The sequence below is a fragment of the Pseudophryne corroboree genome, chromosome 3 (genome assembly GCF_028390025.1).
Source record: "Pseudophryne corroboree isolate aPseCor3 chromosome 3, aPseCor3.hap2, whole genome shotgun sequence".
NCBI lineage: Eukaryota > Metazoa > Chordata > Amphibia > Anura > Myobatrachidae > Pseudophryne > Pseudophryne corroboree.
The window spans coordinates 193,883,146-193,955,234 of NC_086446.1; the positions used below are offsets into that span (position 1 = coordinate 193,883,146).

Sequence of the window (72,089 nt, forward strand, 5' to 3'; positions counted from 1 at the left end):
ACAGAGGTAGGTAGAGCAGTGGCCTACTGTACCGTACTGCTATATATTATATACTGGTGGTCAGCAAACTGTGCAAAACTGAAATGCACCACAGTTATGGATGGATAGTATACTTGACGACACAGAGGTAGGTAGAGCAGTGGCCTACTGTACCGTACTGCTATATATTATATATTGGTTGTCAGCAAACTGTGCAAAACTGAAATGCACCACAGGTATGGATGGATAGTATACTTGACGACACAGAGGTAGGTAGAGCAGTGGCCTACTGTACCGTACTGCTATATATTATATACTGGTGGTCAGCAAACTGTGCAAAACTGAAATACACCACAGGTATGGATGGATAGTATACTTGACGACACAGAGGTAGGTAGAGCAGTGGCCTACTGTACCGTACTGCTATATATTATATACTGGTGGTCAGCAAACTGTGCAAAACTGAAATGCACCACAGGTATGGATGGATAGTATACTTGACGACACAGAGGTAGGTAGAGCAGTGGCCTACTGTACCGTACTGCTATATATTATATACTGGTGGTCAGCAAACTGTGCAAAACTGAAATGCACCACAGTTATGGATGGATAGTTTACTTGACGACACAGAGGTAGGTAGAGCAGTGGCCTACTGTACCGTATTTTTATATATTATATACTGGTGGTCAGCAAACTGTGAAAAAATTAAATGCACCACAGGTATGGATGGATAGTATACTTGACGACACAGAGGTAGGTAGAGCAGTGGCCTACTGTACCGTACTGCTATATATTATATACTGGTGGTCAGCAAACTGTGCAAAACTGAAATACACCACAGGTATGGATGGATAGTATACTTGACGACACAGAGGTAGGTAGAGCAGTGGCCTACTGTACCGTACTGCTATATATTATATACTGGTGGTCAGCAAACTGTGCAAAACTGAAATGCACCACAGGTATGGATGGATAGTATACTTGACGACACAGAGGTAGGTAGAGCAGTGGCCTACTGTACCGTACTGCTATATATTATATACTGGTGGTCAGCAAACTGTGCAAAACTGAAATGCACCACAGGTATGGATGGATAGAATACTTGACGACACAGAGGTAGGTAGAGCAGTGGCCTACTGAACCGTACTGCTATATATTATATACTGGTGGTCAGCAAACTGTGCAAAACTGAAATGCACCACAGTTATGGATGGATAGTATACTTGACGACACAGAGGTAGGTAGAGCAGTGGCCTACTGTACCGTACTGCTATATATTATATACTGGTGGTCAGCAAACTGTGAAAAAATGAAATGCACCACAGGTATGGATGGATAGTATACTTGACGACACAGAGGTAGGTAGAGCAGTGGCCTACTGTACCGTACTGCTATATATTATATACTGGTGGTCAGCAAACTGTGCAAAACTGAAATGCACCACAGGTATGGATGGATAGTATACTTGACGACACAGAGATAGGTAGATCAGTGGCCTACTGTACCGTACTGCTATATATTATATACTGGTGGTCAGCAAACTGTGCAAAACTGAAATTCACCACATGTATGGATGGATAGTATACTTGACGACACAGAGGTAGGTAGAGCAGTGGCCTACTGTACCGTACTGCTATATATTATATACTGGTGGTCAGCAAACTGTGCAAAACTGAAATGCACCACAGTTATGGATGGATAGTATACTTGACGACACAGAGGTAGGTAGAGCAGTGGCCTACTGTACCGTACTGCTATATATTATATACTGGTGGTCAGCAAACTGTGCAAAACTGAAATGCACCACAGGTATGGATGGATAGTATACTTGACGACACAGAGGTAGGTAGAGCAGTGGCCTACTGTACCGTACTGCTATATATTATATACTGGTGGTCAGCAAACTGTGCAAAACTGAAATGCACCACAGTTATGGATGGATAGTATACTTGACGACACAGAGGTTGGTAGAGCAGTGGCCTACTGTACCGTACTGCTATATATTATATATTGGTGGTTAGCAAACTGTGAAAAACTGAAATGCACCACAGGTATGGATGGATAGTATACTTGACGACACAGAGGTAGGTAGAGCAGTGGCCTACTGTACCGTACTGCTATATATTATATACTGGTGGTCAGCAAACTGTGCGAAACTGAAATGCACCACAGGTATGGATGGGATAGTATACTTGACGACACAGAGATAGGTAGAGCAGTGGCCTACTGTACCGTACTGCTATATATTATATACTGGTGGTCAGCAAACTGTGCAAAACTGAAATACACCACAGGTATGGATGGATAGTATACTTGACGACACAGAGGTAGGTAGAGCAGTGGCCTACTGTACCGTAATGCTATATATTATATACTGGTGGTCAGCAAACTGTGCAAAACTGAAATGCACCACAGGTATGGATGGATAGTATACTTGACGACACAGAGGTAGGTAGAGCAGTGGCCTACTGTACCGTACTGCTATATATTATATACTGGTGGTCAGCAAACTGTGCAAAACTGAAATGCACCACAGGTATGGATGGATAGAATACTTGACGACACAGAGGTAGGTAGAGCAGTGGCCTACTGAACCGTACTGCTATATATTATATACTGGTGGTCAGCAAACTGTGCAAAACTGAAATGCACCACATTTATGGATGGATAGTATACTTGACGACACAGAGGTAGGTAGAGCAGTGGCCTACTGTACCGTACTGCTATATATTATATACTGGTGGTCAGCAAACTGTGAAAAAATGAAATGCACCACAGATATGGATGGATAGTATACTTGACGACACAGAGGTAGGTAGAGCAGTGGCCTACTGTACCGTACTGCTATATATTATATACTGGTGGTCAGCAAACTGTGCAAAACTGAAATACACCACAGGTATGGATGGATAGTATACTTGACGACACAGAGGTAGGTAGAGCAGTGGCCTACTGTACCGTACTGCTATATATTATATACTGGTGGTCAGCAAACTGTGCAAAACTGAAATGCACCACAGGTATGGATGGATAGTATACTTGACGACACAGAGGTAGGTAGAGCAGTGGCCTACTGTACCGTACTGCTATATATTATATACTGGTGGTCAGCAAACTGTGCAAAACTGAAATGCACCACAGTTATGGATGGATAGTTTACTTGACGACACAGAGGTAGGTAGAGCAGTGGCCTACTGTACCGTATTTTTATATATTATATACTGGTGGTCAGCAAACTGTGAAAAAATTAAATGCACCACAGGTATGGATGGATAGTATACTTGACGACACAGAGGTAGGTAGAGCAGTGGCCTACTGTACCGTACTGCTATATATTATATACTGGTGGTCAGCAAACTGTGCAAAACTGAAATACACCACAGGTATGGATGGATAGTATACTTGACGACACAGAGGTAGGTAGAGCAGTGGCCTACTGTACCGTACTGCTATATATTATATACTGGTGGTCAGCAAACTGTGCAAAACTGAAATGCACCACAGGTATGGATGGATAGTATACTTGACGACACAGAGGTAGGTAGAGCAGTGGCCTACTGTACCGTACTGCTATATATTATATACTGGTGGTCAGCAAACTGTGCAAAACTGAAATGCACCACAGGTATGGATGGATAGAATACTTGACGACACAGAGGTAGGTAGAGCAGTGGCCTACTGAACCGTACTGCTATATATTATATACTGGTGGTCAGCAAACTGTGCAAAACTGAAATGCACCACAGTTATGGATGGATAGTATACTTGACGACACAGAGGTAGGTAGAGCAGTGGCCTACTGTACCGTACTGCTATATATTATATACTGGTGGTCAGCAAACTGTGAAAAAATGAAATGCACCACAGGTATGGATGAATAGTATACTTGACGACACAGAGGTAGGTAGAGCAGTGGCCTACTGTACCGTACTGCTATATATTATATACTGGTGGTCAGCAAACTGTGCAAAACTGAAATGCACCACAGGTATGGATGGATAGTATACTTGACGACACAGAGATAGGTAGATCAGTGGCCTACTGTACCGTACTGCTATATATTATATACTGGTGGTCAGCAAACTGTGCAAAACTGAAATGCACCACAGGTATGGATGGATAGTATACTTGACGACACAGAGGTAGGTAGAGCAGTGGCCTACTGTACCGTACTGCTATATATTATATACTGGTGGTCAGCAAACTGTGCAAAACTGAAATGCACCACAGTTATGGATGGATAGTATACTTGACGACACAGAGGTAGGTAGAGCAGTGGCCTACTGTACCGTACTGCTATATATTATATACTGGTGGTCAGCAAACTGTGCAAAACTGAAATGCACCACAGGTATGGATGGATAGTATACTTGACGACACAGAGGTAGGTAGAGCAGTGGCCTACTGTACCGTACTGCTATATATTATATATTGGTGGTCAGCAAACTGTGAAAAACTGAAATGCACCACAGGTATGGATGGATAGTATACTTGACGACACAGAGGTAGGTAGAGCAGTGGCCTACTGTACCGTACTGCTATATATTATATACTGGTGGTCAGCAAACTGTGCGAAACTGAAATGCACCACAGGTATGGATGGGATAGTATACTTGACGACACAGAGATAGGTAGAGCAGTGGCCTACTGTACCGTACTGCTATATATTATATACTGGTGGTCAGCAAACTGTGCAAAACTGAAATACACCACAGGTATGGATGGATAGTATACTTGACGACACAGAGGTAGGTAGAGCAGTGGCCTACTGTACCGTACTGCTATATATTATATACTGGTGGTCAGCAAACTGTGCAAAACTGAAATACACCACAGGTATGGATGGATAGTATACTTGACGACACAGAGGTAGGTAGAGCAGTGGCCTACTGTACCGTACTGCTATATATTATATACTAGTGGTCAGCAAACTGTGCAAAACTGAAATGCACCACAGGTATGGATGGATAGAATACTTGACGACACAGAGGTAGGTAGAGCAGTGGCCTACTGAACCGTACTGCTATATATTATATACTGGTGGTCAGCAAACTGTGCAAAACTGAAATGCACCACAGTTATGGATGGATAGTATACTTGATGACACAGAGGTAGGTAGAGCAGTGGCCTACTGTACCGTAATGCTATATATTATATACTGGTGGTCAGCAAACTGTGAAAAAATGAAATGCACCACAGGTATGGATGGATAGTATACTTGACGACACAGAGGTAGGTAGAGCAGTGGCCTACTGTACCGTACTGCTATATATTATATACTGGTGGTCAGCAAACTGTGCAAAACTGAAATGCACCACAGGTATGGATGGATAGTATACTTGACGACACAGAGATAGGTAGAGCAGTGGCCTACTGTACCGTACTGCTATATATTATATACTGGTGGTCAGCAAACTGTGCAAAACTGAAATGCACCACAGGTATGGATGGATAGTATACTTGACGACACAGAGGTAGGTAGAGCAGTGGCCTACTGTACCGTACTGCTATATATTATATACTGGTGGTCAGCAAACTGTGCAAAACTGAAATGCACCACAGTTATGGATGGATAGTATACTTGACGACACAGAGGTAGGTAGAGCAGTGGCCTACTGTACCGTACTGCTATATATTATATATTGGTGGTCAGCAAACTGTGAAAAACTGAAATGCACCACAGGTATGGATGGATAGTATACTTGACGACACAGAGGTAGGTAGAGCAGTGGCCTACTGTACCGTACTGCTATATATTATATACTGGTGGTCAGCAAACTGTGCGAAACTGAAATGCACCACAGGTATGGATGGGATAGTATACTTGACGACACAGAGGTAGAGCAGTAGACTACTGTACCGTACTGCTATATATATAGTTATACTGGTGGTCAGCAAAATTCTGCACTGTCCTCCTACTATATACTACAATGCAGCACAGATATGGAGCGTTTTTCAGGCAGAGAACGTATAATACTGGTGGTCACTGGTCAGCAAAACTCTGCACTGTCCTCCTACTATATAATACTGCTGGTTCCCAGTCCCCACAATAAAGCAATTAGCACACTGAGCACAGATATTTGCAGCACACTGAGCACAGATATGAAGCGTTTTTCAGGCAGAGAACGTAGATATTTGCACTTGCAGCACACTGAGCACAGATATTTGCAGCACACTGAGCACAGATATTTGCAGCACACTGAGCACAGATATTTGCAGCCCACTGAACATAGAAACTGAGAGGACGCCAGCCACGTCCTCTCACGATCATCTCCAATGCACGAGTGAAAAATGGCGGCGAAGCGTGGCTCCTTATATAGAATACAAATCTCGCGAGAATCCGACCGCGGGATGATGACGTTCGGGCGCGCTCGGGTTAACCGAGCAAGGCGGGAGGATCCGAGTTGCTCGGACCCGTGCAAAAAAAGGTGAAGTTCGGGCGGGTTCGGATCCCGAGGATCCGAACCCGCTCATCACTAGTATGTAAGGAGAGTTCACCAGCTGTCATATTTTTCAGAGCTCAAAGGTGATGCATTGTAAATGGCAGTTGGACATTTTGCCACATAAGTCAGAAACAAAGCAAAAAAATTACAATGCCAATATTTTTCTTCAAATCTATGGACCAAGAAATTTCATTTGGCATATAGTGTACACTGCTCAGACAATGGTATCATAGGAATATGTAATTCTTAAAAGTCATCCTTCTGCTATTAATATATAGATACTGTGCCCAGATGCACCTCATTGCCCAAGCCAAGCAATCACACATAGGGTTTGGGTCTCATGGTACATGGACAATAGGATCCCTCTTACCATGAGTAACCTCCTGCACTGACTCCACCCACTGTGTAGTGGGTGAGTATTTTGCTGCTGCCACCACCAGGCTCCTCCCACTGGCACTTGGAACTGCATATTTCCACTCAGACTTCTACCATCAGCACCTCAAACCACTGCTGTGTATGTGTAGATAAGCTGCTGCCACACCTTCTGACTTGCCTCGGTCGTCCCCCACTTGTCACTGACCTGGACCAGACCTGCACGGTATTTGACAGTGGGTAGAGCTTGGAGACGTTGGGCTCAGCCCAGAACAGGCAGAGAACAGGACAGCATGTGCCGCATTCCTGTTGGTAGCAAAATGAAGGCAGTCATCTTGGTAGTTCCTTCCTGTGGTCCTTTTAACCAATCAGACTATCTCATAAAATATAATAAATACATATTACATTTCAAAGGAGTTAAATAACTGGATAATGCAATTTCCTGCTCCCCTTTAATATACGGTATATAAACCAAACCAGTTTGTTTTCCTAAGCACAATCTGATTAACATATACATCTCTATAACTTGATTTTCTATAGAAAGTTCCGCACTCAGGAAATTCTAAAAATCAACAAACAGTCTCTTCTCCGGTTTGTCTCCAAGACACAAAAATATTCCCCTGGACTGCAGTTGAAAGAAATTTATTGTCCAGAAACCCCTCTGCAATTTCAATTTCTATATGAGAATGTCCCAAGGGCAATTTGTTCCCAAATGTCAATGCTTTTTAAAAACAAAATAACTTATATAGTACATTCCTCATAAGTGCGTTGCTCATTTATTTTATACATGCAATTCTACAATCATGCATGAAGCACTAAAAGTAACATGTTAAAACATCTTATTACCTATACATTGACAGTATATGGTGCCTAGCACCGATTTGTCCATTTAGAAAATGGCAAACATGCCACAAGTTTATCATGTGCGATGGGTCTCCAGCCACAGATACCCTCACTCCTAAGTATTCTTCAGATGAAATCAAATTCATATTTGTAAAACACAATACACATGCCTAAAATAAAAGTACATGAATGGACATAAACTAAGAGTTTGCTCTTGTTGCTTTCCCCCACCCTAATAATATCATGATAAAGTCTACATCAATGTAGCAAATTCAGAGAATGTACAATTTCTGTATACCTTTGGGTTTGTTAATACTCAGAATATCAGACTGCAACTTCATGAAGATCATCTATGATGCTGCTGAATGCTGGTTGTCTCAGTTATTTGCATTTTTTTTTAATGAGTTAAGCAATTGGAATGTTCACTCATAAGTGAGATACTGTAAATTTTATAGTTTCTGAAGGATTTATTCCCAAAACATGATATGCTTTAGAAAACATAAATGTTTCAATCAAGATCAATAATGTGTGCAATATCTTCAAAATAATAATAATAACAATAATAATAATAATAACAACAATAATAATAATAATAATAATAATAATAATAATAATAATAAATAATTTTATTTATATAGCACTCTTTCTTCAATAGGATTCAAAAGGACACAAGGATGTACATAATATTGTACAATATGACTATTTACAAATATGACTATTTGATGCACCTTAAATGGGGTTCCAATGTATAGTTAGACAGGTAAACGATAGACATTAGGTCGACACCATATGGTCGACAGTCAAAAGGTCGACAGGGTCTACACATGTTTTTTAGGTTTTTTTTCATGCTTTTACAACTTTTACAACTTTTTACTATCCATGTCACAAACCAGAGGTGGAACTACCATTGGTGCAGCAGGTGCACCGGGGCCCCTGAAGACTAAAAGGCCCACTGTTGCCCAGACCAGCAATGAATTATTCCCAGCCCCCATAGACCATTTTGAAGTTTTGAGCAATGTCGGATGAATGTCCTAGTGCAGAGAGCAGAGTGGGCTCCACTGCCTTAGGGACCTCTCTCTTACCTTAGGGAGGCAGGGCTGATGTTGTGTGTGCCGGACTGGAGTCCTGCCACCTATCAGCACTGATGATCACAGCCACACACTGCCTCTATTAACTGACAGCTGTATATTGTTTCTTATTCACTGCTGTCTGTGATTTAAAAGGCTGCCAGTGTAACTTGCGCTGTCAGAGTCTCCCTGACTGAGTGCCAAACTGAGGAAAGCACAAGGGACAGGGGCGCCTGTTACACAGCTATGTTTTGGACCCACCAAGGTACATGTCCCCTGTCCATGCAGGACATTGTTCTTGGGCAGTACGGATGGTGTAATGATTAGCATTACTGCCTCACAGCACTGAGGTCATGGGCTCGATTCCCACCGTGGCCCTAACTGTGTGGAGTTTGTATATTCACCCTGTACTTGCACGGGTTTCCTCCAGGTACTCCGGTTTCCTCCCACAACCCAAAAATATACTGGTAGGTTAATTGGATTCCTACAAAAAATTAACCCTAGAATGAATGTGTGTGCATGTACATGTGGTAGGGAATATAGAGTATAAGCTCCACTGGGACAGGAACTGATATGAAAGGCCAAGTATTCTCTGTAAAGTGCTGCAAAATATGTGTGCACTATATAAATACCTGGTAATTAATCAATTAAATTGTACCCCATCACCCACTGTCTTTCCCTGTCACCCACTGTCTCTCCCTGTCACCATCTGCCCACCCCAGCCTTCTGCTGTCACCCTCTGCCTCCCCTTGCACAATGTTGTCACCGTCTACCTCCCCTGCCTTACTCTGTCACTCACTGCCTCTCCCTGTTACCCACTGCCATGTGGCATATTGTGAACTTGAGTTGGGGTGAAGGAGGGGGGCCCAAATTATATTTTTGTATCTGGTCCTGCACTTTACAAGTTCCATTACTGTCACAAACTATAACCTTTAGTAACCTTACAGCGAGCAAAGAAAACCTGAGTGAGCCACCAAGCCCAAAGCGTAGCAAGGAAAGCAAGCCCGTGAGGGGACGCATTTCAACAAATATGGGTAAAAAAATGTTTAAAAACACAAAATACTATTTTTTGTGTCAACCTTTTGACCCTGTCGACCTTTTGACTGATGACGTTTTGACCGTCAATCTTTTAACTCTGTCAACCTTTTGACTGTCGACAACATGCATGGGATAGACATAAGGATATCCTTACAAAAGAAATAAGGATCAAATAAGATTTGAGATAAGAATATGGTAAAAAAAAGGGGCAGACTAGATGGGCCAGGTGTTTCTTATCTGCCGTCAAATTCTCTGTTTCTATATGGTGCAGTGCTGCAAGTATGGCGGTACGTCGTACCTGTAAGGAAATCCCAGCAGGTACGCCGTACCGCCACCTTGCAGACACCGGGTCTTGGAGAGAGAAGAGTGCAGCATGCGCCTCTCCTGCCTGCGAGTCTGTCCGTGGCGGGCGGCAGTGGTGTCGTGCACTGAGCCGGTCCGCGGACCAATCAGAGCTCGCTGACCGGCAGCCAATCAGGAGCCGCTGCTGCTGGACCGCAAGCCCTGATTGTCTCGCAGACCGGCGCCAGTTCAGCAGACCGGACTGAGGCAGGAGAGGGACGGGAGGAGCGCATGCTACGCTTTCCTCTCCCCAGCAGAAGACACTGTGGAGGCATATCTGGCACTGTGGGGGCATGTGTATCTGGCACTGTGGGGGAATATCTGGCACTCTGGGGGCATGTGTATCTGGCACTGTGGGGGCATATGTATCTGGCACTGTGGGGGCATGTGTATCTGGCACTGTGGGGAAATATCTGGCACTGAAGGGGCATATCTGGCACTGAAGGGGTATGTCTGACACTCTGGGTGCATATGTGGATCCGGCACTACAAGGGCATGTGTATCTGGCACTGTGGGGGCATATGTGTATCTGGTGCAGTGGGGGCATATCTGGCACTGTGGGGGCATGTGTGTATCTGACACTCTGCGGCAATGTGTATTTGACACTCTGGGGCAATGTGTATCTGGCACTGTGGGGGCATATATGGCACTACTGGGGGCATTTGTGTATCAAGCACCATGGGGCATTTGTGCATCTGGCACCGTGGGGCATTTGTGCATCTGGCACTGTAGGAGCCTATCTGACACGGTGGGAGCGTATCTGGCACTGTGGGGGCATATGTGTATCTGGCACTATTGGTGCCATAAGTGTATCTGGCCAGTGTGGCCACACCCATTTTATCAATGCGGTCACCTTCGGCGCGCACACACAGTACCTATAACACATTTTTTCTACTTGCACCACTGATATGTTGTCAACCTAATGACTATCTATCTTTTAACTGTCTAACTTCTATACTACAGCCCCTTAAATGGGAAACCTCAACTTCAGAGCAATCCATAAATTATGCAGATGTTTACTATCATCTATCCATATAGCTGTCACCAGGTCTTCTACTGTATATACAATTGTATTCAATTTGTAGACATCAGTTCATCTGTTGTCGTAACCAAGCTTAACAATAATAAACAATATGATTTTCTCAAATTTAACAGAGCAACAAAAACAGTACTACTGGTGTTTAATGAAGAAGTGTAATTTGCCTCAACAAATAAAATTTCAGCTTCTGATTTATCATGCAGAGTCTATTTTGCTGCTTTAAATATTTATTAAGAAAAAAGAAACATAGAAGAAAAATTTTATTCTTTTACTCATTCAAATTAATAAACATTGCTACAAATGTGTTAAATGAATTGTCACATTTACTTTATTTTGCAAAAGAAAGAATTAAACAAAACAGCAGTATTTGAACATTCTAAAAAAGTGCAGTGTTACATGCAAAGTTCAGTTGCATAACTGATGTAGCTAGCAAGAGTAAATATACACTGATAGAACACACAGGTCATGTTATGGCTAATAGTAATGAATCGTTGTTTTTTGTGCTACTATTTCTAGAGGTAGAATAAGGACAGGAGAAATGTTACCTGGCCCTTAGACACTTTAATGTATGGAAGATGCACGAACCCCATGAGCCATTTATGAAAAGATAGATCACTTTGGATTTTATGCTACAGTGAAAGGATAATTATTTGACAACATATGCTGCATCCTGGTAAGTACGTGTTTGAATTAATCCAACATTGCAATCTTAATATGCCTGCTTTTAGTTCTGCTTATGTTCTCTTTATGTTTAACCTATGAGACATTAGAAACATTTTAAAAGTGAATTCTTATGCATGTAACAAATGGAAGCAAAGCTTATGAATTTAGAAGCAATACTGTATATATTTATTTTTACCATAATTTGATGAACACACCTCTCTGAATTGTACTGGAAGTAATTATATAGTCAGAAAATGTGGACTATTTCTATGTATCTCACTATCAGTACTTTCATACTTTTTAAAGAAAAAAGAAAAGTAATAATAAACATGAACAAAGATTTTTGTACTGACATAATTTAATTTTTTTTTATTGTTAATATAAATATTGAAATGCTGCGTAATCTAAATGTTTTTTTTAATTGTTAAACTCACAAATTTAGCTGTTCTTACAAAATGATTGCATTTTCCACATTTGGACAATCCGTTTTAGTACAAACAAATCAAACATTCCAATGATGAGTAAGAAAAAAGTTTTGCATGCACTTTGGATCTTCAACTTTCAAACACTACTATGTTCCTGCTGTTTGAAAGCTGATGATGTCAAAATGCTGTATGTGGAAAGCAAATATTATACAGTATACAGTATATACATGACTGTCTTCTTGGCAGTGCCTCTATCCAAGCTCAATTCTATCTTCCAAAGAAAGGAGATCACAAGGGGTCAGCTCTGTGAAAACTCTAAATAATAGCCTGAAGTGTAGGTGCACCATGTACCCGCCCTGACCCAATAAGATAACCATAGAACACTGAAAACCATAAAAAAAAAACCAGCACTGAGTCAGGGCACTAAAATAAATATAAACTATAACAAATGTTCTGCGGCAGTTCAATGTAGTATAAATGTCTGAATATACCAATTAAATTGCTATATATTGCTATATACAAAGAAGAAATCTGCAACATACAGTACGCTTTCCCAATGAGTGAAATGACCAGATGTATCAGCTGTACACAAAATAATCACAATTAATAAACACTTGTATCAATATATAAACAAAGATGTCTAAAATCAAACCCAATCTCTGGCTATATCACCTAGATGTAGTTTGTTGATCGAATTATGAATTTTGTAATTACGATTGGTGGTGGAAAAAGCAGTGTTAACATTGGCAACAGCCCAATAATGATATTTAAATAAAGGCAGTAAAGAAAACCACCCCAGTGCAAACAGAAGTGAGCAGAACCACTCCTCCTTAACTGTCATAGCACTAGAGACCAGATCCTTTCATGAGGTAGAGAAAATCTGGCCATTGTCAAAGTGGGAATACCACCCAACTGCTATTGCGCTACTAGAGTCTGCTGAGAAGCACTGCTTTCCACCAAAGCCTTGTTCAAAGAACCACACTCTGCCACCCCCTGTGATCGCTTAATCCTTGGCTAAAGAAAAGAACATAGAACCTCAATACCTCAAGCGGGATTACTTAATGACTTTACCACCTACACTTACTACCAAACTAGAAATGTCTGTGTTCACTTTCCTCCAAACGCCAAGGGTGTTTCTTCTTGCGTACCCCTTTAAAACCTTTAAGAGATTATTCAAACCAAACTATATGAATGTATGGGCAGAGTCTAAAAACCACATGAAGGTTTGCCATAATGGTGTTAATTAGATAACAGTCTTAAACAGATGCTTTTGTAAACCACTCCACCATATGCCCCTAATTCCAAACCATTAAACCTCCCAAGTGGAATGCGGTCATGTTACCGGCGCTTGGGATCCCAGTGGTCACCATGCCGACGCTGAATTCCCGAATGATAACAATGCCGCACGCCGGAATTCCGTCCACCGGCAAAGCATTACTAACCCTCCCATGCCCCCAAGAACTCAGAAGCTCTACCAACAATTGGATGCCTTCTAGCTCTGTAATTGTAACAGTTTACTATAAACCAGGGATGTTCAGTGAGGTAAATGGCTCAGCAGGCACTGCCTAGAACCAGAGCCAGATTTACACACAATATATGAGCCAAAGTGTACATGTGGGCATTATACACAGGTGCAGCAGTATAAACTCCAGGAAATTCAGTGAGTTTGGATCAGAGATGAGCAGAAAAGACACTGCCTCATCTGTCATATCATTTTTACTCCAGAGTTTTGACTATAAAACTGTTTAGAATAATACAAAGAAGATTTTTTAATATATTCTTTGTATTTTTCATGTACTTTATATAGTCAGAACTCTGGGGCAAACATTAGTATGACAGGAAAGGCTCTGCCACAAACCATATCCGATAAAACTTTCCAGGATAAATCTATTAGGAAAAGTCCTGCAGTGCTTAATGAAAGATTATAACCAAAAACAGCAATCATACAATAAACCTAGCAAGGATAGGGGACATTTTAGGTGACCCATATGAAGGTGAAAACCACAAAAACTTAAGGAGTGCCATAGTCATCCTCCGCTACATATGGAGCACTTAGTCATTTCCAAACATACTACAGAATTAAAATTTAGTTAATTGGGTGCAATCAAAATATATAAGCCACAGTAACTTCCTGTGGGTGCCAACTGACCAAAACTAGCAGCTACAACAACCAGGATAATTTGTTTATCAGATTGCAGCAGACAAGATGAACAATGACCTCTACCTAATTGGTCCATCTTTGATCTCTGTCTCTGAATATTACAGAACAGCAGATCAAACTTGACCACAACATTATCTAAAAGTAAACAGGAAACCGCTGAACTTCTATTAACTGCAAGCAATTCCCCTATTCTAAAAGCCCCCTAAAAATGCAAGCAAGAAAATTAAAAGAAAAAAAATTATGCCTTGTAGCTATCTGCCACAATCTGAGCAGCCACATTGACCAAGACCTTTAAGAGGCTTAGGGGGACATTTACTAAGCAGTGATAAGAGCAGAGAAGTGAGTCAGTGGAGAAGTAACCCCGTCAACCAATCAGCAGCGCTGTATAATTTTATAGTATGCAAATTATAGATGTTACTTCAGTGTTGATTGGTTGCCATGGGCAACTTCTCCACTGGCTCACTTCTCCACTATTATCACTGCTTAGTAAATGTCCGCCTAAGATCAATGGACACACTGGAATCTCCTACAGACGCTGACTCCCCAGCCCAGTTTTCAAAGCCTATGAAAGTAAAATAGGATTTTCTGGGACTGACTAGGACTTTCACTGTGGAAGAACAAGAAATGTTGGAGTGGCCATGCTTGTGCTCTTGCCAAACATATGCTAAAAGAGAATCCTAATGGTTTAACACACTTGCCCTCCATAGACCAACTGCCAATCACTCCTAGTGGACAAATAGGTCTTTAATGATCCCTGCAATGCCATCCTGATAATCTGCTAGACACAAGCATGGCAATGTAACCACAAACACTAACCACCAGAGGAGGCTAACCTATTGAAAATGAGATAAATGCATCTGCAATCTCATTACGAACACATGGGACTTGATGAGCCTGCACATCAAACCAAGTGACAGTCACTAGGGTCCTGTGTTATGTAAATGAAGGATGGAACAGGATCACTGTATTTATTCAGCGTCTTCAGTGTTAAGCCAGATGCACTTTACAAAGATATCTCTAGATACAGTATCTATTATCACATACTGGGCTAAGTCTCATTAATTCACATTTTCCCCCATATGAATGTCAACTAGTTTACTGAAGTGCAGTTTTCTGTCAGCATTCACACAGAGCAACAGGGTCTGGCAGGCAACTCTTAGCTTGGGGGCAAATGCAATGAAGTGACCATGGATTTTATCCATGGCCTCGGCCTCACAAGCCTGGTTGTCTGCACCTAATTTATCCATAATTATCACTCTGTCCATATTTTATGCTGCAAATTACAGAGATTGGGATATTTGGAAAGTTAGCCCAGATAATGGTCCATAGGGCATGCCTCAGAGGGGGACATATCTGTAACTGAGTACAGTGGTGCTAGGAGTCCAAGCCCACCAGTCACTGGACACTGAAGCCAGGGTACGGTTGTGTGCCCAGTGTTGCACAATACTATGAGGTACCTGATGCTACCCAGTACTATAGTGTGCCCAGTGCAGCCCAGTACTAAGCTGTACTCAGTGCTACCCAGTCCTATAACTTTAATACATACTGGGTTGAGTTTAACATACAACTCATAGCCTCTGATGAACATTGGCCAGTTTAAGTAGAATGGCTTTTCTCAGCATTAACACATAGGAAACATAAGTGTTGTCATTGGCTGCAGGAACGCTGAAGCGCATTTCGCCTGGACTTCTTTTTCAACACCCCAACCTAAATCCTCATTTCCACCTGTTATTATTCCCTAGAGTTGGCTTTAATTGGCTGCTCATCAGTTCTTCTTCTGATGTTGCAGTGGGAGTGTGTGCACTGCTCCATGTATATATGCAGGTGTTGTATCTGTTTTACTCTAATTGATTAGTTTTAGAAGTTGATGTTATCCTTTATTTGTACTCTTTTATATGGCACCTCACATTTATTGTAATGTATTTCACTGTCTAAAGATTGTATAACACCAAATTGGTAAGTACAGTATGAATTTATAAAAAAAACTGTTTCCTACAAGAGCTGTGATATTTTCCAAGGGTCAGACCTCTCTTGACAAAAATAATCCTAGATCTACTACATTCCACAAAGAAAAGTAAAATCTTCTTGGTATTCTTTGTTTATTTCACAATCAATACTTTGAAATGTAAATATCTGTGTTGCTTTCAATGCTTTAATCAACCATTATGAATATAGGCCATCATCTGTCCCTATAGCTGTGTATACACTAGGCAATATATCTTCCTTTCTAGTGAACGGCCACTATATCGCGAACCTGTCGGCAGGTGTGTACCCCCGATATGTCTATTAACGACATCATTCACAGACATATTGTGTTGATTGTGCAGCACAACTATTGGCTGATTGATAAGTGTGTATACAGATTTGTCCTCTTATGCTGTTGCTGCGGAAGGCTGCACCCTCCCTTACAGCTTACAGCTTTCTTTTGGCCTGGTGCTATATGCAGGCATGTGCGTACACATGTTCCAGCGACCATTGCCGAGTCCCATTATGGTAAAATACAGGTAGCAGGAGCATAGCTTCCCACTACCAAGCTAACTAGCTCCCCGCTAATGTTTTTTTTTAATCATTATTAATTATTAAAATTTATAATATCTGTGTTGTTCGTCTTCTTCCTTGGATGCACAAAAATATTTTATTGAAATAATGAAAAGTTATGTTTTAATAATTTCCACATAGAATCAATCTTTGATCTTTAAGAGTGCACCAAAAATAGGATTCTCTTTCTCCTTCTCCTTCTCCTAGTTATAAGTACTTACTCTGGGTGCACCACCAAACCAACCACACTGGGGCTTTTACTAAGCAGTGCACCCAGTCTGTGAAACCACAAGTCTCACAGGGGTGGGATTGGGGGTGGGGGATGGTGCCTATTAAAGCAATGGTTAGGCCAGGGAAGAAGTGCAGTAAACTCAGTCTCATAAAGATAAGACTCTCGTAATTTTAAAAGTCACACTTGTATATTTGTGTAAAAAGTAGTGATGAGCGGGTTCGGTTTCCGAGAAACCGAACCCCCCCCCCGAGCTTTAACTTTTTTACACGGGTCCGAGCCATACTCGGATTCTCCCATATGGCTCGGTTAACCCGAGCGCGCCCGAACGTCATCATCCTGCTGTCGGATTCTCGCGAGATTCGGATTCTATAAGCAGCCGCGCGTCGCCGACATTTTCACACGTGCATTGGAGATGATAGGGAGAGGACGTGGCTGGCGTCCTCTCCGTTTAGTAGAAGACAGTTGATTTGATTGGTTGTTTATTACTATAATTGTGGGGAGGATAGGGGAGCAGCTGTTAGGAGGAGTACAGTGCAGAGTTTAGTTTTTATCCGTTCTCTGCCTGAAAAAAACGCTCCATACCATATCTGTGCTCAGTGTGCTGCATGATATATCTGTGATGAGTGCTCACACTGCTTAATTGTGGGGACTGGGGAGCAGCTATAGCAGGAGTACAGTGCAGAGTTTTGCTGACAGTGACCACCAGTATACGTTTGTCTGCCTGAAAAACACTCCATATCTGTGCTCACAGTGTGCTGCTTTATTGTGGGGACTGGGGACCACCAGTATAATTAATATTATATAGGAGGAGTACAGTGCAGAGTGCACTGCTGTACCTACCTCTGTGTCGTCATCCATTAAGTATACTATCCATCTACATTCCTATACCTGTGGTGCATTTTAGTTTAGCAGTTTGCTGACAGTGTCCACCAGGTCCAGTATACTGTATATAGCAGTACGGTAGGCCACTGCTGTACCTACCTCTGTGTCGTCACTAGTCATCCATTAAGTATACTATCCATCCATCTACATTGTATACCTGTGGTGCCTTTTTTTTAGACTAGTTTAGCAGTTTGCTGACAGTGTCCACCAGGTCCAGTATACTGTATATAGCAGACCGGTAGGCCACTGCTGTACCTACCTCTGTGTCGTCACTCGTCATCCATTAAGTATACTATCCATCCATCTACATTGTATTCCTGTGGTGCCTTTTTTTTAGACTAGTTTAGCAGTTTGCTGACAGTGTCCACCAGGTCCAGTATACTGTATATAGCAGTACGGTAGGCCACTGCTGTACCTACCTCTGTGTCGTCACTCGTCATCCATTAAGTATACTATCCATCCATCTACATTGTATACCTGTGGTGCCTTTTTTTTAGACTAGTTTAGCAGTTTGCTGACAGTGTCCACCAGGTCCAGTATACTGTATATTGCAGACCGGTAGGCCACTGCTGTACCTACCTCTGTGTCGTCATTCGTCATCCATTAAGTATACTATCCATCTACATTGTATACCTGTGGTGCCTTTTTTTTTTAACTAGTTTAGCAGTTTGCTGACAGTGTCCACCAGGTCCAGTATACTGTATATAGCAGTATGGTAGGCCACTGCTGTACCTACCTCTGTGTCGTCACTCGTCATCCATTAAGTATACTATCCATCCATCTACATTGTATACCTGTGGTGCCTTTTTTTTAGACTAGTTTAGCAGTTTGCTGACAGTGTCCACCAGGTCCAGTGTACTGTATATAGCAGTACGGTAGGCCACTGCTGTACCTACCTCTGTGTCGTCACTCGTCATCCATTAAGTATACTATCCATCCATCTACATTGTATACCTGTGGTGCCTTTTTTTTAGACTAGTTTAGCAGTTTGCTGACAGTGTCCACCAGGTTCAGTATACTGTATATAGCAGTACGGTAGGCCACTGCTGTGTACCTACCTCTGTGTCGTCACTCGTCATCCATTAAGTATACTATCCATCCATCTACATTGTATACCTGTGGTGCCTTTTTTTTAGACTAGTTCAGCAGTTTGCTGACAGTGTCCACCAGGTCCAGTATACTGTATATAGCAGTACGGTAGGCCACTGCTGTACCTACCTCTGTGTCGTCACTCGTCATCCATTAAGTATACTATCCATCCATCTACATTGTATACCTGTGGTGCCTTTTTTTTGTGACTAGTTTAGCAGTTTGCTGACAGTGTCCACCAGGTCCAGTATACTGTATATAGCAGTACGGTAGACCACTGCTGTACCTACCTCTGTGTCGTCACTCGTCATCCATTAAGTATACTATCCATCCATCTACATTGTATACCTGTGGTGCCTTTTTTTTTGGACTAGTTTAGCAGTTTGCTGACAGTGTCCACCAGGTCCAGTATACTGTATATAGCAGTACGGTAGACCACTGCTGTACCTACCTCTGTGTCGTCACTCGTCATCCATTAAGTATACTATCCATCCATCTACATTGTATACCTGTGGTGCCTTTTTTTTAGACTAGTTTAGCAGTTTGCTGACAGTGTCCACCAGGTCCAGTATACTGTATATAGCAGTACGGTAGGCCACTGCTGTACCTACCTCTGTGTCGTCACTCGTCATCCATTAAGTATACTATCCATCCATCTACATTGTATACCTGAGGTGCCTTTTTTTTAGACTAGTTTAGCAGTTTGCTGACAGTGTCCACCAGGTCCAGTATACTGTATATAGCAGACCGGTAGGCCACTGCTGTACCTACCTCTGTGTCGTCACTCGTCATCCATTAAGTATACTATCCATCCATCTACATTGTATACCTGTGGTGCCTTTTTTTAGACTAGTTCAGCAGTTTGCTGACAGTGTCCACCAGGTCCAGTATACTGTATATAGCAGTACGGTATACCACTGCTGTACCTACCTCTGTGTCGTCACTCGTCATCCATTAAGTATACTATCCATCCATCTACATTGTATACCTGTGGTGCCTTTTTTTAGACTAGTTTAGCAGTTTTCTGACAGTGTCCACCAGGTCAAGTATACTGTATATAGCAGTACGGTAGGCCACTGCTGTACCTACCTCTGTGTCGTCACTCGTCATCCATTAAGTATACTATCCATCCATCTACATTGTATACCTGAGGTGCCTTTTTTTTAGACTAGTTTAGCAGTTTGCTGACAGTGTCCACCAGGTCCAGTATACTGTATATAGCAGTACGGTAGGCCACTGCTGTATCTACCTCTGTGTCGTCACTCGTCATCCATTAAGTATACTATCCATCCATCTACTTTGTATACCTGTGGTGCCTTTTTTTAGACTAGTTTAGCAGTTTGCTGACAGTGTCCACCAGGTCCAGTATACTGTATATAGCAGTACGGTAGGCCACTGCTGTGTACCTACCTCTGTGTCGTCACTCGTCATCCATTAAGTATACTATCCATCCATCTACATTGTATACCTGTGGTGCCTTTTTTTTAGACTAGTTTAGCAGTTTGCTGACAGTGTCCACCAGGTCCTGTATACTGTATATAGCAGAACGGTAGACCACTGCTGTACCTACCTCTGTGTCGTCACTCATCATCCATTAAGTATACTATCCATCCATCTACATTGTATACCTGTGGTGCCTTTTTTTAGACTAGTTTAGCAGTTTGCTGACAGTGTCCACCAGGTCCAGTATACTGTATATAGCAGTACGGTAGGCCACTGCTGTACCTACCTCTGTGTCGTCACTTGTCATCCATTAAGTATACTATCCATCCATCTACATTGTATACCTGAGGTGCCTTTTTTTTAGACTAGTTTAGCAGTTTGCTGACAGTGTCCACCAAGTCCAGTATACTGTATATAGCAGACCGGTAGGCCACTGCTGTACCTACCTCTGTGTCGTCACTCGTCATCCATTAAGTATACTATCCATCCATCTACATTGTATACCTGTGGTGCCTTTTTTTTAGACTAGTTTAGCAGTTTGCTGACAGTGTCCACCAGGTCCAGTATACTGTATATAGCAGTACGGTAGACCACTGCTGTACCTACCTCTGTGTCGTCACTCATCATCCATTAAGTGTACTATCCATCCATCTACATTGTATACCTGTGGTGCCTTTTTTTAGACTAGTTTAGCAGTTTGCTGACAGTGTCCACCAGGTCCAGTATACTGTATATAGCAGTAAGGTAGGCCACTGCTGTACCTACCTCTGTGTCGTCACTCGTCATCCATTAAGTATACTATTCATCCATCTACATTGTATACCTGTGGTGCCTTTTTTTTAGACAAGTTTAACAGTTTGCTGACAGTGTCCACCAGGTCCAGTATACTGTATATAGCAGTACGGTAGGCCACTGCTGTGTACCTACCTCTGTGTCGTCACTCGTCATCCATTAAGTATACTATCCATCCATCTACATTGTATACCTGTGGTGCCTTTTTTTTAGACTAGTTTAGCAGTTTGCTGACAGTGTCCACCAGGTCCAGTATACTGTATATAGCAGTACGGTAGGCCACTGCTGTGTACCTACCTCTGTGTCGTCACTCGTCATCCATTAAGTATACTATCCATCCATCTACATTGTATACCTGTGGTGCCTTTTTTTAGACTAGTTTAGCAGTTTTCTGACAGTGTCCACCAGGTCCAGTATACTGTATATAGCAGTACGGTAGGCCACTGCTGTACCTACCTCTGTGTCGTCACTCGTCATCCATTAAGTATACTATCCATCCATCTACATTGTATACCTGAGGTGCCTTTTTTTAGACTAGTTTAGCAGTTTGCTGACAGTGTCCACCAGGTCCAGTATACTGTATATAGCAGTACGGTAGGCCACTGCTGTATCTACCTCTGTGTCGTCACTCATCATCCATTAAGTAAACTATCCATCCATCTACATTGTATACCTGTGGTGCCTTTTTTTAGACTAGTTTAGCAGTTTGCTGACAGTGTCCACCAGGTCCAGTATACTGTATATAGCAGTACGGTAGGCCACTGCTGTGTACCTACCTCTGTGTCGTCACTCGTCATCCATTAAGTATACTATCCATCTACATTGTATACCTGTGGTGCCTTTTTTTTTAGACTAGTTTAGCAGTTTGCTGACAGTGTCCACCAGGTCCAGTATACTGTATATAGCAGTACGGTAGGCCACTGCTGTGTACCTACCTCTGTGTCGTCACTCGTCATCCATTAAGTATACTATCCATCCATCTACATTGTATACCTGTGGTGCCTTTTTTTAGACTAGTTTAGCAGTTTGCTGACAGTATCCACCAGGTCCAGTATACTGTATATAGCAGTACGGTAGGCCACTGCTGTGTACCTACCTCTGTGTCATCACTCGTCATCCATTAAGTATACTATCCATCTACATTCTATACCTGTGGTGCATTTTAGTTGTGCACAGTAAATATAGTAGTAGGCCATTGCTATTGATACTGGAATATAATTCCACACATTAAAAAATGGAGAACAAAAATGTGGAGGTTAAAGGGAAAGATCAAGATCCACTTCCACCTCGTGCTGAAGCTGCTGCCACTAGTCATGGCCGAGACGATGAAATGCCATCAACGTCGTCTGCCAAGGCCGATGCCCAATGTCATAGTAGAGAGCATGTAAAATCCAAAACACAAAAGTTCAGTAAAATGACCCAAAAATCAAAATTAAAAGCGTCTGAGGAGAAGCGTAAACTTGCCAATATGCCATTTACCACACGGAGTGGCAAGGAACGGCTGAGGCCCTGGCCTATGTTCATGGCTAGTGGTTTAGCTTCAAATGAGGATGGAAGCACTCATCCTCTCGCTAGAAAAAAAGAAAAGACTTAAGCTGGCAAAAGCACAGCAAAGAACTGTGCGTTCTTCAAAATCACAAATCCCCAAGGAGAGTCCAATTGTGTCAGTTGCGATGCCTGACCTTCCCAACACTGGACGGGAAGAGCTTGCGCCTTCCACCATTTGCACGTCCCCTGCAAGTGCTGGAAGGAGCACCTGCAGTCCAGTTCCTGATAGTCAAATTGAAGATGTCACTGTTGAAGTACACCAGGATGAGGATATGGGTGTTGCTGGCGGTGGGGAGGAAATTGACCAGGAGGATTCTGATGGTGAGGTGGTTTGTTTAAGTCAGGCACCCGGGGAGACACCTGTTGTCCATGGGAGGAATATGGCCATTGACATGCCTGGTCAAAATACAAAAAGCTCTTCGGTGTGGAATTATTTCAACACAAATGCGGACAACAGGTGTCAAGCCGTGTGTTTCCTTTGTCAAGCTGTAATAAGTAGGGGTAAGGACGTTAACCACCTCGGAACATCCTCCCTTATATGTCACCTGCAGCGCATTCATCATAAGTCAGTGACAAGTTCAAAAACTTTGGGTGACAGGGGAAGCAGTCCACTGACCAGTAAATCCCTTCCTCTTGTAACCAAGCTCCTGCAAACCACACAACCAACTCCCTCAGTGTCAATTTCCTCCTTACCCAGGAAAGCCAATAGTCCTGCAGGCCATGTCACTGGCAAGTCTGACGAGTCCTCTCCTGCCTGGGATTCCTCCGATGCATCCTTGAGTGTAACGCCTACTGCTGCTGGCGCTGCTGTTGTTGCTGCTGGGAGTCGATCGTCATCCCAGAGGGGAAGTCGGAAGACCACTTGTACTACTTCCAGTAAGCAATTGACTGTCCAACAGTCCTTTGCGAGGAAGATGAAATATCACAGCAGTCATCCTGCTGCAAAGCGGATAACTGAGGCCTTGGCAGCATGGGCGGTGAGAAACGTGGTTCCGGTATCCATCGTTAATTCAGAGCCAACTAGAGACTTGATTGAGGTACTGTGTCCCCGGTACCAAATACCATCTAGGTTCCATTTCTCTAGGCAGGCGATACCGAAAATGTACACAGACCTCAGAAAAAGACTCATCAGTGTCCTAATAAATGCAGTTGTACCCAATGTCCACTTAACCACGGACATGTGGACAAATGGAGCAGGGCAGACTCAGGACTATATGACTGTGACAGCCCACTGGGTAGATGTATTGCCTCCCGCAGCAAGAACAGCAGCGGCGGCACCAGTAGCAGCATCTCGCAAACGCCAACTCGTTCCTAGGCAGGCTACGCTTTGTATCACCGCTTTTCAGAATAGCCACACAGCTGAAAACCTCTTACGGCAACTGAGGAAGATCATCGCAGAATGGCTTACCCCAATTGGACTCTCCTGGGGATTTGTGACATCGGACAACGCCAGCAATATTGTGCGTGCATTACATCTGGGCAAATTCCATCACGTCCCATGTTTTGCATATACCTTGAATTTGGTGGTGCAGAATTATTTAAAAAACGACAGGGGCGTGCAAGAGATGCTGTCGGTGGCCCTAAGAATTGCGGGCCACTTTCGGCGTTCAGGCACCGCGTACCGAAGACTGGAGCACCACCAAACATTCCTGAACCTGCCCTGCCATCATCTGAAGCAAGAGGTGGTAACGAGGTGGAATTCAACCCTCTATATGCTTCAGAGGATGGAGGAGCAGCAAAAGGCCATTCAAGCCTATACATCTGGCCACGATATAGGCAAAGGAGGTGGAATGCACCTGACTCAAGCGCAGTGGAGAATGATTTCAACGTTGTGCAAGGTTCTGCAACCCTTTGAACTTGCCACACGTGAAGTCAGTTCAGACACTGCCAGCCTGAGTCAGGTCATTCCCCTCATCAGGCTTTTGCAGAAGAAGCTGGAGATATTAAAGGAGGAGCTAAAACAGAGCGATTCCGCTAGGCATGTGGGACTTGTGGATGGAGCCCTTAATTCGCTTAACCAGGATTCACGGGTAGTCAATCTGTTGAAATCAGAGCACTACATTTTGGCCACCGTGCTCGATCCTAGATTTAAAGCCTACGTTGTATCTCTCTTTCCGGCAGACACAAGTCTGCAGAGGTTCAAAGACCTGCTGGTGAGAAAATTGTCAAGTCAAGCGGAACGTGACCCGTCACCATCTCCTCTTTCACATTCTCCCGCAACTTGGGGTGCGAGGAAAAGGCTAAGAATTCCGAGCCCACCCGCTGGCAGTGATGCAGGGCAGTCTGGAGCGAGTGCTGACATCTGGTCCGGACTGAAGGACCTGGCAACGATTACTGACATGTCGTCTACTGTCACTGCATATGATTCTCTCACCATTGAAAGAATGGTGGAGGATTATATGAGTGACCGCATCCAAGTAGGCACGTCAGACAGTCCGTACGTATACTGGCAGGAAAAAGAGGCAATTTGGAGGCCCTTGCAGAAACTGGCTTTATTCTACCTAAGTTGCCCTCCCTCCAGTGTGTACTCCGAAAGAGTGTTTAGTGCAGCCGCTCACCTTGTCAGCAATCGGCGTATGAGGTTACTTTCAGAAAATGTGGAGAAGATGATGTTCATTAAAATGAATTATAATCAATTCCTCCGTGGAGACATTCACCAGCAGCAATTGCCTCCAGAAAGTACACGGGGACCTGAGGTGGTGGATTCCAGTGGGGACAAATTAATAATCTGTGAGGAGGGGGATGTACACAGTGAAAGGGGTGAGGAATCGGAGGATGATGATGAGATGGACATCTTGCCTCTGTAGAGCCAGTTTGTGCAAGGAGAGATTGATTGCTTCTTTTTTGGTGGGGGCCCAAACCAACCAGTCATTTCAGTCACAGTCGTGTGGCAGACCCTGTCGCTGAAATGATGGGTTCGTTAAAGTGTGCATGTCCTGTTTATACAACATAAGGGTGGGTGGGAGGGCCCAAGGACAATTCCATCTTGCACCTCTTTTTTCTTTCATTTTTCTTTGCATCATGTGCTGTTTGGGGACAATTTTTTTGAAGGGCCATCCTGCCTGACACTGCAGTGCCACTCCTAGATGGGCCAGGTGTTTGTGTCGGCCACTTGTGTCGCTTAGCTTAGTCACACAGCGACCTTGGTGCGCCTCTTTTTTTCTTTGCATCATGTGCTGTTTGGGGAGTATTTTTTTGAAGGGCCATCCTGTCTTGATTGAAACTGCAGTGCCACTCCTAGATGGGCCAGGTGTTTGTGTCGGCCACTTGTGTCGCTTAGCTTAGTCAAACAGCCACCTTGGTGCGCCTCTTTTTTTCTTTGCATCATGTGCTGTTTGGGGAGTATTTTTTTGAAGGGCCATCCTGTCTTGATTGACACTGCAGTGCCACTCCTAGATGGGCCAGGTGTTTGTGTCGGCCACTTGTGTCGCTTAGCTTAGTCACACAGCGACCTTGGTGCGCCTCTTTTTTTCTTTGCATCATGTGCTGTTTGGGGAGTATTTTTTTGAAGGGCCATCCTGTCTTGATTGACACTGCAGTGCCACTCCTAGATGGGCCAGGTGTTTGTGTCGGCCACTTGTGTCACTTAGCTTAGTCACACAGCCACCTTGGTGCGCCTCTTTTTTTCTTTGCATCATGTGCTGTTTGGGGAGTATTTTTTTGAAGGGCCATCCTGTCTTGATTGACACTGCGGTGCCACTCCTAGATGGGCCAGGTGTGGGCATGTATAGGATGAGAGCAGGATGAGTATGCTAATGTAAATGCAATCTAAGTAGACCTGGATACAGACATACTGTATGTACAGTACAACTCTCAAAAGGTATATACACCTGCAATATTATATGAAGTTCCAACCATTTGCATTACACACATGATCATCAGACAACAATAAAAATTGATTTCTGTATATGGGGGTGGGCACTACAATGACACCAGCAACTGTGTTGGCACCCATATTTAAAAGAGGGGAGTCTTCTTTTTTCAAATGATGTGAACCACTAGTAGGTAATGTCTGGTGATGCTCTGTAATCACCAAACCATATTACCCTGTGCTACAGAATATAAATGCTTTATGTAAATGAGTGGAAAAGCATTGTGTGTCCTATCATGCACATCTGTAAATATGAGGTCACCCTTTACAAGAAAGAAGGGAGTTCCCTCTTTCAAATTATGTGGTACCTTTAGCAGCTATCGCCTGACAATATAGCCCAGCACTATGGCTTTTTTCCCCATAAATTAAGAGCATATTGTACCATATGTCCCTCACACTGGCCAGCACACACATGGGAGCAGAGCTGGCTCCAGGCCTACCAGCGCCCTGAGCGAGAAAATATTGAGGAGCCCCCCCATGCTCGCACTCTTGGAAAAGTGGGCATGGCCTTGCAACTTTATATTATCAAACTATAAATAAATATATTTTTACACACCCTCTACACACACAATTAGCAGCCTTACACATAATGGCCCTCATTCCGAGTTGATGGCCCGCTAGCTGCTTTTAGCAGTAGTGCACACGCTAAGCCACTGCCCTCTGGGAGTGTATCTTAGCTTAGCAGAATTGCGAACGAAAGAGTAGCAGAATTGCTACTAAAAATTTTCATGCAGTTTCTGAGTAGCTCCAGACCTACTCTTATATTGTGATCACCTCAGTCCGTTTAGTTCCTGGTTTGACGTCACAAACACACCCTGCGTTCGGCCAGCCACTCCCCCGTTTCTCCAGCCACTCCTGCGTTTTTCCTTGGCACGCCTGCGTTTTTTAGCACACTCCCGGAAAACGCTCAGTTACCTCCCAGAATCACCCACTTCCTGTCAATCACTCACCGATCAGCAGTGCGACTGAAAAGCGCCGCACGAACACCAGCAAATCTATTAAGTTGTGTGTTAAATAACTTAGCGCATGCGCGCTGCATACCATGCGCATGCGCATTTTCCACCTAATCGCTGCGTTGCGAAAAACGGCAACGAGCGAACAACGCGGAATGACCACCAATGCCCACAGTAGTGCTCCTTACACATAATGTCTCCAGTATAGTGTCGGATACACATAATGACCCCAGTAGTGCAGTGCCACATACACATAAGCCCCCAGTAGTGCCAAATACACATACACCCCCAGTAGTGACAGATTATATGCCCCCAGCAGTACCAGATACACATATGCCCCCTGCAGTGCAGTGCCAGATACACATTATATGTCCCCACAGTGCAGTGCCAAATACACATTATATACCCCCACAGTGCCAGATACACGCACCCCCACAGTGCCAGATACACATGCCCCCACAAATGCCAGATATATATGCCCCCACAGTGCCAGATACACATGACCCCCTCTCCTGCCAATCCCGCTGCTGCCGCTTTCTCCTAACTTTTTCTAAGCTCCATTTTTGGGGTGAAAAAAGGCTCAAATTGTATCAAAATCAACCTTTCCGTTAATTTATGCACCTTAAAATAAATAAAAGTATTTATTTCTATAAAAATTAGTAGCTTTTTATATTTTTTTTATATATATATATTTTTAATTAAAGTGGCCTCAAATAACTCCCAAATCAAATACCACCACCACCTCCTCTCCTTTCTTCATTGTCTGCTCTTCACCTTGCCTCTTATTTCACATCCAAGATTGACTCCATACATCAGGACATCACATCCCACCAGAAAAGCAACCAGCCACCTCCCATCCCTTGCTACACCTCCCCTTCCCTCTCACCAACTCTGACATCTTTCTCCCATGTACTGTATCTGGTGAGGAAGTCATTCATTCCTCCATCCCACCACCTCCCCACTTGACCCTATCCCCTCCCACCTCCTCCACTACCTCCCTCCTTCTGCCTGTTCCCATCTTGCCCACCTTATCAATCTCTCCCTCTCATCAGGCACTGTCCCCTCTGCCTTCAAGCATTCTCTTGTCTCCCCTATTCTTAAAAAACCTACCCTTGATCCAATAACCCTCTCCAACTATCGACCCATCTCTTTCCTCTCTTTTGCCTCCAAACTCCTTGAGCGTATTGTTTATAATCACCTCACTTCCTTTCTTTCCTCTCACTAACTTCTTGACCCATTCCAGTCTTGTTTCCATTCTCTCAACTCCACTGAAACTGCCCTCACAAAAGTCTGCAATGACCTCCATGCAGCCAAATCTAAGGGCCACTACTCTCTGCTTATTCTTCTTGACCTCTCTGCTGCATTTGACACTGTGGACCACCTTCTCCTTCTGCAAATCCTTCACTCTCTTGGTCTGTGTGATACTGCCCTCTCTTGGCTGTCCTCCTACCTCTCTAATCATTCCTTCTCTGTCTCCTCTCGCTACACTAACCCCCCCCCCACTTCCACTAACTGTTGGTGTCCCCCAAGGCTCTTTTCTTGGTCCTCTCCTTTTCTCTCCCTATGGCCCTCATTCCGAGTTGTTCGCTCGTTCTTTTTCATCGCATCGCAGTGAAAATCCGCTTAGTACGCATGCGCAAAGTTCGCACTGCGACTGCGCCAAGTAACTTTACTATGAAGAAAGTATTTTTACTCACGGCTTTTTCTTCGCTCCGGCGATCGTAATGTGATTGACAGGAAATGGGTGTTACTGGGCGGAAACACGGCGTTTTAGGGGCGTGTGGCTGAAAACGCTACCGTTTCCGGAAAAAACGCAGGAGTGGCTGGAGAAACGGTGGGAGTGCCTGGGCGAACGCTGGGTGTGTTTGTGACGTCAACCAGGAACGACAAGCACTGAACTGATCGCACAGGCAGAGTAAGTCTGAAGCTACTCTGAAACTGCTAAGTAGTTAGTAATCGCAATATTGCGAATACATCGGTCGCAATTTTAAGAAGCTAAGATTCACTCCCAGTAGGCGGCGGCTTAGCGTGTGTAACTCTGCTAAATTCGCCTTGCGACCGATCAACTCGGAATGAGGGCCTATATGTCCTCTTTAGGTGAACTCATTAGTTATTTTAACTTCCAATATCACGTCCATGCTGATGACACTCAAATCTACGTTTCCTCCCCTGATCTCTCCCAGGCTCTCCTCACTCGTACCTCCAACTGTCTCTCTGCTATCTCTTCCTGGATGTCCCAGCGCTTTCTTAAACTCAACATGTCTAAGACTAAGCTGATCATCTTCCCATCATCCTGCACAACCTCACCTCCCACAATCTCATTATCCATTGATGGCACGACTATCTCCCCTAGCCCCCTAGTACACTGTCTTGGCGTAATCCTTGACTCCTCCCTCTCCTTCAAACCAAAAATTGAGCACCTCTAACAAACCTGTCATTTTCATCTCAAAAACATTTCCAGGATCAGACCCTTTCTTACCCAGGATGCCACCAAGACCATTATCCACTCACTAATTATTTCCAGACTGGATTACTGTAATCTCCTCCTAACTGACCTCCCTGACAATTACCTCTCTCCACTCCAATCTATCCTCAATGATGCAGCCCGGCTCATCTTTCTCACCAACGCACTACGTCCACCTCTCCTCTCCTACAAGTCCTTCACTGGCTTCCATTTCCTTTCAGAATCCAATTCAAACTTCTCACACTTACTTACAAAGGACTCACCCACTCCTCTCCCACTTACATCTCTGACCTTATCTCTCTTTACTTTCCCACCCGTATTCTTTGCTCTGCTAATGCACACCGACTCTCCTGTCTTCTGATTACTTCCTCCCACTCCTATCTCCAGGATTTTTCACATGCTGCTCCCTTCTTTTGGAATTCTTTACCTCTCCCCCTCAGACTCTCCACCTCCCTACAGAACTTCAAGCGGGCTCTTAAGACCCACTTCTTTACCAAACCCAGCCAAATCTCATCCTAACCCTCTGTCACATGCTCGGTCTACCCCATCTGTGTCACCCCTGTCTGTCTGTCTGCCCCTCCCCTTTAGAATGTAAGCTCTCACGAGTACGGTCCTCTTCCCTCATGTGCTTATCCTTTTCTTACTTTAATAATCCTCAACTGCCCAAATCCTGCAGTTTTTTGGCCACCTTGAAACTTATCTCTATGTCGTCTACTGGTGTAGTAATTGGGCGCTGCGGAACCCTTGTGGCGCCATATAAATAAAGAATAATAATAATAATAATAATAATAATAAATCACCTTTTTCTACTTTTTTTTGCATTTTGAATTTAATTCCTTCATAATGAAAGCAAATTCATAAGCTTTTATATTGTTTTACTTTAAAAAAAAATGCAAATCAACCATTTGACACCTATTAAGAAAACAACTTTCCTTATGCCCACTAACAGCCTTCTATATGGTCCTAGTAATGAAGTTGTCACTTTTTTGGGGTCCAGGAAGGCTTCCCCACTTTTTTAAAGTGTACTTTTTGGACAAAATTCGCACCCCCGCCCTGCTAATAGTGTGAATTGAAATTTATAATTAAATTGTGCGAATCTTGGGTGCGCACATGAAGGTGAAGTATACGAGTTTAACCAGGCGCGTTTCCTTTCTGCAAACTCGCACCTAACTAAATTACCCCCAAAGTGTACTAAAGAAGCTATGCTACAACATTAACCATAGAGGAATTGGTATTACATGCATACAGTACAAAATTGTATGGAAATTGGCCTGAGAAAAAGCTTGCATCTGAGACCTTTTCTACACAAATTTAGAGATATTTGTACTAAGTCTTGGAGAGAGATAAAGTGGACGGAGCTCAAGTACCAGCCAATCAGCTACTAACTACCATGTTACAGAATGTGTTTGAAAACTGACAGGAGCTGGTTGGTTGGTAATAATAATAATAATAATTTTTATTTATATAGCGCTCTTTCGCCAACAGGACTTCAGGTGAATTGGTACTTTATCTCCATCCACTTTATCCCTCTCCAAGGCATACATAGACTCCTTGACTCAGTTACAAAATGTCACATATAAAACAGATCAGTGTAATCTAGCAAAATAGCTTTGTTACTCCTAGTTTTTTTCAGTTGAGGAGCTTTTTGAGGCAATATCGCAGACTAGCCATAACAGGATGGATTTGTGTTCACTGGAGATTTGTGCATTATTCTGTATATGCTTACCTAAAAATTAATGTAAACTAGGGGGAAGTCTATTTACTGTATGTACAACATGCGATAACTGAAAATCGGTATTACTGCTTCTTTAATATGGGACACATTTCCGAGCTTTGGTGAGAACCTCACACCTCTGCCTCTAAGATGGCATTACCCAAGGCTATAGTCAGGCAATTCTACAACCTGTGCTGGCACCATGGCTCCAGATTATGTGACATCATGGCATCACTGAGAGAGAGCCAGGTCAAGAGCAGCATGGTAGCTGCAGTGCAGCAGTGAATGGCAAGTGAGAAACTTGTTTTATTGTAGAGATGTGCACTGGACACTTTTCGGGTTTAGTGTTTTGGTTTTGGATCTTGATCTCCTTTCGTGTTTTGGATCTGGATTGGTTTTGCCAAAACCACCCTTTCAGGTATTAGTTTTGGATCTGGATTATTCTGGGAAAAAAAAACAACAACAACAACAACCCATAAAAACAGCTAAACACACAGACTTGTTTGTTGTTGTTCCTACAGTATTATTAACCTCAATAACATTCATTTCCAGTTTATTCTGAACACCTCACTATATTGATTTTAGGCCAAAAGGTTGCACCGAGGTAGCTGGATGACTAAGCTAAGCGACACAAGTGGGCGGCACAAACACATGGTCCATCTAGGAGTGGCACTGCAGTGGCAGACAGGATGGCAGTTTTAAAAACTAGGCCCCAAAGAGAACATAATGCAAAGAAAAAAAAAGAGGTGGAAGATGGAATTGTCCTTGGGCCCTCAGACTCACTCTTATATTGTTTAAACAGGACATGCACAGTTTAATAAACCAATCATTTCAGTGACAGGGTCTGCCACACGACTGTGGCTCAAATGATTGGTTTGTTTAGGCCCCCACAAAAAAAAGCTATTAATCTCTCCTTGCACAAACTGGCTCTACAGAGGCAAGATGTTGTCCTCATCCTCATCCTCCGATTCCTCACACCTTTCAGTGTTTACATCCTCATCCTGATAGAGTATTAATTTGTCACCGCTGGAATCCACCATCACAGGTATCTGTGTACTTTCTGGAGACAATTGCTGGTAAAGGTCTTCCTGGAGGAATTTATAATTCATTTTGATGAACATCATCTTCTCCACATTTTGTGGCTGTAACCACCTACGCTGATCGTTGACAAGGTTACCGGCTGCACTAAACACTCTTTCGGAGTACACACTGGAGGGAGGACAACTTAGGTAAAATAAAGCCAGTTTTTGTAAGGGCCTCCAAATTGCCTCTTTTTCCTACCAGTATACATTAGTGATGAGCACCGGAAATTTTTCGGGTTTTGTGTTTTGGTTTTGGGTTCGGTTCCGCGGCCGTGTTTTGGGTTCGAACGCGTTTTGGCAAAACCTCACCGAATTTTTTTTGTCGGATTCGGGTGTGTTTTGGATTCGGGTGTTTTTTTCAAAAAACCCTAAAAAACAGCTTAAATCATAGAATTTGGGGGTCATTTTGATCCCAAAGTATTATTAACCTCAATAACCATAATTTCCACTCATTTTCAGTCTATTCTGAACACCTCACACCTCACAATATTATTTTTAGTCCTGAAATTTGCACCGAGGTCGCTGGATGATTAAGCTCAGCGACCCAAGTGGCCGACACAAACACCTGGCCCATCTAGGAGTGGCACTGCAGTGTTACGCAGGATGGCCCTTCCAAAAAACACCCCCCAAACAGCACATGACGCAAAGAAGAAAAAAAAGAGGCGCAATGAGGTAGTTGTGTGAGTAAGCTAAGCGACCCTAGTGGCCGACACAAACACCTGGCCCATCTAGGAGTGGCACTGCAGTGTCACGCAGGATGGCCCTTCCAAAAAACACCCCCCAAACAGCACATGACGCAAAGAAAAAAAGAGGCACAATGAGGTAGCTGTGTGACTAAGATAAGCGACCCAAGTGGCCGACACAAACACCTGGCCCATCTAGGAGTGGCACTGCAGTGTCACGCAGGATGGCCCTTCCAAAAACTACTCCCCAAACAGCACATGACGCAAAGAAAAATGAAAGAAAAAAGAGGTGCAAGATGGAATTGTCCTTGGGCCCTCCCACCCACCCTTATGTTGTATAAACAGGACATGCACACTTTAACCAACCCATCATTTCAGTGACAGGGTCTGCCACACGACTGTGACTGAAATGACGGGTTGGTTTGGACCCCCACCAAAAAAGAAGCAATTAATCTCTCCTTGCACAAACTGGCTCTACAGAGGCAAGATGTCCACCTCATCATCATCCTCCGATATATCACCGTGTACATCCCCCTCCTCACAGATTATCAATTCGTCCCCACTGGAATCCACCATCTCAGCTCCCTGTGTACTTTGTGGAGGCAATTGCTGCTGGTGAATGTCTCCACGGAGGAATTGATTATAATTCATTTTAATGAACATCATCTTCTCCACATTTTCTGGATGTAACCTCGTACGCCGATTGCTGACAAGGTGAGCGGCGGCACTAAACACTCTTTCGGAGTACACACTTGTGGGAGGGCAACTTAGGTAGAATAAAGCCAGTTTGTGCAAGGGCCTCCAAATTGCCTCTTTTTCCTGCCAGTATAAGTACGGACTGTCTGACGTGCCTACTTGGATGCGGTCACTCATATAATCCTCCACCATTCTTTCAATGGGGAGAGAATCATATGCAGTGCCAGTAGACGACATGTCCGTAATCGTTGTCAGGTCCTTCAGTCTGGACCAGATGTCAGCATCAGCAGTCGCTCCAGACTGCCCTGCATCACCGCTAGCGGGTGGGCTCGGAATTCTGAGCCTTTTCCTCGCACCCCCAGTTGCGGGAGAATGTGAAGGAGGAGATGTTGACAGGTCGCGTTCCGCTTGACTTGACAATTTTCTCACCAGCAGTTCTTTGAACCCCAGCAGACTTGTGTCTGCCGGAAAGAGAGATCCAAGGTAGGTTTTAAATCTAGGATCGAGCACGGTGGCCAAAATGTAGTGCTCTGATTTCAACAGATTGACCACCCGTGAATCCTTGTTAAGCGAATTAAGGGCTCCATCCACAAGTCCCACATGCCTAGCGGAATCGCTCTGTGTTAGCTCCTCCTTCAATGTCTCCAGCTTCTTCTGCAAAAGCCTGATGAGGGGAATGACCTGACTCAGGCTGGCAGTGTCTGAACTGACTTCACGTGTGGCAAGTTCAAAAGGTTGCAGAACCTTGCACAACGTTGAAATCATTCTCCACTGCGCTTGAGACAGGTGCATTCCACCTCCTATATAAGGCTCAGTTGTATAGGCTTGAATGGCCTTTTGCTGCTCCTCCAACCTCTGAAGCATATAGAGGGTTGAATTCCACCTCGTTACCACTTCTTGCTTCAGATGATGGCAGGGCAGGTTCAGGCGTTTTTGGTGGTGCTCCAGTCTTCTGTACGTGGTGCCTGTACGCCGAAAGTGTGCCGCAATTCTTCTGGCCACTGACAGCATCTCTTGCACGCCCCTCTCGTTTTTTAAATAATTCTGCACCACCAAATTCAAGGTATGTGCAAAACATGGGACGTGCTGGAATTTGCCCAGATTTAATGCACACACAATATTGCTGGCGTTGTCCGATGCCACAAATCCACAGGAGAGTCCAATTGGGGTAAGCCATTCTGCGATGATCTTCCTCAGTTGCCGTAAGAGGTTTTCAGCTGTATGCGTATTCTGGAAAGCGGTGATACAAAGCGTAGCCTGCCTAGGAAAGAGTTGGCGTTTGCGAGATGCTGCTACTGGTGCCGCCGCTGCTGTTCTTGCGGCGGGAGTCAATACATCTACCCAGTGGGCTGTCACAGTCATATAGTCCTGAGTCTGCCCTGCTCCACTTGTCCACATGTCCGTGGTTAAGTGGACATTGGGTACAACTGCATTTTTTAGGACACTGGTGAGTCTTTTTCTGATGTCTGTGTACATTTTCGGTATCGCCTGCCTAGAGAAATGGAACCTAGATGGTATTTGGTACCGGGGACACAGTACCTCCAACAAGTCTCTAGTTGGCTCTGCAGTAATGATGGATACCGGAACCACGTTTCTCACCGCCCAGGATGCCAAGGCCTCAGTTATCCGCTTTGCAGCAGGATGACTGCTGTGATATTTCATCTTCTTCGCAATGGACTGTTAGACAGTCAATTGCTTGGTGGAAGTAGTAAAAGTGGTCTTACGACTTCCCCTCTGGGATGACCATCGACTCCCAGCAGCAACAACAGCAGCGCCAGCAGCAGTAGGCGTTACACGCAAGGATGCATCGGAGGAATCCCAGGCAGGAGAGGACTCGTCAGAATTGCCAGTGACATGGCCTGCAGGACTATTGGCATTCCTGGGGAAGGAGGAAATTGACACTGAGGGAGTTGGTGGGGTGGTTTGCGTGAGCTTGGTTACAAGAGGAAGGGATTTACTGGTCAGTGGACTGCTTCCGCTGTCGCCCAAAGTTTTTGAACTTGTCACTGACTTATGATGAATGCGCTGCAGGTGACGTATAAGGGAGGATGTTCCGAGGTGGTTAACGTCCTTACCCCTACTTATTACAGCTTGACAAAGGCAACACACGGCTTGACAAATGTTGTCCGCATTTCTGTTGAAATACTTCCACACTGAAGAGCTGATTTTTTTGGTATTTTCACCAGGCATGTCAATGGCCATATTCCTCCCACGGACAACAGGTGTCTCCCCGGGTGCCTGACTTAAACAAACCACCTCACCATCAGAATCCTCCTGGTCAATTTCCTCCCCAGCGCCAGCAACACCCATATCCTCCTCATCCTGGTGTACTTCAACACTGACATCTTCAATCTGACTATCAGGAACTGGACTGTGATTGCTCCTTCCAGCACTTGCAGGGGGCGTGCAAATGGTGGAAGGCGCATGCTCTTCACGTCCAGTGTTGGGAAGGTCAGGCATCGCAACCGACACAATTGGACTCTCCTTGTGGATTTGTGATTTCGAAGAACGCACAGTTCTTTGCTGTGCTTTTGCCAGCTTAAGTCTTTTCATTTTTCTAGCGAGAGGCTGAGTGCTTCAATCCTCATGTGAAGCTGAACCACTAGCCATGAACATAGGCCAGGGCCTCAGCCGTTCCTTGCCACTCCGTGTGGTAAATGGCATATTGGCAAGTTTACGCTTCTCCTCCGACGATTTTATTTTAGATTTTTGAGTCCTTTTTTTACTGATATTTGGTGTTTTGGATTTTACATGCTCTGTACTATGACATTGGGCATCGGCCTTGGCAGACGACGTTGATGGCATTTCATCGTCTCGGCCATGACTAGTGGCAGCAGCTTCAGCACGAGGTGGAAGTGGATCTTGATCTTTCCCTATTTTTGGAACCTCAACATTTTTGTTCTCCATATTTTAATAGGCACAACTAAAAGGCACCTCAGGTAAACAATGGAGATGGATGGATACTAGTATACTTATGGATGACGAGCGAATGCCGACACAGAGGTAGCTACAGCCGTGGACTACCGTACTGCGTCTGCTAGTATAGACTGGATGATAATGATATTAAAAATATATATATATCACTACTGCAGGACAGGTATATATTGTATAATGACGGACCTGCTGGACACTGTCAGCACTGCAGACTCCTAAACTACTAGTATGAAGAAGATAGAAAAAAAAAAACCCACCACAGGTAGGTATACAATTATGGACGAGCGACTGCCAGTGCCGACACAGAGGTAGCTACAGCCGTGGACTACCGTACTGCGTCTGCTAGTATAGACTGGATGATAATGATATAAAAAATATATATATATCACTACTGCAGGACAGGTATATATTATATAATGACGGACCTGCTGGACACTGTCAGCACTGCAGACTCCTAAACTACTAGTATGAAGAAGATAGAAAAAAAAAAAACCCACCACAGGTAGGTATACAATTATGGAAGAGCGACTGCCAGTGCCGACACAGAGGTAGCTACAGCCGTGGACTACCGTACTGCGTCTGCTAGTATAGACTGGATGATAATGATATAAAAAATATATATATATCACTACTGCAGGACAGGTATATATTGTATAATGACGGACCTGCTGGACACTGTCAGCACTGCAGACTCCTAAACTACTAGTATGAAGAAGATAGAAAAAAAAAAACCCACCACAGGTAGGTATACAATTATGGACGAGCGACTGCCAGTGCCGACACAGAGGTAGCTACAGCCGTGGACTACCGTACTGCGTCTGCTAGTATAGACTGGATGATAATGATATAAAAAATATATATATATCACTACTGCAGGACAGGTATATATTGTATAATGACGGACCTGCTGGACACTGTCAGCACTGCAGACTCCTAAACTACTAGTATGAAGAAGATAGAAAAAAAAAAAACCACCACAGGTAGGTATACAATTATGGACGAGCGACTGCCGACACAGAGGTAGCTACAGCCGTGGACTACCGTACTGCGTCTGCTAGTATAGACTGGATGATAATGATATAAAAAATATATATATATCACTACTGCAGGACAGGTATATATTGTATAATGACGGACCTGCTGGACACTGTCAGCACTGCAGACTCCTAAACTACTAGTATGAAGAAGATAGAAATACAATGAATGACGGACCTGCTGGACACTGTCAGCAGAATGCGTTTATAGAATAAAAAAAAAAAAACACCACACGAGTGTTTAACTTTTTCAGGCAGACAATATACTGGTGGTCACTGCTGGTCAGTCACACTGGCACTCTGGCAGCAAAAGTGTGCACTGTTAAATATGTACTCCTGCTATAACTGCTCCCCAGTCTCCCCCACAATTAAGCTGTGTGAGCAGTGAGCACTACTCAGCACAGTCAGATATACATAGATGATATTATCATGCAGCACACTGAGGCTGAGCACAGATATGGTATGTGACTGTGTATCATTTTTTTTTCAGGCAGAGAACGGATTATATTAAATAATAAATAAAACTGGTGGTCACTAGTATAACTATCAGCAAAACTCTGCACTCTCTGAGTACTCCTAATGCTCCAGTAAATCAAGTGTCTCACTCTCTATCTAAACGGAGAGGACGCCAGCCACGTCCTCTCCCTATCAATCTCAATGCACGTGTGAAAATGGCGGCGACGCGCGGCTCCTTATATAGAATCCGAGTCTCGCGATAGAATACGAGCCTCGCGAGAATCCGACAGCGGGATGATGACGTTCGGGCGCGCTCGGGTTAGCCGAGCAAGGCGGGAAGATCCGAGTCTGCCTCGGACCCGTGTAAAAAGCGTGAAGTTCGGGGGGGTTCGGTTTCCGAGAAACTGAACCCGCTCATCACTAGTATACATACGGACTATCTGACATGCCTACTTGGATACTGTCACTCATATAATCCTCCACCACTCTGTCAATGGTGACAGCATCATATACAGTGACAGTAGACATGTCAGTAATTTTTGGCAGCTCCTTCAGTCTGGAGCATATGTCAAAACTTGCTCACGACTGCCATGCATCAAGGCCATCGGGTTGGCTAAGAAATTTTAGTTTTTTCCTTGCAGCCCCAGTTGCGGGAGAAAATGATGGCGGAGCTGTTGACATGTGACGTTCCGCTTGAACTGACAATTTTCTCACCAGCAGGTCTTTGCACCATTGCAGACTTGTGTCTGCCAGAAAGAGAGATACAACGTAGGCTTTAAATCTAAAATTCTGCACGGTGGCCAAAATGTAGTGCTCTGATTTCAACAGATTGATGGGCGGCGTCTGATATATATGGGATCCAAAACCCGCGAGATCCCACTTTGGGATGATGACGTTTTGCCTCGATCTGGGATCCAAGTCTGGTGGGAAAACCCAAGCTGGACTCGGATCGGATCGTGAAGTTGAGCGGGGAGGGTTAGGATCTCTGAGATCTGAACCCGCTCATCCCTAACTGTAATCTGTATTTTTGTTTTTATTACTACATTTTTTTAAATAATTCTTTTAAAGCCTCTTATTATTGTCTGTAACTGTGAGAAACATTTTCTATGACAATTAAATGTACTTAAATTTTCATGTTAGGGCTCGAAAATGGATTATTCCTCATATCACAACTGAATTGTGTAAAAAAAAATACTTACTTTATACAGGATGGATTTTCTTATATTTCTTCATACAGTAGCTCACATTTGGGGAGTAAGGATTGGGTTCATCACTCAAATTTATTCTAAGACTTTTAACTCAAAGGGGTCTATTTACTAAGCTTTGGAGAGAGATAAAGTGGAGAGATAAAGTACCAAATAACCAGCTACTAACCATCATTTTTCAAACACAGCCTGCAACATGGCAGAAAAGAGCAGATTGGCTGGCACTTTATTTCTCTTCAATGCTTAGTAAATAGACTCCTAATTCCAAGGGCTTTTTTTCAAAACAGTGTCTACTGTATTTCAGCAATGAAGAACTAATAGTGTATAGCTACAATAACTATACAGATAATGTTTTACATGGTGGATGATGAGATGGAAATTAAATAATGTTGTTGTTTTTTATTGATTTTTAGTGAGAACTAATGAAAAATGAAGATGCTAAAGCTCTTTCACTTCTTATTGTTTGTAACGTCCCTGAAGGCACACATAACTACAGATAATGGTAAATGTGAAGAAACTACCAGTACTTGTGCAGTCATATCATGCACTCCACATAGCCACAGTGGACTGCCTGGAAGAGATGGAAGGGATGGCAAAGAAGGACTAAAAGGTGAAAAGGGAGAACGAGGTAAATGTCAGAATAATACTCAATCTTTGGAATTTATTTAGGAAAACTTAGATTTTTTTCTATATTATGTCACCATAATAACAGTAGCTTGTCAATCATATATTTATTAAAAATCCACTCAAAACACATGCTAATTTTACACAATAATACATCCCAGACACAGGGCCAGATTAAGGTCCACATGGGCCGGGAGCTGAAAATATTCAAATGCCTATTATGAGGAACAGGAGAGGTGTGATCAGTGCTGTGTGGGTGTGGTGAGTTCCATGTGGGCATGTACACCCCCTACACCAGGCTTTTTCAACCAGTGTGCCATGGCACACTAGTGTGCCGCGACCAGTTGTAAGGTGTGCCGCGGAGCCAGAGCAGCTTCCTGCACCTTCAGAGTGAACTGTTGTCCCGGGCTCTTCTTAGAGGATCAGTCGTGCTCCAGTTGTAACCTATGCCTTGATGACGCAGCAGTGTGATATCATAGGTCACGGCCGTCGCATCTCACCACCCAGCCAGCCCACCCGCCTGTGTACACATCTTCCAGTTCCTGCCTGCATACACAGCTTTCCTTGCTCACCCACATCCACACCTGTCCGACTGCCCGCTGCTCAGTATTTGCAGCACTCCACTATGAACAACCCCCACCACTGAGGGACAGGGAGGAGGACAGCTGACTGGTTAGGGGCTACTATTTGTTCTTTTTTTTCTCCTGTGGGGAACAATAGGATTCATGTGGGGAGCAATAGGATTTATGTAGGGAGCAATGTGATTGTTTTTTCTGTGTAGACGAATGTATGTATGGATTTTTTTTACTATGAGGGCCAATGTGTGTTTTTTGTTTTTTTCTGTGGGGAACTTATGGTGTGCCTTGGAAATTTTAAAATACTGTTCGTGTGCCACGAGTAAAAAAAGGTTGAAAATCACTGCCCTACACTATCAGCTCCAATGTCTCCCTAAATATGTAAAAATATAAAAAAAAATTGCATAATGAATACTGTAGCTCCATCTGCTCCATTTTTAATCTGGCCCTGCCTGGACAATGTCCTCCTATGACCTCATTTAGAGCTAGTAGAAAATACGGGTGGAATGTGCCAATTATTGCAAGTGTAGAACATCTTCTATCACAATTTAATAAACTTTGTCTTGGCAACTCAGTGATGCTCAGCTCCTTGAAGATACTGGCTGTCGGTGGGAAGAAGAGACTTATCACTTCACTAACTAGTTATAGTCTGCTCTGCAATTTCATTAACCAGCTTTGATGGGTCACACATTCACATTATGAATTGCAAAGTTATCAATGGAGGCATCTTGAAATAGCTGTCACTAGCCTGGGGGCTTCATATGTATGGCTTTTCTCAATATAATAAATAAAGCAGTGTTTCCCAACCTCTGTCATCAGCACAAATAGTTTAATCAAAATAACTGTGGTACTCATTAAGCCACCTGTGCTCAATTATACATTATCTATTATTAAAACCTGAACTGGTAGTGTGCTTTGAGGACCGTGGTTGGGAACCCCTGTCTTAGAATGATAACATAAAGCTGTCTTATGCAAAAACAGGAAGTATTTTCCCTGCATAACACAATTGCATATGCATCACAATATGATTTTTACTGTGCAAGAACAAATTGGAAATCTTTAGTAAGATTTAGCTCTAAATGAGGCCCATAATGTATGATTTTGATCAATGTTTACTTTGTTACAATTGCCCAGTTAATGCCTTAAACAAATTTAAATTCCAATCTCACACAGGTCAACAAGGATCTCGGGGGAATCAGGGACCACCAGGAAAACTTGGTCCTCCAGGAGTAAAGGGTGATAAAGGCACTATTGGTCAAAAAGGAGACCAAGGCATCAGCGCTACTTCAGGTAAGATAAAGAGGAAAATTTCGTTATAATAAGAAATGGGACAACAATACTATACAAATGCTAATAGTGATAATGTTACGTGCGATACTGTAGGTGTTCTAGAATCGAACAGTGTTTCTTCATGTTTTAGGCTCTTAGCCTCCCAATTTAAAAAAAGAAGAAATATATGCCATATTGTAGAAAGTTTATTTGTTTATCTGTTAAGATATCTAGTGAACGGAAACATCTATATACTGTAAATTGAGATTTACCTTTCTTATAACAAATTGGTTGTGTCTTTCTCTTCAAGGCTTAATTGGTGAAAAAGTCACATTTGGAAAAAAACAAATAGTGCCCTCCATTGCCACAAGTGTCTCAATAAATGTATTTATTGCCATGCACGTCTTAAATAATATACTGTATAATTAGATTTAAAACTTTCACTCAAAGTATTCCAGCATAAATTATAAGATCTGTGACCTTGAAGATCTCTAGTAAAGTGAAAAAGGTTTTATTTTTGTGACCCCCTGATGGTAACATAATAATACTAATAATAATAATAATAATAATAATAATAATAATAATAAATATGATTATGAACTTTTTTTGTCAGAGGTTGATACTGTCAAGGAACATTTAAAAGTATTCGAAAGGGAATTGCAGATACTTCAAGCAAGCCTCAATAAGTATAATAAAAGTAAGACAAGCTTTCTCTCTCTTTCTCTCACTCTGTAATAATTAGAGATGTGCTCCGGCCCCCATCATGGGTTTTGGATCTTTATCTCCTTTGTGTTTTGGATATGTATTTGGTTTTGGCAAAACTGCCTTTGTGGGTTTTTGTTTTGGATCTGTATTTTTTTAACAAAAATCATGAAAACAGCTAAAATTACAGACTTTTGGCCTGTTTTTGTTCCTACAGAATTATTAACCTCAATAACATTTATTTCCACTCATTTAAATTTTGACCACCTTACAGCTCACAATATAGTTTTCATCCAGTTTATGCCAAAAGGTTGCACCAAGGTAGCTGGATGACCAGAGGCAGAACTCTGGGAGGCAACGGAGTCATCTGCCACCGTGCTCCTGCTCTGAAGGGGGGCACCTCTCCTCCCATTCTGTGACACCAATGAATTAAGTTAATTGATAGCTGTCGCTGTATTTTCAGAGGCCAACTTGCTCACTGGTCCCTGCACCTTACAAATCACACCTTCTTTATTATACTGAATATACACATTTTACAAGTGTCATACCCAGGATTAGAAACCACAACCTATTACACTGGAAGCAGACACCTTACTGATGAAGCTGTTTGCTCCTGTATAGGAAATATGAACATTTTAACTATATGAAGTTAGTTCGCTGACAATTCCACGTAACTTCACATAGTTAGAATTCTTACGCTTCCTCTACAGGAGCAAATAGCTCCATCAGTAAAGTGTCTGCTGTTAGTGTAACAGGTCATGTGTTCTAATCCTGGGTATGACCGCTAAGAAATGTGTGTTTTAAAATAAGACAAATAAATATAGTATATACATTTTTTTACACACACACACACACACACACACACACACACACACACACACACACGGACGCACGCACACACAAACACACACACACACACACACACACACACACACACACACATATTTATCTTGATATAGGAAATAGGGGGGCACCAATATTTATCTTGCCTCCGGGCAACTGGGACGAACTTACGCCACTGTGGATGACTAAGCTAAGCGACAGCAGTGGGTGGCATAAACATGTGGCACTTAAACTTCCAACATGGCACATCTAGGAAATAGAATGGCACTGCAGTAGCGGACAGGGTGGCAGTTTAATAAACTATATGAATGTTTGTCGTCACAGTCATCAAAGCTCCAAACAGTACATAATGCAAAGAAAAAAGGAGCAAGATGGACTTGTCCTTGGGCTCTACAAACCACCCTTATGTTGTATATATTAAACAGGACATGCACAGTTTTACAAACCAATCACTACATGTATGAAAATTACACTGCGGTATGACCTACAGTGTTACAATACATGGATGAAACTGGGGTACCACCTATAGTGTCACAATGCATGTATAATTATATACTGCGGTCTGACTGGCAGTGTCACAGAAAAATAATAGTATAGTACAGTGGGGTATAGCACAAAAAAAGTATATATATATATATATATATATATATATATAAATTATATTTTTTAGGTTTGATTTTGTTTACACTGGAAGAGAACACCCCTAGATTGACAGAGAGCCACTGGACAGACACAGCAGTCCCTTGTCAGACACAGCAGCCCCTTATCAGACACAGCAGCCCCTTGTTGGACACAGCAGCCGCTTTATGTACAACAAAGCACCCCTGGGAATGGACCACCTACAGTTGGGGTACCACCTACAATATGTGTATGATTATACACTACAGTTTGACCGACAGTGGCACAGAAAAAAAAAATAGTATAGTACACTGGGGTATAGCACAAAAAGCTTTTATTTTGCTTACACTGGGACAGAGCACCTCTTGATTGAAAGAACCTCCCGTGACGGACAAAGCAGACCCTTGTCGGATGGACACAGCAGCCCCTTGTCGGACACAGCAACCCCTTGATAGACAACACATCACCTCTTTATGTACTACAAAGCACCCCTTGGGACGGACAGCCTACAGTTGGGATACCATCTACAGTTTCATAATATGTGTGTGATTATACACTGCGGTCTGACCAGCAGTGTCACAGAAAAATGATAGTATAGTACACTGGGATATAGCACATAAAACAAATATATATATATATATATAGCAAAATCGTTATGCCGGCACTCACTTCACTGACCAAAAGAACATTCTGCTCGGGTGCCCTCCATGAGACTGTGAAGACTCAGCCATACACACACCAACGGGCGGCACTCACAAGACTTGTTGTTAGGAATAATCAGACGGACAGCGTCCCTGCGTTCAACGTTTCAGTCGTGAGACTTTTATCAAGAACAGGTGTAAAGTGACATAAACATACCTTAAATAGTGTGCTCTGCCCAGTACCCCTGGTTGCGCTTCCGGACGCCACCTGGTCTCATCGGATGACGTCACTTCAGCGCGCGCCCACATTCCGCCCCAGCATCTCCGGTCATGTGATGCCCAGCCAATGTGATCGCGTCACCAGCCGGCGGGTGGAACGCATCACCTGTTCCGCTCTCCAGTAGTCAGGGAAATGCCGGGCGGTCACCATGGGGATCTGTAAATAAAGCGGCATAATGAACAAACCAAATAACAGAAATGTCAACAAAGTGACGTACAAAATCACATCAACAACAACCCAAAACAAAGTGCAATGGAGTGTGCATTATAAACATGAACTGAGCAACTTGTGATAAAATAGTATATTAAGATAAGACCACATGTCGTGGATGGATTATAAAAAACAGTGTCAGTGAGAATCAAAAATAATAAGTGCTGTATAAATGTTAAAAATAATAATAAAAAGGTAGTGCCCCGCACCCGCCGGCTGGTGACGCGATCATGTTGGCTGGGCATCACGTGACCGGAGATGCTGGGGCGGAATGTGGGCGCGCGCTGAAGTGACGTCACCCGATGAGGCCAGGTGGCGTCCGGAAGCGCAACCAGGGGTACTGGACAGAGCACACTATTTAAGGTATGTTTATGTCACTTTACACCTGTTCTTGATAAAAGTCTCACGACTGAAACGTTGAACGCAGGGAAGCTGTCCGTCTGATTATTCCTAACAACAAGTCTTGTGAGTGCCGCCCGTTGGTGTGTGTATATATATATATATATATATATACATACATATATTAATTTTGTAGATTTGTACAGTGACGTCACTTTTACTGAGCCGGGACGCTGGCCGCGGCCCGCCACGGACGGACCTGGGGGGGTATATAGGTGAGTCACTTTCTATTTGTTATTTGCCCTGACGAAAAAGTTTGACTATAAACTTTGAAACGTTGACACGCTCAGGTGGATTCCTGTGTTTCTTTCCAAAGCCGTGAGTGCCGCCCGCTGTGCATTGATATATTATTGAGGATTTCTCCTTCAAATGGAGGGCACTGGCTATTTCTTAGTATATACTTTTTTCCAAATAAGGAGTGCTGCTGGCCGGATCTTTATATATATATATATATATATATATATATATATATATAAAAAATATATATTTTTAGCTTTTATTTTGTTTAAACTGGGGCAGAGCACCCTTAGATTGACAGAGCACCCCCTGAATGACAAAGCAGCCCTTTTATGGACAGACAGAGCACCCCTGGAGGGCACAGCAGTCTCTTTATGGATGGATAGAGCACCCCTGGAGGACACAGCAGCACCCTTATGGATGGGCACAGCATGGATAGAGCACCCCTGGACAGAGCACCCCAGCAGCACCTTTATGGATTGACAGAGCACCTTTGGAGGACACAGCAGACCATTTATGGATGGAGAGAGCACCCTGGAGAACACAGCATCACCTTTACAGATGCACACAGCATGGGCAACACAGCAGCACCCCTGAATGGACAACACAGCACCCCTGGACAGACACAGCATGGACACGTCTACTTAATACAAGCTCCACAGCCAGAGTGAAGATGGTGCGATCACCAGGGATCTTTACAGAATCCAAAACCTGTGAGAATCCAAGAGCAGGAGGTTGATGTTTTTCTTCATTTTGGGATCCGAGTCAGGCAGGAAAACCCAAGCCAGACATGGATCCTGGCTCTGAACGCTATATTCGGGCATGTCCAGTTCTTGGAGAACCAGACCCGCTCATCTCTAGTAATCAGGTGTTAAAGTGGGGGGTAACGAGGTGGAACTGAGGGGTGGTACTGTAATGGTAGGTGGAACTAGTCCCACCTCCGCTATGGCCCTGCACAGTAACTTCAACTGAAAAGCCCACCACCCATGTCAACAGATGATGCAGGTGGTGCTAGTGTCACTGATGAGCTGCAGCCGCTTCCTCTTCCTCAGATCCTGGTGGCTCCATGGTTCTCTTTCGCCTGCAGCCCACCTCCCCTGGTATTCACACATGATGTATCTGTCGGATGTCATTCATCCCCTCCTCTGGTCCTAGCAACCTCTTTTTCCGGCACAGTGTATGTGATGCCATGCCATCACTGCTGCTAAAGTGAAGACTCTGTGTATGCTGAAGACAAGGAGAGAGGGGGGCTAGAGGGACACAAATAGGTGGGGAAGCTGCTGAAGGGACAAAGTGCATGAAGCTGCTGAAGGGACATGGGTGATGAGATGCTGTAGTGACAGAGGCAGAGATGTGTATAAGGGGCACAACTATGGGCATTATGTGTATAAGCGGCACTTCTATGGGCATTATTTGTAAGGGGCACTACTACTGTTGACATTGTGTATAAGGGGCACTGATACTGTGGGCACTGTGTAGAAGGGGTACTACTGTGGGCATTGTGGGTAATGGGCACTACTGAGTGGCATAACGTGTATAAGGTGTACTACTGTGTAGTGTAACATGAATAAGGGGCACTACTATGTGGTGTAATATAAATCAAGTGCACTACGTGCAGTGCAATGTGAATAAGATTGTGCTACTTTGTGGCATAATTTGAATTTGGGGTACTATTGTGAGACCACACCCCTTTTTTGCATTGCTCATCTTTGGTGTGCACTGTCTCTTTATGAAGTATGGGAGGTAGGTTACAAATTATTTACAGGGAGGTGCAAAAAATCCCAGCACTGTCCCTGGCTCTGCATAATGGGAGGGGGGAGGGGTATGCGGTGGGTGAAATGAGTTCCACCACCTCTCCAGAACCACGTTAAGCCCTGCTAGTTGTAGTCTATGCAACACAAATTTTGCAAAGTAGAGTGATGCAATCCAACTGTCCTGAGTTTTACCAATCCAAGTTGGAACTTGGAATTTCCTGACTAACTTGAAAATAAAAATGAGACAAAATGTCCCTTACCACAGACATCAGAATAAAGCAAGCTTTGGACTCTGCACTGTGTTTATGCACTTCTTTCTCATGGCAACTGTCATTTTGTGTTAATGAATGGGTAGGAGAAACTCCCAAGCTTGGTGTGCTCTGCTGATGAAAAATGAAATAAGTTAAAAAATAATATTAAATGTAAAAATATTTACTGTAACTTTCTAATAAATAGTTAATGTAAATGTAAGCACGACACTATAGACTTGAAAGTTGTACTGTAGACCAGAACCTACGCCTCTTTGTGCCAAGCAAGATACACAAAAAAAGTGCAATGAAAAGTGGTACCATAAAGGTGTCCAACTTTATTAAATATAATTATACAATGTCACTATATTTTGTTAGTCTTATAACCTTTTCTTGCAGCCTATAATTTTACATTTAATAACTAGCATAGTTAGTTTCATCTGTTTATTGAACATTCAAAGCCATAATAAATTAAGATTATCAGATGAAATGCCAGGTTTTCTATTCTATGCAGAGCCGGCACTACCCGCTCAGCAAAGCAGGGAGGCGCCGAGCTGAAGAGGCACTCTCCCTGCTCTGCTACTCTGCTGTTGCTGCCAGCTGCTACTGAGTCTGTAAGGGGCACTACTACTATTGGCATTATGTGAGGTACTACAACTGTGGGCATTATGTGTGGCACTACCACTGTGAACATTATTCTGTATGTAAGGGGCACTACTACTGTGGGCATTACGTGTGGCACTACCACTGTGAACATTATTCTGTATGTAAGGGGCACTACTACTGTAGGCATTACGTGTGGCAGTACTACTGAGGGCATTACGTGCAAGAGGCACTAATACTGTGACCATTATTTGTGGCACTATTACAGTGGATAATTTGCGTAAGTGGCAAAACTACTGTGGACATTATGTGTATAAAGGGCACTACTGTGGGCATTGTGTATAAGGGCACTACTATGTGGTGTAATATGAATCTGGGACACTATTTGTGTTGCCATGCCCCTTCCTGACCCTTTTTTACGTATGGAAAGGCACAAATCTATAATTTGCAGAGGGACGTTAAATACCCTAGCACCGGCTCTGATCCTATGCATGTCCTGTTTAATCTACAATTTAGCCAAATAAACTAGTTACTTACTGAGTGTACAGTAGCTAACCTTTTAGCTAGCATATCGTACTGCAGCCTTTGGCCAGTCTTGCTTAGAGTTACTATAATGGTCAATATGAAGTTATTATTATTAAACAAATAGTAACAAAATCATATTAGTCATCAAATTTACACTTTTATGTGAAATCCAAAAACAAAATAAAAAATTAATACACCTGCCAGACCAAACCCAATTCTAAAATACAATAATATTAATAATGGTGGCCCACATGATAATCATTTGAACTATTATTTAATAAAATAGCATAGTAGATGTATTAACAATGTTCTAATGTAAACTTAAATAGCTAAGACATTTTTTTTTTACTATTGATCTACGTATCTTCTGTCTCTACTTAACAACTAAAGAAGTCATTAATCCCTTTTTCACCTATTTCAGTTCTGCTCTTCCATGGAGGTAAGCAGTCTGGTGATAAAGTGTTTGTCACCAATGGCTTAGAAGAAAGTTTTGAAAATGCTCAAAAGACCTGCAAAGAATCTGGTGGTAATCTGGCAACACCAAAAAATGCAGCAGAAAACAGCGCAGCACAGGAGATACTTCACACCAAAGGGGAGGCAAGCAAAGCTTTCCTGGGTATTTCAGACCTGCAAGTGGAAGGGATATTCAAATACTTGTCAGGAGAAAAGATCACTTTTACCAACTGGAACCTGGGAGAGCCAAATAACAGCAAAGACAATGAAGACTGTGTGGAGGTCCAGGACAATGGGAAATGGAATGATATTCCATGCAATCTACTACGACTAGTTATTTGTGAATTTCAATAGAATTAGTTAAAGACAATCCATAGCACACAATTTTGACTCAAAAACCCATTTACCCCAACCCATGAAATAATGTACTGTATGATATCAAATGTTATTGATTTTCCTCTATATATTCAGCTAATCACTATATTTGTGAAATAAAAAAGGAGATAATTCATGTTATATTAGAGCCCTGCAGATATGAGATTCTACAATAATGATTCCAGATGTGCAACTAGAGCCCGATATGAAATAAGACATAGTCCTTTCTATATACTTGTATCAGAGGGCCTGATTTGGATTTGTATGCAAAACTGAAGGTTTACATACAAAACCGATGTTTAAGGAACTGCGCATGTACAGGACCTGTTCTGAGCATACTGTATGTAAGATGGGTCCTGCATGATCACTCAAAGTGCCCCCTTAGCCACAGTACGATTGACATGATGTGCTGATTGGGGGCAGAGCGGGGTTAACGACCGGGACTATTCAACAAAATAGGGGGTGTGACCCTATTTTGTAGGCGTGTCGAGCCCAAGGTCTTCACAATCTGATGCAGACTTTCTGAACCCGGCAGAGAGGTTCCGACGGCTAGTTTGAGTAAGCTTTAGGTTACGCAGACTGGCTGAGGGTTGGATCGCAGATGCTAGCAGGAAATGTCTATTTACTACAGATGCTTCCTGCATAATTAGAGTATATGTTGTATGCTATTATGAAGCTGCTTCCTTGCTGGAAGTGACTGTGCAATACCAACCATATCAGATTCGGGCGAAGAATACTCTGTACAATCAACGCTTCTTACAGATTTTCTACAGTATGTAATACTAATGATGATTTAGACCCTAATTCGATGGTGTAGTTTTACATGTGAGTCAGACCAATATGAACAGGCAGAAGCTTCACACATGGCACTTGTAGAAGTGAAAAGTTCTGTTGCAGAATGTGCTGTATGTGGGGGGTTAATACAGCGCTGCAGGTTAGAAGGGTCAGGGGATGAGGTGTTGGATGTTATTGGGTAGTTATGTGTGCTATGATAACACTGATTATGTATATGTCTGTCCTAAGTGGTGTGAATAGAGTTTCACTGTTATCATAGCACACATAGATACCCAATAACATTCCAATACCTCATCCACCAAACCGTCTACCCTGCATCGCTGTTTTAACCCCTCACATCTGTAACTGTGGGAGATTAGACGCCTCCAAATATAGCAGCGCATCAGACCTGTTCCCAGTGAGTGCAGTGGAACATACTCATATACAAAGTGTGCTGGAACCACTGCTGTTTGTGTAGTTTGTGTCAGGATTTCATACTTTACCCAAGAAGCACTAGTTGGCCCCTGCTTGTACCTTAGCCAATGGTGGGAATAAGAATTTTAGTATTTAGTTTACAAAAATGTTTCTAGAAATTTACCTGCTGATACAAAAAGGCCCCAGTGTTATTATTGCACTAAACTGAAGAAATAGGTTACTACTTATGTTGTGTGCCAACAAAGTAAAAATTACAGAGGAGACAGCACAGCTGGGTAATATTCTTATACATAAGACAACAAAAGTAATTACCCCGCCCCTGTCTGCATTTTAATTGTCGGGATGCCAGCATCGGTCATGTGACCGCCGGCATCCCAACCGCTGGTAATTTGTATCACACCCAAACAAAACCTGAATTGGATCACTCTCATGTCTTGCCCTCTCACTGATTTTATACTGGTAGCATGTGGCACAGCATTTGAAATGTGCATCAGGATAGGCCTGTTTTACTAAATATTTTGTGATTAAAATCCCTTTACCGCAACTAGTGGAGGTTTGTAAATTACAAAATACAAGCATTCTTCTTTCATTTCACAGAACAAGTTCAAAGGACAATCATGTGACATAAAGCAAATATAGAGGCCAGGGTACAAAGTGACATTAGAAGAGCACTGAACTTTCAGTCCAAAGTAATTATTTTTGCTTACTGTGAGTTCTATACAAACTATACGCGCTTTTATCCGGAACAGCATTTTTTCCAACCAAGTGCTCCAGGATGTAATCTAGTACAATTATTTCAATATCAATCCACTTGTAACCATTGCAAGAACAAGTACTACAACACCATTCACTAAATAACGACTTTCAATTATACTTTATACTTAGATATGTGTACATGTTTTCTGTTCTTTTCAATGATGCATATTTTACAGTAACTACAGGCAAAAAATTTAATAAATGCACCATATACATAGGGGGGCATTCCGAGTTGATCACATTAAGCTTTTTTTTTTGCTGCCTATGCGATCAACTCGACGCCGCCTATGGTGGAGGGATTTTTTGCATAGCAAGGCTGTGAACTCTTGTGCAGCCCTGCTATGCAAAAAAAGTTTTGTGTAGAACTAGACCAGGGTAAGAGTTACTTACCCTGTGAAATCGATCCAGCGATGCAGGTCCCGGAATTAATGTCAGACATCCGCCCTCCAAACGCCTGGACACGCCTGTGTTGGACTCACCACTCCCAGAAAATGGTGAGTTACCGCCCCGGAACGCTAGCGATCTCTTTCTTTGTTCTTCTGGTCGTTGCCCGGCGACGGCCGTCGCCTTGGCAACGATGCGCGTGCGCATTGTGGCCACCACGCAGGTGCAGAACCAACCTGTTTGCATTGCTGCGACAACCAGCAGCGTGCAAACGGGTCGGAATGACCCCCATAGTACAAGTTCTGCAGAGTTCAGGATTTTAGTTCTGTAGCCCTTCCATTTTAAAATAGCCAGAGCAGGCTTTTTTATTATGTAAATATGTACTTATTAATGCATTCATGGCCATTTGGATGCATCCCAGCAGACTTTACAATACACATGATCATAAATCATAGGTTTCTCTATGCTGAAACCCACAAAGCACAGTCACTGTTACACAATGCACTGCAGCAGTTAGGTCACAGAGGGATAGTTAGAATTAGTTAAAGTATTTTGGAAGAGTTTATCCATAGGGAAATGTCCATAAACCATCTACAGGAAAGAATTGAGAAGGAAATAGAAACAGCAGAATTTCAGCCCAAAGATGATCAGTGGTGATATTCACAATTATGAACGCACCCAAATTTCAGGGATTCGAGTCAATCGGAGCCACGGCTTGTGGTTTCCCACTAGGCTTGGATTCCAAATCGACAAAACGCCATCCTCCTGGCATTGGATTCTTGCAGGATTTGTATTCTATATAAGGGTGCCATGGTCGGAATTCGGCTCCATTTGACTCCAGGCTGTGTGCTGTACCGTAATCTGTTGGTTAAATGGTTAATTTGGCTGTGCTGTCCAGACTCATAGGGGTAAATTTACTAAGATGGGAGTTCTATTTAAGATGGGATGTTTCCCATAGCAACCAATCAGATTTTACTTATCATTAATCTAGCACCTTCTAGAAGATAATACCTGAAATCTGATTGTTTGCTATGGGCAACATCCCATCTTAAATAAAACTCCCATTTTAGTAAATATACCCAATAGTGTATACAAGTGGCTTTTCTGTGGACTCCAGACTTCATACAAGTGGCTGTGTGCTGTGTCCATCTAAGTGGCTGTGCGTTCACATATAAGCGGCACTTCAGTGTGTAAAAGATTTTTTTTTAAAAAGGTTAAAATTAAAAAAGAACAAAAAGTTTAAAAAAGCGGTTATTTTAAGTTTCTACAACCTGTGTGCGCTGTACCCTTGTGCATTTATTATTCACGTACATATAAAAGAAAGCTCTTTGAATTGCGACAGTTTGAGTTGAGCTGCAAAGTGAAAATTAAATATACTCTTCTATTGTTTCTACTATTCTGGTGCACTGTACCCCTGTATGTTTATTATTCATGTACATATAATAAAAGCCCTTTGAATTGACGCAGTTTGAGTTGAGCTGCAAAGTGAAAAATAAGTATATTTTCCTATTGTTTGTACTGTTCTGGCACACTGTTCTACATCTAATATGGTCACTATCCAAAGAATGGCGGAGGGTTATTTTAATGACGGTGTACAAATAGGCACACATAGAGTCCCTTTGATGACTGAAAGGAAAAAGAGGCAATTTGAAGTATATTTCTACAAACTGGATTTGTATTACTTAAGCTGCCTACCCTCCAATGTTTACTCAGAATTTTTTTTAGCACAGCCGGGAGCCTTGAAAACAATTGGTGTAGGAGGCTACTTGCTCAAAATGTGGAAAAGATTATGTTTATCAACATGAACTACAAATTCCACGAGGAAGAGCTTTACTGGAAATTACATCAAAGTATAAAGACTTCTGTGATGGTGGAATCCAGTGGGGATGAACTGATATTGTGTGAGGACGATGTACACACTGATGTGGGTAAGGATGAGGATGGTAGTGATGATGACATCATGCCACTGCAAAGCTGTTAGCTTAGCTGCTTTAAGCCCATTGGTAGCTTGTTTTGTGGCGGCACAAACAACCCAAGCGCTTTAGTCACAAAAGTGGCAGTCCCTGTCGCTGAAGTGTTTGGTTTATTAAACTGTACAGTACATGTCCTTTTTAATATCCAACAATAAGCTGGGTGGGAGGTCCCAAAGACAATTCCATTTTGCAGCACTTTTCATTTCTATCACTGCTGTGTGGAAATGGTTCATACATCTGCTACTGTATAAATTGCCATGTGTTTGTGCCAATGCTCTGTCGCTTAGTAACCAGCCAGGTCACTGCAGCCTTTGGCCAAAACGGGATGAAAAAACTAATGTAAGTTGTCAGGTGGTCAAAATTGAATCGAAATGACTGGAAATTAGTGTTATTGAGTTTAATAATACTGTAGGAACTAAAATTCCTTAAATTATTTGATTTTAGCTTTTTTGTAATTTTTTTAAAAAAAGCATACAAAACAAAAACCAGTCACAGCATTTTTTGCAAAACCAAAACTGGATGACAAATTAGAACCAAAACCAGCAAAAATGATCACAGTAGTTTGTTTTGGCACATATAATACAGGTATTAAGATGACAGGTGGAACTTTTGTTAGACTGTACTAGTCTGTAGACTGCCATCCTGAGTACTTAACTTGTATTTAGGCTTAATGTTGTGCTGTATGCTGCAGTTGTATAGCCCAGTGTCAGTTGGATGTAAAAATCCTGTAGGCTAAAAGAAGGGCAGAACATTTGCATATAGTCACAATTATCAGCCATTTTCAAGCAATGTCAATCACCTTTGGCCTTAGGGGGTGCTGGATTACAAGATGTCAAATGGAATTAGGTGATTAGGGGAATGAAAGTATGTGACAAGGAGGACATGTACTAAGCAGTGATAAAAGTGGATAAGTGAGCCAGTGGAGACGTTGCGCATGGCAACCAACCAGCTACTCTGTATACTTTTATAGTATTCAAATGATAAATGTTACATCAGTGCTGATTGGTTGCCATGGGAAACTTCTCCACTTTTAACGCTGCTTAGTACATGTCCCCCTAAGTCTTTATTTAATAAAGGATTTTTAATTGCTGTGTGTGTGATTGCCTATTCTTTACACTCCCTAGTGCACTACAATTCACATTTTCTGTTAGAGATGTGTGCGGTTTGTTTAAATATAAACCAAACCAAACTTGGGGTGCATGAGGAGAATCAAGTCTTGACTATCAAAACGAGGCAAAATTTCACATTCTCAGAAATCTTGATCTCACGTGTTTTGGATTGCATATAGAGTCCCTCCCTCATGATAAGGTGCCATTTCACACTGGAGAGCAAAGGGAGAGGGTGAGGGACTGGTGGCTGTGTTAAAATATGCCATTAGGATGCCATCAGGAGTCTATTAGGGCAACATTAGGATGGACAGAGAGAAATATAATAAGGTGGATGAAGTGGGTGGGAAGGGTGGCTGCTAGCATCATTGTCAGTCACTGTATGTGTGTTTGTCACACAAACTGCAAACAGGCTATTGTGTGTGGTGTAGCAAATAGGCTGATTGTTAAAAAGTGTGCAGCACTGGCACAATAGATTAATTAGTTATTTTTTCTTTTTTTTTTCTTTTTTACCTCTAAGCAGCGATTGCGATGTTCATCTGCCCTAAGCTGTCATCGGGGCTGCCTCTGGTTCCAAGGGGGCGGGACCCATCTGTCACTAACACCCAGGCTAAGATATGCAGGCAGCTAACAGCAAATCCAATGCTGTTAGCTGCCCCAGTCCGGTACTTACTCTCAGCTTGGTCTCGTGAGATTACCACATCTCACAAGATCAGGCTAAGCACACAGACTGCACCTGCTGCTAACTGCATCGCTTGTGCTGCCGGCTGCCTGCTGTTAAGACCTAAAGAAGTAAGAAGAAATACAATTTGTATCATTAAAAAATAATTGCATCTGTGGTAAATTTTGACACATACAGTAATTACAGATTTTTAGCTGAATATGAGTGAAAAAATGGTGGTGGGGGCGGCCACTTCTGTTTTAGCCTAGGATGGCTAGAACCCTTAATCACGCCCTTTTCATAGTATGTAAAAAAAATATCCAGTCTTTTATAATCAAATTGTGTTTTTGAGACACAGCGTAAATTAATGGTCTTACTTATTGTGGTAGTATGCCCATCATTTTTACTCTAAACAAATGATTGCACACAAGTTATTTCCTTTTTATGGTGTGTAAAAAAAGATAGCCAGTCTGTTATAAACAAGTATTAAAAAAGCGTAAAGTGTCTTTTTAAGATAGAGTGTATATTACTTACTCTTACTAGAATTATTGTTTTTACTGTGCAGTGTCCTCATCAGTTGCACCCAAAAAATCTTAAGTAAACGTAATTTATTTTACTGGTGTCAACAAAAGTTTCCAGTCTTACTGCCAAAAATGTAAGGTTGCCAATATGCCAACACCACATGGGGCCAAATGTTATAGAGTGAGAGTTTCAAAAATTGAGAGATTTGGAAAAGGTTTTGCAGTTTTTTTTAAGGTGGCAATCTTTTACACAGCAAGATTAACCTGGTTTTGCAGTAAATGATTGCCACTTTAGAAAAAAAAACTGAAAAACCTTACCAAATCTCTCACTTTCTGAAACTCTCACTCTTTAACATTTGGCCCATGGTGTGGCAGGGAAGGGCTCAGACTATGGCATTGATTTTCAAGTGTTGGTACTTCTACTGCTCTTACATGCACTAAAAGATCTATTATGAAAGCTAGGGCCAAACAAAGTCTAAATCTGTTATCTTTAAAACAGGCATATCTGTGCACAAAAAGAAGAGAGCTGCAAATGTGAGGATAAGTAGTACTAAAAGTAATGATTGTGATGGTTTAGACATGAAAACAGGATGCTATTGCACCTTGGAAGGCAAATACTGGGCGACAGTGGCGGAACTAGCGAGCGGGGGGCCCAGGTGCGTCAAAATGCTTTGCCCCCCTCCCATCCCATCCAAGTCCACTCCCTTACCCCTGGAGAGGATCTGGTGAGGGGGACCTGCTCAGGCCAGAGAAATGGATACCTAGCAACAGTGTCGTAACTAGACATTTTAGCACTGTGTGCAAGAAACGGCATTGGAGCCCCACCCCTGCAAGCAAAACAGGGGCAGTGCTCGCCGTAGGCGCGCGCAAAAATACATAGGGGCGTGGCTTTGTGGGGAAGGGGTGTGGCCACAAAATAATACCAATTCATAAAACGGTGCACAGTAGTCTCCATTATTCAAATTACGCCGCACAGTAGCACCACTACACCAGGTAGAGACCCTTTTACACATAACGGCGGACAGATTCCCCTTTTTACACATTACGGCAGACAGCAACCCCTTTTTACACATTACGGCAGACAGCGTCCCCCTTTTTACACATAACGGCAGACAGCATGCCCTTTTTACACATAGCGGCAGACAGCGTGCACTTTTTACACATAACGGCAGACAGCATCCCCTTTTTACACATAACGGCAGACAGCGCCCCCTTTTTTACACATTACGCAGACAGCGTGCCCTTGTTACACATAGCGACAGACAGCGTACACTTTTTACACATAACGGCAGACAGAGTCCCCTTTTTACACATAAAGGCAGACAGCGTGCCCTTTTTACACATAACGGCAGACAGCGTGCCCTTGTTACACATTACGGCAGACAGCGTCCCCTTTTTACACATTACGGCAGACAGCGTGCCCTTGTTACACATTGCGGCAGACAGCGTCCTCTTTTTACACATCACGGTAGGCAGATTCCCCCTTTTTACACATCACGTCAGGCAGATTCCCCCTTTTTTACACATTATGGAAGACAGTCCCAAGAAAGAAAGAAAGAAAGAAAGAAATTAAGAAAGAAAGAAAGAAAGAAAGAAAGAAAGAAAGAAAGAAAGAATTATACTTACCCTCTCCGCTGGCTCAGGCTCCTCGGTGCAGCTTCTGGCAGAGATCCCGGACAGGAGAGAAGGAGGAGGAGGGAGGTGGAGGAGGGAGCTGCAGCAGCGCTGTGTTAGTGGTGGAGGCACTGCTGCTGCTGTTCCTCTGCTTCACTATAGGCTGTTCTCCGCTGCTGTGAATGCTGGGATGCACTTCACAGCAGCGGAAGACAGCCTGTAGTGAAGCAGAGGGACAGCAGCAGCGCCTCAACCAATGAAACAGCGCTGCTGTGGCTCCCTCCTCCACCTCCCTCCTCCTCCTTCTCCCCCCCGTGCCGCTGCACTGTTCTTCTCTCCTGTCGGGGCGACTGTGTGCTGCGGGCAGTGGTTGCCCGCAGCACACAGCGGCATGTAAAGAGTCAGTTTGACTCATTACATGCTTTGAGCCCCTGGACAAAGGCGGGCCCCAGTGCAACGCACTGGTTGCACTGGCGGTAGTTCCGCCTCTGCTGAGCGATATTATTATCTATCTGATTCTTTTGAAGATGTTAATAATAAATGTTTTGGACAAGAGGAAGTTTATACAATTAAGGAGGATGCTGTTTGCATCAAAGTACAGTGTAAGCCACCAGTGCTCCAGTGGCAGTAGTTCTTACCAGAGGTATGAAGAAATGTATTGTCAAGTCTGGGCAAAAGAATACCTCTTTCTTGTGGTACATTTTTATCCAGATCCTGACAACATTTGTCAAGGCATCTGTACCCTTTGTGTTGCCAAAGTAAGTAGAGTTAGAAAAGTTAACCATCTAAGCCAGAGGTTCCCAAAAGCGGTCCTCAAGGCACCCCAACAGTCCAGGTTTTAGGTATATCCATGGCTCAGCACAGATGGTAAAATTAAATTGACTAAGGTGCTAATTAAGTCACCTGTGTCCAAGCATGGATACATTTAAAACCAGGACCATTGGGGTGCCTTGAGGACCACATTTGGGAACCTCTGATCTAAGCACCATTTCCCTGTTACATCATTTGAAGCAAGTTCATTTAAATTATTTAGAAATATCTGAAAAATCATTTAATATATCAAGCAGTCTAGCATCAGCTACCAGCAGCATGGATAGATGACAGCACATGCAATCTCCGCAGCCAACACCTTCATCATCAAATGCCTTATTAGCAATCAGAGATAGCCCTGAATCCAGTTTGCAAATGTAAAGTGAGTCTTCTTCTATCCAGGACTCACAAGAAGAATCCTTGTGTGCTAGGGCTGCTGCTGGGGGTAAATCTTTTTCTCAGAAGGGGTCTAAGACTTGTACTAATTTCACACAACAATTGTCTATGAAACAATCATTTGCAAAAGGAACAGAGTATGACATCTGCCATCCTGTTGCACAGCAGATCACTGAAGCCATAATGGCTCTGTTACCATTAAATCTGCATCCAATGTCTGCCATCAATGCATCTGGTTTTAGATGGTTGGTTGAGGTTATGTATCCATGCTTCTGTCACTGACCTAGGTTGGGGGTGTTGTGAACTCGGGGGTTCTCCCGATGGTAGGGGAGAGAAACCACAGTTGGGTCGGAACAGGGATGGCTTGATATAGGTCTTCCTCATACAGGTCTCTGACAGTAAAGCTTGGTGAAAATATTAAAGGACTTTATTGCAGGAAGAGAGCAACACAATGTCACATAACAGAGAAGGATGATATGGATAAATGTCCAGGAATTACTTGTGAATGATGGTAAAAGATACTGGTGACTAAATAACTTGAGAGCGGTGGTTAGAAGACACTGATGATTTGGTAGAACTTGAGAGCGGTGGTTAAAGACACTGATGATTTGAAGAATTTGAGAGCAGTGGTTAAAGATACTTAAGACTTGTATAACTTGAGAGCGAGGGTTAAAGACACTGAGGACTTGTATAACTTGAGAGCGAGGGTTAAAGATGCTGAAGACTTGTATAACTTGAGAGCGAGGGTTAAAGACACTGAGGACTTGTATAACTTGAGAGCGAGGGTTAAAGATGCTGAAGACTTGTATAACTTGAGAGCGAGGGTTAAAGATACTGAAGACTTGTATAACTTGAGAGCGAGGGTTAAAGATACTGAAGACTTGTATAACTTGAGAGCGAGGGTTAAACCTGCAGCCCACGCTGACTCCCAGAAGCACTGGTGGCTAAAGCGCAGTGGAACCCAGCAGCGGCTGGGAACGATGGAAGCTGTGCCCCTGCCCCATGGAACCGCCGGGAGCCGCGCCAACCAGGCGTCGGAGCCCGTGGACCACCGAAGGCCGCAACACAGACCAGCAGGCACGCAGGGGTAAGCGCGGGGAACGCCGCCTATGGCGTGTGACAGTACCCCCTCCTCCAGGAGTGGCCCCCGGACACTTCCCAGGTTTCGTTGGATGTCTGGAATGAAAAATCCGCACTTGTCGGGGAGCAATAACTTCAGTAGCCTTGACCCAGCTCCTCTCCTCGGGGCCAAAACCTTTCCACTCCACCAAATACTGTAGATTCTTGTGAAGATAACGAGATTCAAGAATAGCCTTGATTTCAAAGTCTGTTCCGGCTTCAGACTCTGCAGAGGTTGGCCTCGGGGACTTTGAGTGGAACCGGTTTAAAATAAGGGGGCGAAGAAGAGAGACATGAAAGGAGTTCGGTATCCGGAGGTGGGAAGGCAAACCCAATTTGCAGACAACCGGGTTCAGGACTTGTAACACGGGGTAAGGACCAATAAACTTTGGAGCGAACTTCATAGTGGGCACCCTTAACCGCAGGTTGCGGGTGGAAAGCCATACCCTGTCACAAACCTTGTATTGGGGAGCTGCTCGTCTCTTCCTATCCGCAAAGAATTTATAGCGACCGGAAACTCTCTTGAGATTAGCATGAACTCGACTCCAAACTTGGCTGAAGTGCCGAAGAGTAGAGGCTGCAGCAGGAACATCCTCCGGAGGACAAATGGGTAATTCAGGAACTTGAGGATGGAACCCATAATTAATGAAAAATGGGGACTCACCAGTAGAAGAGTGGTACAGATGATTATGGGCAAACTCGGCCCATGGCAACAGCTCCACCCAATCATCCTGCGGAGGAGAAAGATAAACACAGAGAAAAGTCTCTAAATCTTGATTGACGCGTTCCGTTTGCCCATTGGTTTGTTGGTTTGTGGATGGTAGGTGGATGAAAACTTGAGTTTTATTTGTAAGGCCGTACAGAGAGCTCTCCAGAATCTTGCAGTGAATTGTACCCCCCGGTCAGAGACAATTTCCTGAGGTAAGCCGTGCAGGCGGAAATGTTCTCGAATAAATAACAAAGCCAACTTGGGAGCTGATGGTAACCCAGTCAAAGGTACGAAATGTGCCATCTTAGAAAAACGGTCGACAATCACCCAGACAGTATTGTGACCCTTGGAGAGGGGCAATTCGGTCACAAAGTCCATAGAGATATGGGTCCAAGGCCTCTGAGGAATGAACAGTGGATGCAACAGCCCAGCAGGAGGCAAACAAGGAATTTGTGCTGAGTACACTGGGGACAAGAGTTGACATAATCTTGAATATCCTTCTTCATAGTGTCCCACCAGTAAGACCTTCGTAGAAACTCCCACATCTTTTGAACTCCAGGATGACCGGAAAACTTGGAAACATGAGCCCACTGCAACAACTTTGGTCGAAATTTAGCTGGCACAGACATTCTCCCAGGAGGAGGACCCAAAGCGGTGGGAGCCGATGACATAGAAACTGGACTGAGAATCAAAGCCTTCTCAACGGAATTCTCCTCATCCGAAGCTGTTAAGGAACGGGATAAAGCATCAGCCTTGGTGTTAAAAGTCCCAGCCCGGTACTTAATAACAAACGAAAACCGGGTAAAGAAGAGCGCCCATCTAGCCTGACGGGGATTCAAGCACTGGGCCATCTTGAGGTACAGCAAATTCTTATGATCAGTAAAAATTGTAATTAGGTGTTTAGCACCTTCCAAAAGATATCTCCATTCCTCCAAGGCAGATTTTATTGCCAAATGCTCTTTGTCTCCAATGGTGTAATTCAGTTCCGCAGGAGAGAATTTGCGAGAATGGAAACCACATGGATGTAACTTCCCATCTGGAGCGTATTGCGAAAGCACGGCACCTATGCCTACTAGAGATGAGCGCCGGAAATTTTTCGGGTTTTGTGTTTTGGTTTTGGGTTCGGTTCCGCGGCCGTGTTTTGGGTTCGACCGCGTTTTGGCAAAACCTCACCGAATTTTTTTTGTCGGATTCGGGTGTGTTTTGGATTCGGGTGTTTTTTTTAAAAAACACTAAAAAACAGCTTAAATCATAGAATTTGGGGGTCATTTTGATCCCAAAGTATTATTAACCTCAAAAACCATAATTTCCACTCATTTTCAGTCTATTCTGAATACCTCACACCTCACAATATTATTTTTAGTCCTAAAATTTGCACCTAGGTCGCTGGATGACTAAGCTAAGCGACCCTAGTGGCCGACACAAACACCAGGCCCATCTAGGAGTGTCACTGCAGTGTCACGCAGGATGTCCCTTCCAAAAAACCCTCCCCAAACAGCACATGACGCAAAGAAAAAAAGAGGCGCAATGAGGTAGCTGTGTGAGTAAGATAAGCGACCCTAGTGGCCGACACAAACACCGGGCCCATCTAGGAGTGTCACTGCAGTGTCACGCAGGATGTCCCTTCCAAAAAACCCTCCCCAAACAAAACATGACGCAAAGAAAAAAAGAGGCGCAATGAGGTAGCTGTGTGAGTAAGATAAGCGACCCTAGTGGCCGACACAAACACCGGGCCCATCTAGGAGTGTCACTGCAGTGTCACGCAGGATGTCCCTTCCAAAAAACCCTCCCCAAACAGCACATGACGCAAAGAAAAAAAGAGGCGCAATGAGGTAGCTGTGTGAGTAAGATAAGCGACCCTAGTGGCCGACACAAACACCGGGCCCATCTAGGAGTGTCACTGCAGTGTCACGCAGGATGTCCCTTCCAAAAAACCCTCCCCAAACAGCACATGATGCAAAGAAAAAAAGAGGCGCAATGAGGTAGCTGTGTGAGTAAGATAAGCGACCCTAGTGGCCGACACAAACACCGGGCCCATCTAGGAGTGTAACTGCAGTGTCACGCAGGATGTCCTTTCCAAAAAACCCTCCCCAAACAGCACATGACACAAAGAAAAAAAGAGGCGCAATGAGGTAGCTGTGTGAGTAAGATAAGCGACCCTAGTGGCCGACACAAACACCGGGCCCATCTAGGAGTGTCACTGCAGTGTCACGCAGGATGTCCCTTCCAAAAAACCCTCCCCAAACAGCACATGACGCAAAGAAAAAAAGAGGCGCAATGAGGTAGCTGTGTGAGTAAGATAAGCGACCCTAGTGGCCGACACAAACACCGGGCCCATCTAGGAGTGTCACTGCAGTGTCACGCAGGATGTCCCTTCCAAAAAACCCTCCCCAAACAGCACATGACGCAAAGAAAAAAAGAGGCGCAATGAGGTAGCTGTGTGAGTAAGATAAGCGACCCTAGTGGCCGACACAAACACCGGGCCCATCTAGGAGTGTCACTGCAGTGTCACGCAGGATGTCCCTTCCAAAAAACCCTCCCCAAACAGCACATGACGCAAAGAAAAATTAAAGAAAAAAGAGGTGCAAGATGGAATTGTCCTTGGGCCCTCCCACCCACCATTATGTTGTATAAACAGGACATGCACACTTTAACCAACCCATCATTTCAGTGACAGGGTCTGCCACACGACTGTGACTGAAATGACGGGTTGGTTTGGACCCCCACCAAAAAAGAAGCAATTAATCTCTCCTTGCACAAACTGGCTCTACAGAGGCAAGATGTCCACCTCATCATCATCCTCCGATATATCACCGTGTACATCCCCCTCCTCACAGATTATCAATTCGTCCCCACTGGAATCCACCATCTCAGCTCCCTGTGTACTTTGTGGAGGCAATTGCTGCTGGTCAATGTCTCCACGGAGGAATTGATTATAATTCATTTTAATGAACATCATCTTCTCCACATTTTCTGGATGTAACCTCGTACGCCGATTGCTGACAAGGTGAGCGGAGGCACTAAACACTCTTTCGGAGTACACACTTGTGGGAGGGCAACTTAGGTAGAATAAAGCCAGTTTGTGCAAGGGCCTCCAAATTGCCTCTTTTTCCTGCCAGTATAAGTACGGACTGTGTGACGTGCCTACTTGGATGCGGTCACTCATATAATCCTCCACCATTCTTTCAATGGTGAGAGAATCATATGCAGTGACAGTAGACGACATGTCCGTAATCGTTGTCAGGTCCTTCAGTCCGGACCAGATGTCAGCATCAGCAGTTGCTCCAGACTGCCCTGCATCACCGCCAGCGGGTGGGCTCGGAATTCTGAGCCTTTTCCTCGCACCCCCAGTTGCGGGAGAATGTGAAGGAGGAGATGTTGACAGGTTGCGTTCCGCTTGACTTGACAATTTTCTCACCAGCAGGTCTTTCAACCCCAGCAGACTTGTGTCTGCCGGAAAGAGAGATCCAAGGTAGGCTTTAAATCTAGGATCGAGCACGGTGGCCAAATTGTAGTGCTCTGATTTCAACAGATTGACCACCCGTGAATCCTTGTTAAGCGAATTAAGGGCTCCATCCACAAGTCCCACATGCCTAGCGGAATCGCTCCGTGTTAGCTCCTCCTTCAATGTCTCCAGCTTCTTCTGCAAAAGCCTGATGAGGGGAATGACCTGACTCAGGCTGGCAGTGTCTGAACTGACTTCACGTGTGGCAAGTTCAAAGGGCATCAGAACCTTGCACAACGTTGAAATCATTCTCCACTGCACTTGAGACAGGTGCATTCCACCTCCTATATCGTGCTCAATTGTATAGGCTTGAATGGCCTTTTGCTGCTCCTCCAACCTCTGAAGCATATAGAGGGTTGAATTCCACCTCGTTACCACTTCTTGCTTCAGATGATGGCAGGGCAGGTTCAGTAGTTTTTGGTGGTGCTCCAGTCTTCTGTACGTGGTGCCTGTACGCCGAAAGTGTCCCGCAATTCTTCTGGCCACCGACAGCATCTCTTGCACGCCCCTGTCGTTTTTTAAAAAATTCTGCACCACCAAATTCAAGGTATGTGCAAAACATGGGACGTGGTGGAATTTGCCCATATTTAATGCACACACAATATTGCTGGCGTTGTCCGATGCCACAAATCCACAGGAGAGTCCAACTGGGGTAAGCCATTCCGCAATGATCTTCCTCAGTTGCCGTAAGAGGTTTTCAGCTGTGTGCGTATTCTGGAAAGCGGTGATACAAAGCGTAGCCTGCCTAGGAAAGAGTTGGCGTTTGCGAGATGCTGCTACTGGTGCCGCCGCTGCTGTTCTTGCGGCGGGAGTCCATACATCTACCCAGTGGGCTGTCACAGTCATATAGTCCTGACCCTGCCCTGCTCCACTTGTCCACATGTCCGTGGTTAAGTGGACATTGGGTACAACTGCATTTTTTAGGACACTGGTGAGTCTTTTTCTGACGTCCGTGTACATTCTCGGTATCACCTGCCTAGAGAAGTGGAACCTAGATGGTATTTGGTAACGGGGGCATACTGCCTCAATAAATTGTCTAGTTCCCTGTGAACTAACGGCGGATACCGGACGCACGTCTAACACCAACATAGTTGTCAAGGCCTCAGTTATCCGCTTTGCAGCAGGATGACTGCTGTGATATTTCATCTTCCTCGCAAAGGACTGTTGGACAGTCAATTGCTTACTGGAAGTAGTACAAGTGGGCTTACGACTTACCCTCTGGGATGACCATCGACTCCCAGCAGCAACAACAGCAGCGCCAGCAGCAGTAGGCGTTACACGCAAGGATGCATCGGAGGAATCCCAGGCAGGAGAGGACTCGTCAGAATTGCCAGTGACATGGCCTGCAGGACTATTGGCATTCCTGGGGAAGGAGGAAATTGACACTGAGGGAGTTGGTGGGGTGGTTTGCGTGAGCTTGGTTACAAGAGGAAGGGATTTACTGGTCAGTGGACTGCTTCCGCTGTCGCCCAAAGTTTTTGAACTTGTCACTGACTTATTATGAATGCGCTGCAGGTGACGTATAAGGGAGGATGTTCCGAGGTGGTTAACGTCCTTACCCCTACTTATTACAGCTTGACAAAGGCAACACACGGCTTGACACCTGTTGTCCGCTTTTCTGTTGAAATACCTCCACACTGAAGAGCTGATTTTTTTGGTATTTTCACCAGGCATGTCAACGGCCATATTCCTCCCACGGACAACAGGTGTCTCCCCGGGTGCCTGACTTAAACAAACCACCTCACCATCAGAATCCTCCTGGTCAATTTCCTCCCCAGCGCCAGCAACACCCATATCCTCCTCATCCTGGTGTACTTCAACACTGACATCTTCAATCTGACTATCAGGAACTGGACTGCGGGTGCTCCTTCCAGCACTTGCAGGGGGCGTGCAAATGGTGGAAGGCGCATGCTCTTCACGTCCAGTGTTGGGAAGGTCAGGCATCGCAACCGACACAATTGGACTCTCCTTGTGGATTTGGGATTTCGAAGAACGCACAGTTCTTTGCTGTGCTTTTGCCAGCTTGAGTCTTTTCAGTTTTCTAGCGAGAGGCTGAGTGCTTCCATCCTCATGTGAAGCTGAACCACTAGCCATGAACATAGGCCAGGGCCTCAGCCGTTCCTTGCCACTCCGTGTGGTAAATGGCATATTGGCAAGTTTACGCTTCTCCTCCGACAATTTTATTTTAGGTTTTGGAGTCCTTTTTTTACTGATATTTGGTGTTTTGGATTTGACATGCTCTGTACTATGACATTGGGCATCGGCCTTGGCAGACGACGTTGCTGGCATTTCATCGTCTCGGCCATGACTAGTGGCAGCAGCTTCAGCACGAGGTGGAAGTGGATCTTGATCTTTCCCTAATTTTGGAACCTCAACATTTTTGTTCTCCATATTTTAATAGGCACAACTAAAAGGCACCTCAGGTAAACAATGGAGATGGATGGATACTAGTATACTTATGGATGGACTGCCGAGTGCCGACACAGAGGTAGCTACAGCCGTGGACTACCGTACTGTACTGTGTCTGCTGCTAATATAGACTGGATGATAATGAGATGTAGTATGTATAAAGAAGAAAGAAAAAAAAAAAACCACGGGTAGGTGGTATTCAATTATGGATGGACTGCCGAGTGCCGACACAGAGGTAGCTACAGCCGTGGACTACCGTACTGTACTGTGTCTGCTGCTAATATAGACTGGATGATAATGAGATGTAGTATGTATAAAGAAGAAAGAAAAAAAAACCACGGGTAGGTGGTATACAATTATGGATGGACTGCCGAGTGCCGACACATAGGTAGCTACAGCCGTGGACTACCGTACTGTACTGTGTCTGCTGCTAATATAGACTGGATGATAATGAGATGTAGTATGTATAAAGAAGAAAGAAAAAAAAACCACGGGTAGGTGGTATACAATTATGGATGGACTGCCGAGTGCCGACACAGAGGTAGCTACAGCCGTGGACTACCGTACTGTACTGTGTCTGCTGCTAATATAGACTGGTTGATAATGAGATGTAGTATGTATAAAGAAGAAAGAAAAAAAAAACCACGGGTAGGTGGTATACAATTATGGATGGACTGCCGAGTGCCGACACAGAGGTAGCTACAGCCGTGGACTACCGTACTGTACTGTGTCTGCTGCTAATATAGACTGGATGATAATGAGATGTAGTATGTATAAAGAAGAAAGAAAAAAAAAACACGGGTAGGTGGTATACAATTATGGATGGACTGCCGAGTGCCGACACAGAGGTAGCTACAGCCGTGGACTACCGTACTGTACTGTGTCTGCTGCTAATATAGACTGGTTGATAATGAGATGTAGTATGTATAAAGAAGAAAGAAAAAAAAACCACGGGTAGGTGGTATACAATTATGGATGGACTGCCGAGTGCCGAGTGCCGACACAGAGGTAGCTACAGCCGTGGACTACCGTACTGTACTGTGTCTGCTGCTAATATAGACTGGATGATAATGAGATGTAGTATGTATAAAGAAGAAAGAAAAAAAAACCACGGGTAGGTGGTATACAGTTATGGATGGACTGCCGAGTGCCGACACAGAGGTAGCTACAGCCGTGGACTACCGTACTGTACTGTGTCTGCTGCTAATATAGACTGGATGATAATGAGATGTAGTATGTATGTATAAAGAAGAAAGAAAAAAAAAACCACGGGTAGGTGGTATACAATTATGGATGGACTGCCGAGTGCCGACACAGAGGTAGCTACAGCCGTGAACTACCGTACTGTGTCTGCTGCTAATATAGACTGGTTGATAATGAGATGTAGTATGTATAAAGAAGAAAGAAAAAAAAAACACGGGTAGGTGGTATACAATTATGGATGGACTGCCGAGTGCCGACACAGAGGAAGCTACAGCCGTGGACTACCGTACTGTACTGTGTCTGCTGCTAATATAGACTGGATGATAATGAGATGTAGTATGTATAAAGAAGAAAGAAAAAAAAAAACACGGGTAGGTGGTATACAATTATGGATGGACTGCCGAGTGCCGACACAGAGGTAGCTACAGCCGTGAACTACCGTACTGTGTCTGCTGCTAGTAGACTGGATGATAAATAATGATATAAAAAATATATATATATCACTACTGCAGCCGGACAGGTATATATTATATAATGACGGACCTGCTGGAGTGGACACTGTCTGTCAGCAGAATGAGTTTTTTAATTTTTATAGAATAAAAAAACACCACACAAGTCACACGACGAGTGTACTTTTTCAGGCAGACATTCAATCACAATATACTATACTGGTGGTCAGTGTGGTCAGGTCACTGGTCACAGTGGTCAGTGGTCAGTCACACTGGCAGTGGCACTCTGGCAGCAAAAGTGTGCACTGTTTAATATGTACTCCTGGCTCCTGCTATAACCTATAACTGCTCCCCAGTCTCCCCCACAATTAAGCTGTGTGAGCACAGTCAGATATTATACATAGATGATGCAGCACACTGGGCTGAGCACAGATATGGTATGTGAGTGTGACTGAGTCACTGTGTATCGTTTTTTTTAGGCAGAGAACAAGAACAGAATGGATTATTAAATAATAATAAATTATAAAACTGCACTGGTGGTCAGGTCACTGGTCATCAGTCACTAGTATAACTCCTCCTAAGCTCCAGTAAGTAAATGAAGTGTCTCACTCTCACTCTCCTATCTATTTTAATTTCTAAACGGAGAGGACGCCAGCCACGTCCTCTCCCTATCAATCTCAATGCACGTGTGAAAATGGCCGCGACGCGCGGCTCCTTATATAGAATCCGAGTCTCGCGATAGAATCCGAGCCTCGCGAGAATCCGACAGCGTGATGATGACGTTCGGGCGCGCTCGGGTTAACCGAGCAAGGCGGGAAGATCCGAGTCGCTCGGACCCGTGTAAAAAAACATGAAGTTCGGGCGGGTTCGGATTCAGAGAAACCGAACCCGCTCATCTCTAATGCCTACCGAGGAAGCATCAACCTCCAAGAAGAATGGTTTTGAAAAATTTGGTTGTTGAAGTACTGGAACGGACATAAAGGCTGCCTTTAACTGAGCGAACGCTGCTACAGCTTCGGAGGACCAATGACTTGGATCAGAACCCTTCTTGGTTAGGGCAGTAATCGGTGCCACTATTGTAGAGAATCCCTTTATGAATTTCCGGTAGTAATTTGCGAAGCCCAGAAATCGTTGTACCGCTTTCAAGGAAAGAGGCTGAGTCCAGTCCCGGATGGCAGTGAGTTTCTCTAGATCCATACGAAGCTCCGTGCCCGAAATGATGTAACCAAGAAATGGAATAGAAGGAACCTCAAAAGTACATTTGGAAATCTTGCCATAAAGATGATTCTCTCGCAATCGAAGAAGTTCCTCCTTGACTTGTATTCTGTGCTCTGTGAGACTTTTAGAAAATATCAGAATGTCATCCAAATATACCACTACACTTAGGTATAGCATATCCCGAAAGACTTCGTTAATGAATCCCTGGAAGACGGCAGGGGCGTTGCTGAGGCCAAACGGCATTACCAGATACTCGTAATGCCCGTCCCTGGTATTGAAGGCCATCTTCCATTCGTCCCCCTGTCGGATACATATCAAATTATAAGCTCCCCTTAAATCAAGCTTGGTGAAAACTCGGGCTCCGCGAACTCTATCAAAAAGCTCCGTAATGAGCGGCAAAGGATACTTATTCTTAATGGTGACATCATTTAGACCAAGATAGTCAATACATGGTCTCAGCCCTCTGTCCTTCTTCTTCACAAAAAAGAAACCCGCCCCCGCCGGGGAAGTAGAGGGGCGGATGAATCCTTTCTGTAGATTAGACTTGATATAGTCCGACATAGCTTGGGTATCGGGCAATGATAAGGGATAAGTGCGACCTTGAGGTGGCATTTTCCCCGGAATGAGCTCAATGGGGCAATCCCAGGGTCTATGCGGTGGTAGCTGATCGGCCGCTTGCTCCGAGAACACGTCAGAAAACTCCCGATAGGCCTCCGGAATGAGCCCTTCATCTGTCTGGGAAGATACACAGAGAGGATAGACTGGGGTGAGACAATTTGAATGACAAAAAGAACTCCAAGATGTTATTTGTGTCGAACTCCAGTCGACGTGAGGGTTGTGAAGTTTAAGCCAAGGAAGACCAAGAACCAGATCGTGGGGCATCTCCCGAATCACTAGGAACTTGTTCTTGATGTAGAGCTCCCACTTGCAGCTTAATTGGTACTGTACAACTTGAAATCAGACGTCAACGTAATAGGTCGTTCGACTAACCGTAGCTGACAACCCAGATCCTGGGCACAGGAAAGGGAAATAAAATTCCCTGCAGCCCCTGAGTCCAGCAGAGCCTTAACAGGTTTGACTATTGACTCGGAGAACAGAGACACGGAGAGTAAACAGTCCAATGGCGGAGAAGGTTTAGAACAAACTCCTAGCTCGACTCCTCTGGAATAAGCTAGGACTGCCCGTTTCCCGGGCGAGACTTGCAAAACTTGAGAAAGTGATCCGCGGCTCCACAGTAGAGGCAGAGTCTACCCTCACGATGACGCTGACGTTACTGTCACTGACCTAGGTTGGGGGTGTTGTGAACTCGGGGGTTCTCCCGATGGTAGGGGAGAGGAACCACAGTTGGGTCGGAACAGGGATGGCTTGATATAGGTCTTCCTCATACAGGACTCTGACAGTAAAGCTTGGTGAAAATATTAAAGGACTTTATTGCAGGAAGAGAGCAACACAATGTCACATAACAGAGAAGGAGGATATGGATAAATGTCCAGGAAGTACTTGTGAATGATGGTAAAAGATACTGGTGACTAAATAACTTGAGAGCGGTGGTTAGAAGACACTGATGATTTGGTAGAACTTGAGAGCGGTGGTTAAAGACACTGATGATTTGAAGAACTTGAGAGCGGTGGTTAAAGATACTGAAGACTTGTATAACTTGAGAGCGAGGGTTAAAGACACTGAGGACTTGTATAACTTGAGAG

General features: G+C 43.7%; 1 protein-coding gene across 1 annotated transcript; it reads left to right on the forward strand.

Annotated features, from left to right (window-relative positions):
* The first annotated feature begins 11,553 nt into the window (after nt 1–11,553).
* LOC135055099 (pulmonary surfactant-associated protein D-like) lies at nt 11,554–54,155 on the forward strand. The gene is made up of 5 exons (XM_063958746.1): nt 11,554–11,796; nt 40,402–40,616; nt 42,361–42,477; nt 43,070–43,153; nt 49,938–54,155. The coding sequence occupies exons 2-5, from the start codon at nt 40,418–40,420 to the stop codon at nt 50,321–50,323; spliced, it is 786 nt and encodes a 261-aa protein (XP_063814816.1). The 5' UTR covers nt 11,554–11,796; nt 40,402–40,417; the 3' UTR covers nt 50,324–54,155.
* The last annotated feature ends 17,934 nt before the right edge of the window (nt 54,156–72,089 follow it).

Excerpts from the sequence above, each read along its gene's own strand:
- LOC135055099 (XM_063958746.1), top strand. The coding sequence starts at position 40,418 with ATGAAGATGCTAAAGCTCTTTCACTTCTTATTGTTTGTAACGTCCCTG. Across the intron at positions 42,478-43,069 it reads AGGCATCAGCGCTACTTCAG|AGGTTGATACTGTCAAGGAA; the intron begins GTAAGATAAAGA and ends TTTTTTTGTCAG. Across the intron at positions 43,154-49,937 it reads CCTCAATAAGTATAATAAAA|TTCTGCTCTTCCATGGAGGT; the intron begins GTAAGACAAGCT and ends CACCTATTTCAG.